General features: G+C 37.3%; 5 protein-coding genes, 1 long non-coding RNA gene and 1 pseudogene across 7 annotated transcripts in view; 4 read left to right on the forward strand and 3 right to left on the reverse strand.

The window, feature by feature from the left end:
* Window positions 1-7218: 7218 nt before the first annotated feature.
* Window positions 7219-9249, reverse strand: LOC148919168 (histone-lysine N-methyltransferase, H3 lysine-9 specific SUVH5-like; annotated as a pseudogene).
* A 1396-nt stretch (window positions 9250-10645) lies between these two features.
* LOC103326810 (Pentatricopeptide repeat (PPR) superfamily protein) lies at window positions 10646-15444 on the reverse strand. The gene is made up of 4 exons (XM_008229053.2): window positions 14907-15444; window positions 14153-14189; window positions 13149-13621; window positions 10646-11479 (listed from the first exon to the last, which is right to left on the reverse strand). The coding sequence occupies exons 3-4, from the start codon at window positions 13524-13526 to the stop codon at window positions 11063-11065; spliced, it is 795 nt and encodes a 264-aa protein (XP_008227275.2). The 5' UTR covers window positions 13527-13621; window positions 14153-14189; window positions 14907-15444; the 3' UTR covers window positions 10646-11062.
* Window positions 15445-16699: 1255 nt separating this feature from the next.
* Window positions 16700-18035, forward strand: LOC103328357 (uncharacterized). The gene is made up of 2 exons (XM_089048800.1): window positions 16700-17143; window positions 17688-18035. Exons 1-2 carry the CDS (start codon window positions 16700-16702, stop codon window positions 18033-18035), a joined length of 792 nt encoding a protein of 263 aa, XP_088904926.1.
* A 437-nt stretch (window positions 18036-18472) lies between these two features.
* Window positions 18473-19484, reverse strand: LOC148919169 (uncharacterized). The gene is made up of 2 exons (XM_089049146.1): window positions 19183-19484; window positions 18473-19095 (listed from the first exon to the last, which is right to left on the reverse strand). The coding sequence occupies exons 1-2, from the start codon at window positions 19482-19484 to the stop codon at window positions 18522-18524; spliced, it is 876 nt and encodes a 291-aa protein (XP_088905272.1). The 3' UTR covers window positions 18473-18521.
* A 6155-nt stretch (window positions 19485-25639) lies between these two features.
* LOC103326811 (Rho GTPase activation protein (RhoGAP) with PH domain-containing protein) lies at window positions 25640-40781 on the forward strand. Its single transcript, XM_089047836.1, has 22 exons — window positions 25640-26182; window positions 26900-26936; window positions 28167-28243; window positions 29913-29983; window positions 30059-30137; window positions 30249-30393; window positions 30480-30599; window positions 31232-31309; window positions 31509-31564; window positions 31654-31723; window positions 32071-32158; window positions 33008-33251; window positions 35014-35235; window positions 35801-36148; window positions 37311-37360; window positions 37673-37733; window positions 37821-37904; window positions 38649-38762; window positions 38857-39026; window positions 39409-39478; window positions 39801-40007; window positions 40256-40781. Exons 1-22 carry the CDS (start codon window positions 26129-26131, stop codon window positions 40439-40441), a joined length of 2631 nt encoding a protein of 876 aa, XP_088903962.1. The 5' UTR covers window positions 25640-26128; the 3' UTR covers window positions 40442-40781.
* A 29270-nt stretch (window positions 40782-70051) lies between these two features.
* Window positions 70052-72089, forward strand: part of LOC148919170 (uncharacterized) — a 7234-nt gene continuing 5196 nt past the window's right edge. The window contains exon 1 of the long non-coding RNA XR_016125409.1: window positions 70052-70893. This is a non-coding gene — a long non-coding RNA (uncharacterized LOC148919170). The remainder of the gene's footprint in view (window positions 70894-72089) is intronic.
* LOC103326812 (Phospholipase A2 family protein) overlaps window positions 72029-72089 on the forward strand; it is a 2731-nt gene continuing 2670 nt past the window's right edge. The window contains exon 1 of one of the 2 annotated variants that reach the window (XM_008229055.3): window positions 72029-72089. This exon is cut by the window's right edge and continues 103 nt beyond it. The gene's annotated coding sequence lies outside the window, so the exon portion shown is untranslated. The other variant, XM_089048963.1, reaches the window with a different exon arrangement.

The raw sequence follows: 72089 nt of genomic DNA on the forward strand, positions 1-72089 counted from the left end.
ACTCAAGGGGCAATTTCATGCATGTTTCTCTTTTTCGGCAACCCAAGCCCATTTGTCAGGCTTCTGGAATAAAAAGACCCCTACACACATGCCACTCAAATATGACCCCATAATGTCTCACCAGTACCCATTTGTAGAATCTTCAAGGACCTTATCTACTTACATCTCCTCTACATATAGAATAACAACATCACACTTCACTTGTGCTCTCATAGCTCATATTGGGATTTTGTCAAACACATGGTGTGTGCAACTTAAACAAACCCTACTTTTGGCTAGAAAAACAACCGACTATGCAATATAGAAAACAACATTTAGCAATGTGAAAATAGAAACATAACAGGAAAAAAAAATTGAAACTAATTGCTACACAAATTTATACCAATCTAGGTAATGAATGGTACTGATAAGAAGGCAAGAGTTGGGGTAGATGAAAATACAAAATTTGGGATAGATGAAAAGCTGATAAGAATAAAGACAATAAAACATAAATGACCTATTCTATAGTAAATTGAGCTTAGGTTTTCGTAAGAACAGAGACAATAAAACATGACTGAAAAGCTATAAATTTGAATGTACCTACGAACCGATATTATCAAAGACTATCATAAATCATATATTCCCATCAAAGGTTTCTCGATGTCCTATATATCAACAAAGAAAATCAACCTCAGAATCCAAACAATCGAAGCCCCTTAAACCCAAGCGAACCCAATAAATCAAATCTTTAATCCATGACCAGTTAGTCACAACCTTCGTTACAAAAGCAATCAAATTTATAGGTTGCTTTGAAATTGAAAATGGAGAAATAGGAAGCGAAGTTGTTGTTAGAAACCTTCCAGGAATTAAGTCATCGGCGTCGGAATCTTTTGTCACATTCAATGTCGTCTTCTCTTTGCAACTAGTCTGAAAAATTGAATGTACCTACAAACCCTAATTTTAAATGGTAGAGACATAGAGGGAATCAAACCTTAGAGAATCTCTGGTTTTCAATAATGGGCATGAAGTAAGGCTGAAATGGAGGTAAATTGGTTTGAAGATAATGTAACAGTCGGACTGAGTGATATTTTGCTTATGTAAACGATCGGTCTGTGTTTTTGAAGTCTTGTGGCAACCATGTAAAAACATAGAAAAATTATGACCTTTTATATCTTACATGTTATTTAAGTTTGAAATTGGGTTTTACTAATAGATTTATAAAGTGATGGGTATATGTCTAGGAAATAGAATTTTCAGGGACCTATATTGAACAAGCCCTTTTTTTATACAAGCTCAAGTAAATGCTCTTAACTACTTGAGCTACAAGCACCTTTTGAAATTCTCACTTTCTAAACAAACAAAAAAATTACAATTATTCAAATGGAGTATAAGTCTTTTTCTCATGAATCTTGAAGATAACTTGATGCTTCGGAAGAAATATTGTAATCATAAGTTAATACTCATTGGTATGTTCTTCTTCACGATACACAATGGTTTAGCCATATACAGGTGCGGTAGGTTGTCTCCTGTACGCATAAGTTAACCGTATTGTAAGTTAACTGTATGCAAGCGTGGTAGGGTGTCTCAAGTTTGCCAATGGTTTGCACACGCCCCGACTTAGCTCAAACTATGAGTGTAGTTTCAACATACATGGAAAATCTAGGCAAACAATATTGGAATACGGTGAAGTTGATTTTTCGATATTTGAAGGGCAACAAGAAGCTTAGGATTTTGTTTGAAAGACAACAAAGAAAGGCATGTGTGTCACGTTATGTGGATTCGGATTATGCAGTAGACATAGACAAGAGGAGATCCACCACGAGGTATGTTTTCACTTGTGGTGGAGGACCGATTAGTTGGAGAGCATGCTACAATCAGTTACTGCCTTGTCTACTATCGAAGCGAAGTATATGGCGCTAAGAAAGCGTTATGACTGACAAGATTGACTAAAGAGTTCGAGATAGCTCAAGACTTGGTGGTGATATAAAGTGACAGTCAAAGTGCTATATGCTTAGTCAAGAATCAAGTGTTTCACGAAAGGTCTAAGCATATTGATGTACAGTACCACCGGATAAGGGATTGGGTGAACGATGGGGACATTGCAATAAAAAAGGTTCATACGGATGAGAAAGCTTCGGATTGCTTGACCAAGCCAATCACAACTGAGAAGTTTAGACATTATTTGAGCTTGCTCAATCTTGTTACATGCTAAACATTGAGGTGGAGCTCTTTGGAGTTACTATGACGATTTCCAAGAGGTTTGAAGAGGTTCTAGAGGTCAATGATTTTTACAAGGTATTTAGGCTCGCCATGGTAGATATTGTTGATGTTGGCTCACCTAAAGATGTGGAAGGAGTGAAGGAAATAGACAGTCAAAAGAGTTGTAGTTGTTTTGATTGGGCTCTGCGGACACAGACGCTCGAGCAACCCGAGTGGCTCTCGAACGGGGGGCGCAATTCAGGTCGTATTCCTTGCTAATCTGGATAAATTTTCTACTAGTTTTAGGGTATTTTAAGTTTCATATTCCTTATATAATTGTACTAAAGCCCTATGATATATAAATAGGCACTTTAGTGCTAGGTTATGATAACGTGAGAAAGCTAAGGCATCAAATTGGGTTGAGTCAAGGGTGAGAGAAAAGATAGCTAGGGTTTGTGAGAGAGAAAAGAGAGTTCTTCATTGTAAATAAAGGGGTTCTTTTATAGTAGTGAATTTCGTAGGGATCACCAAGAGGATGTAGGCACAACGTTGAACGTTTATAAATTCTTGTGTTCCTTGTGTGCTTGTTTATTTTTTTGTTTGTGTGTGCTTTATCATTGCATGGCTTATGTGTGATAGTTGTGTTGTCCATCAATGATAAGGTCTTGGAGTGTTTTCGCACATATCAAAACCAAGTTGCAGCAGGTATTAGTTTATGCTCAAGTGCTCTTACAACTTTAAGAGCGGCGGTGTGTTGACAATGGCAGGCAACAATGAGGGAGAAAGCTCTAGTATGAAATCACCAAATCTGCCGAGTACGAAGGTGGAGTTGAAGCCGTTCACCAATAATGAGAACTCCATGCTTTAGCAAAGAAGGATGAAGCATATCATTAAGCAACAAGGTCTCAGCAAAGTCTTGGCAGACAAGGAAAGGAAGCTGGTAACCATGTGGATTGGGAGGATCTAGACGAGCTTGCTAGAGGATCCATTGAACAACATCTAACTGACGAGGTGTTGTGTAATGCGATGAAAGACATCGCGAAGCAAACATGCGAGAAACTCCAAGAGATGTTTGCAGTCAAATCATTATCCAACAAGCTCTTCTTGAAGGAGGAGCTTCACTCTCTAAAGATGGAGGAAGGTGCAAGCATGATGGAGCACAAGAGCACCTTTAATAGGTGTATTGCTAACTTGTAGAGGATAGATGAGGTCGATAGGTCAGAAGACAAGGTTGTGATGTTATTGACATCCCTGCCACCGTCCTATAAACACTTCTGCATAATGCTTATGTTCGGGAAGGGAACCTTGAAGTATGAAGAGATCATGCAAGACATCCTGACGCATGACAAAATGGTTCAACATTCTGGAGGTGTCTCTCAAGATGAAGGTCTTGTAGCAAAGTTTGAAGAGAAAGGTCAATCGGGCAAGCGCGAAGGCAAGAAAAATAATAGGGGAAGATCAAAATCTAAGACAAAAGATAGTTGTTTTGAATGTGGGTCAAAGGATCATTGGAAGAAAAATTGTCATATATGGAGAGAAAAAAGAAACAAAGGGAAGAAGCCAGAGTCGCAAAGGATATCAATGGTGAGCTTTTATTTACTGATAACATTGTTAATACTAATGCACTTGCTATCTCTTCAAGGGTTTCATCTTCTAATTGGATTTTGGATTCCGAGTGCTCATATGAAGGGAGAGATTCAACCTAACTGCATGTGGGCTCAATGGATGACACTCAGCTTTGGCATTTGAGGCTAAGGCATATGAGTGAGCAGGCAATGCAAGAGTTGCACAAACAAAAGCTTCTAAAGGGAGTGCATAGTTGTAAACTTGAGTTTTACAAATATTGTACCATGGGAAAGCAGTCGAATGTGACATTTAAGCAACAAGACAAGAAGAATAAGAGCACGAGAGTGCTTGATTATATTCACTCGGATGTATGAGGGCCTGCACCGGTCAAATCATTGGGAGGAGCTTGCTACTACGTCACATTCTTGGATGATTTTTCTAGGAAAGTTTGGGTCTATTCCATGAAGGAGAAATATGAGGTCTTCACCAATTCAAGGAGTGGAAAGCGAAAGTAGAGAACCTTATGTGAAGGAAGATCAAGATCCTAAGAAGTGACAATGGATGAGAATATAAAGATAGCAATTTTTTGGAGTTTTTCAAGAGTAAGGGTGTCAAGAGGCATTTTACCGTGAAAAAGACGCCCCAAGAAAATGGAGCCACGAAGAGGTTGAACAGAACTTTCATGGAGTGTGAGAGGTGCATGAGGATTCATGGCGGCTTGCCAGAGGCATTTTGGGCAGAAGTGGTTAACCACGCTTCCTCTTTGGTTAACCGATCGTCATCGAAGTATCTTGATTTCAAGTGTGCGGAAGAGGTATAGTCTAATAAATCTATTTAGTATACTAATCATAAAGTATTTGAATGCAGTGTCTATGCTCTCATACCTAGTGATGAGAGAACCAAGTTGAAACCAAAGTCTCTTGAGTGCATATTCCTCAACTTTGAGAGCGGCGTGAAAGATTTCAAGTTACAGGATCCAGTGAACCAAAAGAAAATACTCAGTAGAGACGTTGTGTTTGATGAGAAGACCATGCCTATAATCAAAGTTAAGAAACCGGAGGCAAAAGAGGATGTTGTTGGAATAAAGACAACCGTTACAATTTCACCAAGTAGGGTGTTCAGGGATACTCCAAGTATGCAACCAATTGAAAACATTCATGGGGTGGTGGAGTCTGATACTGAGGTGGGGGAATTTGGGAAATAATAACAAACTCAAGATGAAAAAGAGGCTCAAGATCAGGTAGAGTCGCCATCTATAGCTAGGTCCAGGCACAAGAGAACCATCAAACCTCCTCAATGGTTTGGATGGGAGACAGGCGCTATTCACTATACTCTAAACATGAATGAAAGGGATCCAACCACGTTCTAGGAAGTAGTTGAGAGTTTGGAGTGGGAAAGTTGGATGGGTGCTATGATGGATGAGATGGAATCTCTACACCATAATTATGTTTGGGAGTTGGTTCATCAGAAGGTGATCAGCTACAAGTGGGTGTTTAGGTAGAAGGAAGGGATACATGAGAAAGAGTCAACTAGATTCAAAGCTCGTCTAGTGGCCAAGGGGTGCTTACAAAAGGAATGAGTTGATTATGATGAGATCTTCTCTCCAGTGGTGAAGCATACTTCTAGATGGTTATTTCTCTCCATAGTGGCATAATGGGACATGGAGGTGGAGCAAATGGATGTGAAGACGGCATTCCTCCATGGAGACTTAGAGAAAGACATCTACATAAGTCAACCTCAAGGGTTTTTGAAGAAGGAAATGAAATCTAGTATGTAGGTTGAAGAATTCTCTATATGGGCTCAAGCAATCTCTAAGACAATGGTACAAGTGCTTTGACACCTATATGCTGCGGATTAGGTATAGAAGATACGAATCAGATTGTTGTGTGTACTCTTATGTGTTCAAGGATAGAAAGATCATCTTATTGCTACTTTATGTGGATGATATGCTAATCGAGTGTCAAGATATGTCAAAGGTCCAAGAGTTGAAGATTCTACTTGGGAAGGAGTTTGACATGAAGGATCTTGGTCCCGCACAAAAGATCCTAGGAATGGAGATAAGGAAAGTGCATATCTAAGGTACTTAAGAGATTCAACATGTTGGATTATAAGCCCGTGTCTACTTCTTCGACAAGGCACTTTAGAATAAGTGCCCATAAAAGTCCTTCTAGTGACAAAGAGAATGATGAAATAAGTAAGGTTATGTATGCAAGCACGGTAAGGTGTCTCATGTACACAATGGTTTGCACATGCCCCGAATTAGCTTAAGCTGTGAATGTAGTTTCAAGATACATGGCAAATCTGGGCACACAACATTTGAATGCGATGAATTTCGGTATTTGAAGGGCACGAAGAAACTTGGGATTGAAAGACAACAAAAAAAGGCATGTGTGTCGGGTTATGTGAATTCATATTATGCAGGAGATATATACAAGAGGAGATCCACCACAAGGTATGTTTTCAATTGTGGTGGAGGACCAATTAGTTGGAGAGTGGTGCTACAATTAGTTACTGCCTTGTCTACTACCGAAGCGAAATATATGGCACTAACGGAGGCTTCTAAGGAAGCGTTATGACTGACAAGATGGCTAAAGAGTTCGGGATAGCTCAAGACTTGGTGGTAAAGTGACAGTCAAAGTGCTATATGATTAATCAAGAATCAAGTGTTTCACAGAAGGCCTAAGCATATTAATGTACATGACCACTGGATAAAGGATTGTGTGAACAATGGGGACATTGCAATAAAGAAGGTTCATACGAATGAGACCGATTCAAATTGCTTGATCAAGCCAGTCACAGCTAAAAAGTTCAAACATTGTTTAAGCTTGCTCAATCTTGTTACATGCTAAAGAGTGTGGTGGAGCTCTTGGGAGTTACTAGGACGATTTCCAAAAGGTTTGAAGAAGTTCTAGAGGTCAATGATTTTCACAAGGTATTTAGGCTCGCCAAGGTGGAGATTGTTGATGTTGGCTCACCTAAAGATGTGGAAGGAGTGAAGGAAAAAGATGTTCAAATGAGTTTTAGTCATATTGATTGGGCTCTGCTACTTTAGCAGAAACTACAGGTGCTCGAGCTGTAGAGCAGTACTTATTGCCCAGACCCAGGAGCTCGAGCGGCAAAACTCAGACTCTAGCGATGCAAGTGGTGCTTGAGCGGGAGGAGCGTATTCGTGGCTAATCTTGACAGATTCTCTCCTAATTTTGGGGTGTTTGAAGTTTCCTATTCCTTGTATAATTTTACTAAAGCCCTATGACATATAAATAGGCACTTTAGCACTAGGTTATGATAACGTGAGAAAGCTAAGGCATCAAATTGGGTTTGAGCCAAGGGTGAGAGAAAAGAGCGATTTGTGAGAGAGCAAAGGGATACTATTGAATTTCTTTGGGATCACCAAAAGGACGTAGGTACAATGTTGAATCTCTATAAATTCTTGTGTTCTTTGTGTGCTTGTTTACTTTTCAGTTTGTGTATGCTTTATCTTTGCATAGCTTGTGTGTGATAGTTCCGTAGTTCATCAACTACAAGGTCTTGGAGTGTTTTTCGCACAACAATTGCATATGTAATTGAAAGATGGAGGGCTCTCCTTATCACGGCATTGACGACATGAATAGGCATATTCTCTTTCCCTTTGGAGAAGTCATTTTTACAAACAATATCCTTTGAAACCATAGGCTATTTCGACTTCCCTGAAACTTTTCCCCATGTGATTATTGGTTGGCCTGGTATCCTTGTCAACAAAAATTTAAACATAAGTGTGCCAAATTCCTCTCTTTCTTGCCAAAAATGCTCTACTTTGTAGAGGCCATTGTAAGCATAAGTTTTGAAAGAATTTTTCTTAGCACGTGTATCTGTCTAAAAACGTTTAACGCCATGAATTACTCTTACATGAATTTCTGCTACCATGCTATTCTTTAGTGCAAGGTTTCTGCGTTCAAGTTTTTGATCCTTTGGCTTTTTCCTACAAACCGTAGGATTTCCACCTTCACCTGAATAAATCACGCTATCATGAGATTCTACATAGTTGCATAACGGCCAAAATTAACAATGCATGTGGCCAAAATTTTCCCATCCTTCTTCATATAATCAATACCATGTTGAAATGATCAAGGCCAGCAATAGTTAATTCATCCCTGTTACGAAACTCATCACCAACCTTAACTCCTGAAATTGGTTCTAATTGTTTACTCGTCTTAACCCATGTTCCTTTCTTTCGCTGATGCTTCAATATTAGGTTGTTTGTTGGATTTAATATCATGTTCTTGCAAGAGCTTAGTAAATGTCTCTTGATATGCATCCAAAGCCTCATTGACATTGTGAAGCTGTCCATCTTTATCATCTATTCTCGGCTTATTGGGAAGAGGCTGGCTTTTCTTTTCTCAAGTGTTTCTATTATAACCATAAAGAGCTCTGATTTTTGTATCAAAGGAATTGCAAAGACACCTATATACAAAGTATAAAGCAGAAACAAACCATACATTAACCAAATACAACCGTGCTAATAAAACAGAATTGCATCCAGAATATAACTAGTAGAACTTTTATTGAAAAATTTGTATAATCTTCAGCATTATAATTTTAAATAGACAGAAGTAATGAATACGAGAAAGATCTATTAATTAAAGAAATTTCTTTAAATGAGTATGCATACATGGGCGTGGTCATATTGGTTAGAGCGGATGTGCTCCCCACTCTGCACTCGAGTTCGAATCCCCCTCCTTGTTTTTTAGATTAGATTAAAGGAGAATATTATTTATATTTATAAAAAAAAATGAGCATAACCACATTAAATATACATCAAACTCGATAAATTTGCTAGAAACTAAGGTTGATATTAAAAAAGTTTTCTAAAAAAATAATAATAATTCCAAGCAATGTAAAGTATTCTTTACAAGTGACAATTGGAAACCAAGGTCAACAAAGAAGCAAGTTACCACATTTTTCTCTCTCTCTTACTTGAGGGGCAACTATTTAATTATTCTTTGTAATTGCTCAATTTTTTAATGTATATATTCTTAGCATGTTTGAGTATTGGAGTTATTCTAATTCCTCCCTATCTTGTGTACTTTAGTATCACATTATTAAAATTAGTTCAAGTCCTGACTTCCATTGTATTTATTAACCCTCAAAATTAGGAATCAGGTCAACTATGGAGTAGTAGATCCAATTTCAATTCTTAATTTCCCTATTCGTAGATTTCCCGATTTATGAGTTTTCTTATTCCTAAAAAGTAAACATGCCCTTTATTCATCAGTTTGTCTTTTATTTACTAAATCTTTTGCAAAAATAACCCTTGACATGAGGGCTAAAATAGGTTGGATCATGAAGACGTGGATAGTGAAGACCTAAACTTAAGCCAAAAGGCTGGCTTTTCTAGCCAAATCTGTTTGGATCTTGGGTTTGTTAGGTTGTTTTTTGTGTGTTTTTTGTTGTAGGTACTTGGTTGATTGTGATAGCGGCAGTAGCGGCGACATCAACGACACCGATGGCTAGGGCTTTATGGTTCATCTTTTCGAGTCTATCTTCTTTCAAGCCATTGTCATGGGCTTGGGTTGGCTTCTGTTGGGTTTTAGTTTTTGTTTTGGTATAATAAGTTTGATGCGTGGTTGTAGTTACTCTTTGGAAGAATTTGAGTTTGTAAGTTGCATTATGGATGTTGTACTTGGTTATTACATATTTGAGGAGATTAAGCCTGACTGTCTAACCACACCCACCCCCAACCCCAGAAAAAAATTCCATCAATATTATCATATCTTTTACTAGTTATGATGAGATATTTTAGAATTTTTAAATTATAGAATTAATGATAGTAGTAATTGGCATATATGGGCTTAGCCAAGTTAGCTAGAGTGGATGTGCTCTCCACTTTGCACCCGAGTTCAAATCCCCCTTCCCGTAGATTAAAGTAGAATATCAATTGTATAAAAAAAATAAAATTAAAAAGTAGTAATTGTAGTAAACTCCATCAATAGTACTATAAATCACAAAAACAAAAAACAAAAAAAGCAATATGATGGAGAAATGGTGGTACAAAAATAACTTGCACAGAGTGAAAAATACCGGTTAAACTAGAAGCTAGAAATAGTGGTCCAATCGCACCAGTCTCTGTGGCCCCCAAATTGCAAGATCAATAAATATGGAAGCCCAAGTTGAGCAGCAAGCACCTGACTCTCTCTCTCTCTCTCCTTGTTTATGTTCTGAAAGTAATTCATCCTCAGTAACTCGGTTCAGAGTGTGTCCCCCTGGCTTTGTCAGTTTGCCTTTCTTCATGAAGTATTTATTTTAAGGGAGTTTCACTAAAACACCCAAAATGGAGGTTGAAATTATAAAAAAACCCAACACCAAAAACACTTTATAAACACACCCAAAACCCATCATTACACACACTCAAAACCCATTTATAAACACACCCAAAAAGTTGACTTTGGGGTTGATTTTGGGTGTGTTTCTATGTTTAAATAGTGCTTGAGTTTTTTTATAAATACATGTCTAGGATTGGGTTTATTATAAATTTGTATTATTTTAACCCCCAAGTCTTAAAAAGGAATCCTAGGAAGCAACGAGTTTCCAGATTTTTTTTTTTTTTTCTTTTTTTCTTGCCGAATGACCTTCCAGATTTTGCCAGTAGGAAAAGTTTTACTGCAGCACCAATTAAGAAATTATCAAATTTAAAGTAGTTGAAAAACCAAAAAATTAAATTTAAAGTCAACAGAGAATGCAGACATGTAAACCGCTAAGCAAAAATTTGTTTCTTGCTTGGAAGTTGGTACAAATCAGGTTGAGTCACTTGGCTTTTCCAATCATGTAAACCGATAAGCAAAACTTCGACACCATTAATTCTTAGATCGTCAGAAGTTCAAAATCTCAAGGCGAGTAATCCAACATGACCAACATGATGTCCCCGTTGCTAAATTCACAGTATGATATGTCCTTATTAATAAGTTAGTCCAAAACTACGCTCTCAATTGTGATCAAGGTCAGTCGAAAACTAATTTACATAAATTGTAGTGATTTGAAAAGGAAAACATAAACTATATGGACCCAAAAGCCACAAAAAGAAAACAAAAAACTAGGATCGCATATCTAATTCTGCCCGACTGTTTTTTTATATGACATCCCAAATACGCACCACCAAATTCTTCGAACCAGAACTAGGGCCATTCGTTGCTACACAATGAACCGCTGCTGCAAAAGACCCACTTAACTCCTGGTTTCGTGCTCGACAGGCAACTGAGGGTGCATCTAGCCATGCCAATGGATTTAGCTTCTGCAAATGAAAGGATTCTCTCATATAGAGCATGTATAAGTATAGCAGCACTATCTAATCATCTTCATTTTCTCTTTTACATTCTTGATCTTCAAATAAGTCTTCGGGTGGGTCATAGATGATCATATCAGGAAATAGCTCCAAGAAGTCATCTTTCACCTTCTCCCTCAATTCTGGGTATGGAAGAAGCCCCTTCAATATTACTCTAAAAGGCAGTGAGATTGGGGGATCAGGAGATTGTCTCATTTCATCATATATCTCCATTGCCTCCGAGGGCAATCCATTATCTAGAAAAGCCCTGATAATATCCCCAAAAGTATGCTGATCAAACAGAACTTCCTCTCTCTTCAGATCTCCCCAAACCTGCTTTGCTTCATCTACCTTTTTGTTTCTTCCAAGCATCATAAGCATGTCCCTGTAAAAGAACATGTCTGGTCGATACCAAATTTCTTTACGGACCACATCATATATCTGAAAAACATAATGTGTTAGTAAAAGCAACCAAGCTCATTCAATGAAATTTTAATCTAAAGAGATCGTACTCAGAACTATTATATGTCCAAGGTCCAATATTGGATTAAAGCTAAGGGATGCTACAAGTGGCAAGGTGGTGGCCATGGGATGTCCTCAATCCCTGTGACCCATCCATACGAGTAGGCTCGGCAAAACCCTTGGATAGCTTCTATGATATCCCAATAAAAAGAAATATGACCAACTGTGGTTCAAACATATATACAAATAATTTATCTTTTCATACTTCTTACTATTAGATAGTGCCCACAAATCTCATGATAGGTTCCCAATGATGACCCACCACACCCAAAAAGAGTTTAATTGCTGAACAATTTACAATAACGATGTGATTTATAGATCTTGCCCCATGTCACAACCGACTGTAAGTTCCTACCTTTAGAATATTTACCATTTTCTTAATTTTCTTGTAAAAACAAACTAATGGCAACAAGAAATAATTTTAAAAAAACAACAAAAACGAAAAGTATGGTGATCATAAAGGTCATAGAAAGTCTGGCAATGAAGGTGGTTCAACCATTTCTAAGGTTTCTATTTCAGGTTTCAGGTATAAAGATATCCCTCTACAGACTAGGACCTTTCCTTCTTCATCAACTTTTACTGCTTTCTTCTTCCATTCTTTCCTCTGTTTTCTAAGATTTATGTGTCTTTGTCAGCATTCAAATGGAAATTATAACAACAAAGTATAGATCATGAACATCCAGGTCACATTTACACAATTAGAAGTGCACTTGACATGAAATGATGGCTCCAGATTCACACATCCAATTTAACTAATATGCTTTTATGGTGCCAAAGTTCACAAAGACGAGAATTGTGACTCCAAATTTGGGATAAAAAGAAAAACAATTTTAGGAAGGGGGACACCTTAAAAGGATGGAAGAAGATACACTCATATAATAGTAGAGTCCAAACCAATCTAAAAAAAGACCTTAAGGACTTTACTTCTCTTGTCTAAAAATAAGAACAGAAACTTTCTTCCTGAGATACTGAGGGGAAAGTAACAACTAAAAAAGATTTCAATATAGCAGCTAGATTGTAGTAATAAGACAGAAGCTCGGGTCACTTAAGTCAAAGAAGATTTATTTATTTATTTTTTTAAATAGAGAAACTCAAGGAAGATGATATTAAATGAACTCCAATTGACTAAATTTGAAAGAATAATGAAATAAAAATATTTTACTCTGAGCAGCTAACCATAAAACTATTACACTTTCACAGGTAAACCAAGTCTTCCAAATCTCTTTCAAAGGAAAGAAAGCATTCCTAAAACCTAACAAATCATCATAATAAGATCGCAGTGACACATCAACCGTATTGTCCCCCTTGCACAGAATAGGATCAACTACAAGAATGAAAAAGGTATCAACTAGCTAGATTCCCAATCATTCAAATTTATCAAAAACACTGGATTCCAAGAAGAATATCTCCACTCACCCGAGATAATAGATAGTAGACTTGATTAATCACAAACACACAATGAAACTATGAAAGAAATCCTCACATCCTTCTCCAAACAACAGAAAACTAACAACTGGTTAATTTAACATTTCCATCCTCTATTAATCATATAGGAAATTTAGAAGAAAAAATAAAAAAGAAAACAAACCTTCATGGAGAGAAAGACCTGGTCTTGTCTCTGGAACTCGGCGAGAACAGCTACAAGATCGGACTTGAGCAAGCGGGACACGTTTGAGCGTATGAACTGGTCGAGGCGGAGAGGATGGGAGCGGAGCCTCTTGAGCTCCTTAGCCGCGATAAGACCCTCCTTCCCCATCTCTTTCCTGCGCCTCCATATGGAGAGGCTGGGGCTCGACGCCTTCGACCCCCAACAGAAATAACGTTTCTGGGAAGGGTGGTCTCCTTGTTGGCATTGAGGGAAAGTGTTTCGAAGCAACAAACATACTGAGAAATTGAGAGAGGAGGGTGAGGCTGCAGGGGTTCTAGATGAGGTTCTTCGTACAAGATTGGGAGCCAGGCGTAACATTAGATTCCGGTTGAAACGTTAAGGGCGGCGGGGGACACAATCAAAATCAAATAGAGCTCAATGCACTCTTCCTGCTCTCCTCATAAGTCATCGCTCTGGCAAGCCAAACAACACAAGTCAAACCACACACAATATAGCGGCTGGAAGCAAATGTCACTCAAACTCAAAGGAAGGGCAACTAGGTAATGCACGCAAGCAACACTCGTGCCTACCTGCTGCTTCGCTGGGGAAATTAGTCAAACACCTGGTAACTGTCACTAAATAAATAAATAAGTTTGGGAAACCCAACCAAAATTGCCTTATGAAGATCTTGTTATGGAAAGAGACCAACACATTCCTATAAATCGGCTCAATACAGCTTGAGCTCCTATCAAGCTTGACTTTCTTTTTAAACAAAACCAAGTTCAAACTCAATAGAGTATAAAGAAGCCAAGCTTGAGCACTGTGAAGATAGCATTCTGAAGGCAAATTTTCCAGTTCCAGGTAAACCAAATTGTTCGTCTAAGACTACCGTAATCGTACAAATGCCAAATGACTGTCACTAAATAAATAAACAAGTTTGGGAAACCCAACGAAAACTGCCTTAAGGAGAAAATAGTAATGGAGAAAGTGAAACATTTACCAACCTTTCGAAGATATGAAAAGTGGGCCACTCTTGAAGACCTGGTAGATCATCTCATGTGTTAGAACTCATGAATAATCACACCCACCAAGCACTATGTGAAACTAGTTCAAAAATTAAGCACCAAAGGAATGGAACGGAACGTCCCAAATATTATCAGGTCACATTGATAATTAAGAAACTGTGATTATGATGAACTGGCAGTTAAGAACACATTCGAATGATCAAGAATGAATAAAACATCGAACGTTTCATGGATTCCCTGAAATTTTAGGCAAGTTGAGGTTTTGTTCAAATAAAGGAAACAGCATTGCAGTTACATTCACATAACAAAAATAAAAACATTACAAATACGTGTCAACATTACTTGAACATAGTAGATTGAACTCAGCCTAATATCACTTCAATCATTTCGACAAGTGAAATTGGTACAGATAAGTAGGGGAACCATGCTTTGAATTTCTTTTACCTTTCATTTTCCTTTTCACACTTCCCTCAGCAATCAGAACAGAAAAGGGAAATAAATCAATAAAGTTAACAAATTTCATAACATTTCGGACATTACACCATCTGGGATTTAAACGGAACCAACATCAAGAAACGTAGCATTCCCTTTAGTTTTGGTGCCTTCCCACAGAAGCCAACTAAATTAAACTTTTGACAATAGAAAACAAAACAAAAGAAAAATTCCGCAACTTTGCATCCAGTTCAACTCGTTTTCCCAATAACCAAGCAAACCAGAGGAGCAGAAACCGTACCGTATTAGAACCTCCAGGTCTTGGGCGCTCAAAAGCAGCTAAAGAGGCCGACATTTTGGCCGACGAGCATCGAAATCGCGGTCAGCAACAGCCAACATTTCAGCGACGCGAACCGTCGGAGCCGCCCATTTAACCGACTCGGCGGAGACGGAGCAGATCGGCGAGCGAGCTGAGATTTCAGCAGCACGATCTGAAAACCCAGCACAGAGAGAGAGAGAGAGAGAGAGAGAGAGAGAGAGAGACAGGGGCTTCAAGAAGAAGAATGGGTTTTCTAGGGTTTTGAATTTGAAGAGATGGGTGGGAGAGTTAAAAGAAGCAACAACCAGAATTACTGGTGTCTGGTTATGGATATCAAAGAATGTGAAGGAAGCAAAGCAAGCAAAAAAGGTGAGCTTTAAATCTCTATATTTGTTGGAATTGCTTTGCTTTTTTCATTTTTGTTTTTTTGAAGTTTTAATTTTTAATCAATTAGATTAGGTAGTAGAGTACAGCAGTGGCTCCAGCAGTATTTATTTTTTATGGCTAATGAATAATGAGAGAATGTGTTTGCTTTTCACCTACTTGAAGTTGAAGAAGGAGAGGGGAGGAGAGGAGGGGTAGGGTGTGGTCGTGTGCAGTCAAGATGATGGAGAATCTGGGGCAATAGGAACAGTCCAAGCTGCCAAGCTGGCACTGGGAGAGGATCTAGAGGCCCCCTAGTAATCTGAATTCTGAAGAGTTGCGTTACTTTCACTTGTTCACGGGCCCTGTCTGTGTGTAAAGAGATTTCAACTGTACATCCACCGGTTTGATAGCTCTACGCTCGTGCCAGTTGTGAGACGGATCTGTTTTTTTTGGGCTGAAGACTAGTTTATTTGTTTTTGGTCAACAACTGAAGACTAGTTTATTTGTTTTTGGTTTTAGAGAACATCTTGTGTTGGTGGAAGTCAACTCGACCCATAACAAACATTAGACGTAATGAGGTTGCACAACCGATAACATATCAAAAGCCTTACAAGTTTCACGAAGGTGCTATCCATAAGACCATCTCCAACCATGTTGAAACTCAAATTTTCACCCTCCAAAATGCAACTATTCATGTATTTTCAGGACTCAAAATTTTTTTTCCTCCAACCTTGCAGACTCATAATTTGAGTCTGCAACTTTATTAAATTGTTTAAGAATGATTAACCCCTAATTTTTTTTTCTTGTTAATTTTTCTTGATATTATTTTTGTTTCAATACTCATGATTTAATTTTCTAAACATTTTAACCTAAAAAAATTAAAATTTCAAAACATAATAGAATTTCACTTAAAAATAAAAACAATTACAACACCATACGTATGCCCGGAATAATTCGAACCCTTCATTGAAGCCATTGCCATAATTTTCTTCCATTTTTACTTTTACTTTTACTTCATTGGATTCCTTTATCCTCATTGAATAATGTTCTGAACCATTTCACATCTTGTGTTGTTTCAATCACGTTCTGAACCATTTTTTGTGACTATTCATTTGACTTTGCCATTGTTCATCTCTATTAATCTGACTTTGCCATTGTTCATTGCCATTATTCATCTCTATTCATCTGACTTTGCCATTGTTCATCTCTATTCATTTCACTTTGTCATTGTTCATCTCTATTCATCTGACTTTGCCATTGTTCATTGCCATTGTTCATCTCTATTCATCTGACTTTGCCATTGTTCATCTCTATTCATCTCACTTTCCCTTATCTCATTCTCTTGTCTATTTAAGAAGTGTTATTATACTGAATCGACCACACAATCTCCTTCAATTCTCCTTCTTACAATGAATTCACGTGGGAAGGCTATACAAAATTTCTTCAATGATGATTCTGATGATGATGACCTTCATCAACAGAGGGTTGCAATGGCTGTTCAACACCATACATTTTTGCTGGAGCAATATGCTCAACAATCCAAACATGGTGGTTCTGTTGCAGGCCGTGAATACAAGAATCGGAAGAGAGAAAAACATCATAAGAGTCTCATGGAGGACTACTTCTGTGAAAGACCACTTTACCCCCCAGTGGACTTTCGCAGGCGGTTCCGCATGAGAAGAGAGCTTTTCTATCGCATCTTGAATGATGTTGTTGCACATGAGCCATACTTTGCCCAGAAGATAGATGCTTGCGGACGACAAAGTCTATCCCCAGAGCAGAAGCTAACATCCATTTTTCGAATGCTCGCATATGGATGCTCGGCAGACTCCACCGACGAGTCTGTAGATTGGGTGAATCTACAGCCCTTGAATGTTTGCGAAAGTTTTGTTCATTATTGAAGCCATGTATGGTCAATGGTACCTCCGTTCCCCCAATCCGGTGATCTTTACAGCTCTTGCACAAGGCTAGTCGCAGAGGATTCCCGGCATGTTAGGCGATCTTGATGCATGCATTGGGAATGGAAGAATCGCCCCACTGCTTGGGCGAGCGTTTACGGCTACAGCGTAAGCCAACTGTCGTTCTAGAAGCAGTGGCCTCGTACGACACTTGGATATGGCATGCCTTTTTTGGCGTTGCTGGATCGAACAATGATATCAACGTTCTAGCTCATTCCCCGTTGTTCAATGATGTAGAGAATGGAGTGTCTCCCCATATCCAATATGTTGTCAATGGAAATGAATATAATCTGAGTTATTACTTGGCTGATGGTATCTACCCTCGTTGAGCTACATTGGTGAAGACGATTTCCCAACCGATACTCCAAAAAAAAGACTATTTGCCCAAAAACAAGAGGCTTATAGGAAGGATGTCGAAAGAGCCTTCGGAATATTTCAGGCTCGATGGGCAATCGTTAGGGGACCTGCACGTATGTGGCACAAAGAACAACTTCATTCAATCATGATGACGTGCATAATATTGCACAACATGATTGTTGAGGATGAGCATGAGGATCTAGATGCAGAATCTGATGATGAAGACAATTGTCCACGAACATCTAGAAGAGCAAGAGCAAGACTTGCTTATGAGCTTGAGCCAACTATCACCTACGATATAAATCAAGACAGACAAACTATCTCAGACTACATGGTCCGTCATAATAGAGTTCGTGCTTCACAAGTGCATCACAATCTAAGAAATGATTTGATCAACCACATTTGGAGATCCGAAGGAGAGGGGCAATGAGCTATGTTGTGTGTTTAAATTATGTTGTGTGTTTAAATTATGTAAGTGTGTTTAAATTATGTTGTGTGTTCAAATTATGTTGTGTGTTTAAATTATGTTGTGTGTTTAAATTATGTAAGTGTGTTTAAATTATGTTGTGTGTTCAAATTATGTTGTGTGTTTAAATTATGTAAGTGTGTTTAAATTATCTAAGCGTGTTTAAATTATGTTGTGTGTTTAAATTATGAAAGTGTGTTTAAATTATAAAAGTGGTTGTGTGATTTTAATGAATTATATGGTTTATCATTGAATTTAAAAAATAAACTAATCATAGAAAAAAAACAACAATCATAAAAAAAAAAAGATAAACGATAATTATAAATAAAGATAAACAACAATTACAAATAAAGATAAACGATAATTAAAAATAAAGCTAAACAACAATTAAAAATAAAGATAAACGACAATTATAAATAAAGATAAACAACAATTACAAATAAACGTAAATTAATAACCACTATGTGGAAGGCTTGGATAATAGTCTCCAGAGTTGTCTTCCGGATTGTAGGGGGAACTTGTATTCATCTGGGCCTCAATAATTTCGTCTTGCTTATTCCCCCAATATTTCTTCTTTCTTGGAGTAAATTTGGATAGGTCCATGGACATTATCCTCTGTTCATTGGCCTCCTTATCTTGTTGGATTTGATATGCATGTTGCTCTTGTAGGAGCTCTAACTTTCGCCGCCTATCCTCTTTTGCCTCATTTCCTTGTTGAACCAATTCAGACAAGAACTTACCACTTTGGTTGAGATAACTTTCAACACCTTTCCCTTTCTTTTTTTCATCCTTTTGTTTATCTCTTCCCAATGGCCTTGGAGTGGGCATGACCGCATCATCTTCATCTTCCTCCAAATTGATTGTATTGCCACTATGAGAAGAATCTTTGAATGATTGTGTGGGAGATTCACATAGGTCGTTCCATTTTGGGCAATCTTTTAAGATTTGCCAAGCATGATACAACTTGAAAGGTCTATTTGGAGGTTTATTATCATTCATGAAAATTATTTTTGCATTTATATCATACCCATGAAATAAAATAAAAATCAAGTTAATAATTGAAAACAATTAAAATTATAAATTTAAGCATTGAAAAAAATGGGTACTCACCACATCTTCAAGATTGGAGCCACTCACATGTCTTGCATTGGCCTTTGTTAAACATGCCTTCCAAAGAGAACATTGTTGGTTGATGATCTTGAACCAAGAAGCAATAGATTGCGGTGATCGTACCTCGGCTCCGCTCATGCCCGGATCATTTTCCAAAAAAATTTGGTACACACGCAACCAAAATGAATCATTTGATTGATTCGTGCCAATAGCCCCATCTTCAGATACAGAAACCCACCCTCTACATAATGCCTCATCTTCTTGTGGTTTCCAATTCACACCTCTTTGGGGTTTTGGGGCCATTCTCAACAAGAATGAATGTAGAATGAAAAATTATAACAAAGGGAGAAAGGAAAACAAAGGGAGAAAGGAAAAAAATGATTTTTGGTGGATTATTTACCAAATGAATGACTATTTATAGAGTTTGGAATAAGTTTTGGGGTTGGATCTGACTTAGATTAATTATAAATATTAATTTGACCGTTGGATTTAAATTTGAGCCGTTAGATGTAAAATTTTGCTGTTGAGATTGCCTAAAATGAATCAGAATCGTTGATTTTATAGCTGTTGGAATATTTTTTTAAAAAAACAAGCATAACAAAAACTTGAAAAACTAGCCGTTGGTTGTCAAAAACGGAAAAGGAATGAAGATTCCCACTTGTCAAAGTGGGCCAACGAACAAAGTTGGGCACATGGGCTGCTGCTTTCCTACAATAAAAAAATATATGTTAAAGCAGATTGGGCCCCACATAATTACCAGTCCATGCAAAATTTTGGGTGGAATTTCAGTCTAAGTTTGAGGCATCTCAAATTTTCACCTCCCAAAATACATGGGTTGGAGATGATTTTGGGAGGCTAAACTCAAAATTTGAGTTTCCACCCCAAAGGTTGGAGATGGTCTAAGAATGCTACATAAGGTAAGTCGACAGTGGACTCAATCTCACAATTCAATAATTGCAGTTTGCTTTAGTAGACCTTAATCATCATGTCTATTGTTCTACTTTTTGGAGTGTTGTTGTGCTTGTTATTCAGTTTTGGGATGGCAAAAATAAACTATCATGCGCCCCTCATTCATGTTGGGACTCGTTTGCAGCTCCTTACTCGGGTTAGGAAATGTTTGGTTTTTATTTTGTTTTAATAATTTGTAGCGTTGTTCTACATGATTCAAGTATCTATTTGAACAAAATTGGTTGGTTACTGAATTGATGTTGGTCACTAAATTGATGCTGGTTGGGCTTGAACTAATTCATACAATGGTGATATTTCATTTTATTAGTTTAAGGGTGTATTTAATTTGGATTTTAAACGACTATTTTTTGATAAATAAGTCTTGTGGTATTCAATTAAGACTTTTAAATGATCTAAACAAGTTTTAGTGGCCAATCTACGAGTCCTTGGTCCACCCGATCAATAATTCCCTGGTCAACTTGATCCATGATCTGTCGATCAGCTCGACACACGATCCTTCAACCAAGGCCGACAACCTCCCTTAGGGCTCATGGCCAAAGTTTGAAATCCACCTCACGGTCCACGGCTGAGGTCGGGATTTTCACCCATGATGGGGCCACCATCAAGCCAATCTTGGTGCCGCCGTTGCCACTTATGGCCCGATTGTGGAGCAAATACGACCATTCCCTCCTTTACCACCTCACTTGACTTTCCCGGCTCTCCCGTACACCTCCAACAAAACCCTAGCTTGAGTGCAATTGGGCTCCACACAATTCTCTCCTCTTGATCTACGTAGTCAAGCTGACCTTAGTCTTAGAGTCAACTAATGGACTCAAAGAGTAGACAACCAAAACACCTTGGCTAGACAGCTCATCCATTGCAACCTTCACGAAATCTCTTCCTCTCGTCCTCCTCTACAAAACCCACCCAAGACCATATTTGATTAATTAATGGTGAGCTTGAATCGAAGCTGAGAAAAGGTTAGGTTTTTCGGCAGTGTTCTAGCATTTTTCGAGGAATCCAGCTGCCAAAATTGTCGAACTAGGTATCAAACTTCATCCTCTCATCGTGCTCTACCTGTTTATGTGCTTGGTTTGGTAAATTCTGAGGTTTGAGAGATTGATTTATAATCCCCAATTAAGCCGATGGTTTGATTGTGTTTCTGCCTATTTTCGATCAGTTTTTGCTATTGTCCAAGAACAAAAGTTGATCCCCTTATTAATCTGAATATGTTGGCATAGGTATTGGCCGGTGGTTTGAAGATTTTCAGTTGCCAAAAAATCTCTCAAGACACCCACCGTTGCAGTCGGCTCGTGGCGGCTCGTGGGCCATTGCGTGGCAATCCACTGAGTTTTAAATTGTTCCCCTTGTCGTCCTGGGCACGACGGTATGCTCGGATTTGGATTTGGTTATCGTTTGACAGTCGAACGGATATTGCACCTATTATGGGATATCCGGGTTCGATAGGTTCGGACCGTTCGATCGGTCCCAATTTCAAATATGTTGTTCTCTGTACCTCTAGGTTAGAGGTGTCAAACGGGACGGGCCAGCCCGACGGCACGAGCCTAGCCCGTTTAAGCGAGGCACGGCGCGAGCACAAATATTAATGGTGTGCTTGGCACGAAAACTTGGGCGGGCGGGGATCAAAAATGAGGTCAATGGACCGGGCGTATGGCTCGACATGGGCGAGCTTAGCCCGAGCACGCTTCAAGCACGGCACGAGCCCAAGCACGGCCTACTTAACATTTTTTTTCTTTCTCAAAAGTCAAAATGCAATAATTTGACATCTAATGTCGAAAATGCAATAATTTGACATCTAATGTCGTTGTTTATATATATATATATATATATATATTTTAATCATAAATATATATTTGATGTCTTTCATTTTAGGGAAATTACTTGGGTCCTTAATTAATTAAACATATCAACTACAAATTAATTAAACAACATTGGACTTTATATCTAATCAGTACATATGACGTATACACTTCTCTTATAATCAAAGCAAGATATTTTTTTCACACATAAAATAATAATTTGTTTAAAAATGAAAAGTTGAAGTGGACTTTTTGGAGTTGGAAACTTTTTGCCCTTCGCCATTTCATATTGTTTGGATGTTTGATTGATTAATGTTTTCAAATAGTTCATCATTTCTTGCCTCTAATTATATTTTCAATGTTTATAATTTGAATTATCTAGTGGAAAAAAAGTCAAGTGAAAAAAAATTCAAATTAAATGGATTGGTTCTTGGGCCCGAGTATGGCACGAGCACGAGCACAGGCATGGCACGAGCCCGACCCGGCCTGTTTCAATATGGACATGGGCTTTGGGCTGGACCGGGATCAATGATTTTACTAAATGGGCCAGCACAGCACGGCGTAATAAATTAAATGGGCTGGCCCGGCCCGACATGAAAACGTTAAAAGCACGAGTTTAAATGGGATGGGCCGGCCCGGCACGGCCTGTTTGACACCTCTACTCTAGGTCCATTGTTTGGGTCTTTTTTCATCAAAAGACTTGTCCAAGCTTGTTGATTCTTGGACTGCCATAGAGTGGTGAATCAAGCCTTCGTTGCCCATTTTTCTGGGTTAGCGAGAACTAGGCCCAAAGCATCCTGAAGGATAAGAAAGTTCTAGAGGAGTACTTTGTTGTTCTTCCAGTGGCTGCATGTTTTTGTTGACGTTTCCGACAGCTCTGAAAATGGGTGAAGATGATTTGTTGATGCTGAACTGAGATTATATGAGCTTAGCATGAGAGCTTAGAGTGTGAGAATGAGAATGCTTGTGCTTGTCTTGGTGTTTGATATGCTTAAGTTTGGGTGTTGAGAATTTATTGTTTGAAGCTATGACTATGGTGGTTTGATTATTTGACTATGATGGTTGTTGGGATGTTTATAGCAGTCAAATGAATGGGGCTTCAAAGAGCATGGCTGATGAAAGAAAAACTTAAGACTTTGAATGCTATGGTGTTTGTGACTACGATTTTAGAGAGATTTATGAGTTCTAGAGGTGGGAGGATGAATGAGTAGCTTGAGCTTATATGCTTGAGGTGAGGCTTTATAGAGAAGATTAAGGATTTCAAGGATGAGAAGGTAGGAGACATGGTTGTAATGGCTATTGGAAGCTTGCACCAGCTAAGAGAATAGGTTGATGATCATTGGATGCTTGCAGTAGCTAAGAGAAATGTGAGTTCTCATGGTTTCCGAGAGGTTTGCAGCAACCAAGAGGAGTTAGTTTTGCCTAGGCAATGCCTCCTAATTTGTAGAAAGTGAAGGCTCTCTTTGGTTTCCAATAGGTAAAAGGAAGTGCTGGAGCTAATCTATTTTCAATGGGTAAAAGGGATAATTGGGATATTCTTATTTCCAGCAAGTAAAGTTAGGCATTAGAAAATGACTATTTTCTATGGGTAAAAGGAAGTATTGGAATTGGCTTGTTTCCAACGGGTAATAGGGAGTATTGGGACATTCTTATTTCCAGCAGGTAAAGCTAGGCATTGAAAAATGACTATTTTCCTATAGGTAAAAGGAAGTGCTTAAAGAATATATCATTTGCTCACCCACCTTTGATAAATCCAAGTAATGGGCTTGAACTTTGGTGCTCTTAAGTAGCTAGCTCAAAGTCTCCATTATCAAAGAGCTTCTATGGGCCTTGTGGACCTCCGTAACCTTCCACACTATAATCTCTCGTGTAAGCCCCGTAAATCACATGACTTGAGTTCATGCTTGGTAGGTGATTGGCATAGGAAAAATGTATTAGCTTGGCATGGAGTAATTTGGCATGTGCTTGGAATGCTTTGACATGTCTTACAATGACTTGGGCTTTTATGACCGAGTTTAGTGACATATCGGAATTAAAGGAATAAGTTTTTGGCATGACATGGATGCCATTAGAATTTGTATAAAAACTGGCATACATATTTATTTTGTCGAATTAATTCCCGAAAATATAATTGGAATTAATACACGACCAATTTATCCCCAATTTTGTACGTCATATTGGGCTTGAAATGCTTCTGGGCTTATCGTGATTTTTTTGGGCCTCAACACCCATATACCCCTTGGTGGGTGATTACAGGAGATATGCATTATGCGGATGATTACATGTATGACTTTCTGGTAAAAGATTTGGTTATGTAAGTATTTGGATGTACAATGATATACTAATTGAACAGTTAAGTATATAATTTCATGGCATGAGATTCAATTCTATAACTTGTTGAAATCAAGGTAAAAAATGATTTTGGGATTTCATCGTTGGTTTGACTTTGATTATTTATGTACTATCTTAATTGTGATTCATGGTAGAAAGAACTCATGTGACTTGATCACTCGGTAAAAGTATGTAGGCAACCTAGGCTACCCTAGGTGTAGTCACAACTTTATGATTGGTTTATTATATTCAGTTTTGTAAAGTTGAATTTGTTGAATGCTTAGAAAATAATTGAGTTTGTTGTGCAAACAGATTTCTGGGTTTGAGCCTTTTTCAAGAGAGATTGTCGGTTTTCCAGTAGAAGTCAAACCTTAAAGTAGTTTTTGGATTCTGGGATTTCATCGTTGGTTTGACTTTGATTATTTATGTACTATCTTAATTGTGATTCATGGTAGAAAGAACTACATGTGACTTGATCCCTCGTTAAGAGTACGTAGGCAACCTAGGCTACCCTAGGTGCAGTCATAAGTTTATGTTTGGTTTATTATGTTCAGTTTTGTAAAATTGAATTTGCTGAATGCTTGGAAAATAATTAAGTTTGCTGTGCAAACAGATTTCTAGGTTTGAGCCTTTTTCAAGAGAGATTGTCGGTTTTCTGGTAGAAGTCAAACCTTAAAGTAGTTTTTGGATTAGGGTAAGCAGGGTATTTCCATCATTCGTGCTCGACACCTGTCAGGTGTTTGACACACATGGGATTTGACACTGATTCCAAAGTAGAATTTGGGTCATGTCCTTTCAATCGACCCTTCAAGTTGTATTGCTATTTCCTAACTATCTTGTAATACTTGTGCTTAGTTAGCTATGTTGTTTTAGTCTCTGTATTACAAGAACCTCCTTCTTGGGCTGTGTTCTTACTCTTGTATCATGAGTTTATGCTCTATTTTTCAAGTGAATCTCTACTGTTTCAAAAAAAAAAAAAAAAAAGAACTAGTCTTCTGTTGTTGACCAAAAACAAATAAACTAGTCTTCAGTTGTTGACCAAAAACAAATAAACTAGTCTTCAGCCCAAAAAAAACAGATCTGTCTCACAACTGGCACGAGCGTAGAGCTATCAAACCGGTGGATGTACAGTTGAAATCTCTTTACACACAGACAGGGCCCGTGAACAAGTGAAAGTAACGCAACTCTTCAGAATTCAGATTACTAGGGGGCCTCTAGATCCTCTCCCAGTGCCAGCTTGGCAGCTTGGACTGTTCCTATTGCTCCAGATTCTCCATCATCTTGACTGCACACGACCACACCCTACCCCTCCTCTCCTCCCCTCTCCTTCTTCAACTTCAAGTAGGTGAAAAGCAAACACATTCTCTCATTATTCATTAGCCATAAAAAATAAATACTGCTGGAGCCACTGCTGTACTCTACTACCTAATCTAATTGATTAAAAATTAAAACTTCAAAAAAACAAAAATAAAAAAAGCAAAGCAATTCCAACAAATATAGAGATTTAAAGCTCACCTTTTTTGCTTGCTTTGCTTCCTTCACATTCTTTGATATCCATAACCAGACACCAGTAATTCTGGTTGTTGCTTCTTTTAACTCTCCCACCCATCTCTTCAAATTCAAAACCCTAGAAAACCCATTCTTCTTCTTGAAGCCCCTGTCTCTCTCTCTCTCTCTCTCTCTCTCTCTCTCTCTCTCTGCTGGGTTTTCAGATCGTGCTGCTGAAATCTCAGCTCGCTCGCCGATCTGCTCCGTCTCCGCCGAGTCGGTTAAATGGGCGGCTCCGACGGTTCGCGTCGCTGAAATGTTGGCTGTTGCTGACCGCGATTTCGATGCTCGTCGGCCAAAATGTCGGCCTCTTTAGCTGCTTTTGAGCGCCCAAGACCTGGAGGTTCTAATACGGTACGGTTTCTGCTCCTCTGGTTTGCTTGGTTATTGGGAAAACGAGTTGAACTGGATGCAAAGTTGCGGAATTTTTCTTTTGTTTTGTTTTCTATTGTTAAAAGTTTAATTTAGTTGGCTTCTGTGGGAAGGCACCAAAACTAAAGGGAATGCTACGTTTCTTGATGTTGGTTCCGTTTAAATCCCAGATGGTGTAATGTCCGAAATGTTATGAAATTTGTTAACTTTATTGATTTGTTTCCCTTTTCTGTTCTGATTGCTGAGGGAAGTGTAAAAAGGAAAATGAAAGGTAAAAGAAATTCAAAGCATGGTTCCCCTACTTATCTGTACCAATTTCACTTGTCGAAATGACTGAAGTGATATTAGGCTGAGTTCAATCTACTATGTTCAAGTAATGTTGACACGTATTTGTAATGTTTTTATTTTTGTTATGTGAATGTAACTGCAATGCTGTTTCCTTTATTTGAACAAAACCTCAACTTGCCTATAATTTCAGGGAATCCATGAAACATTCGATGTTTTATTCATTCTTGATCATTCGAATGTGTTCTTAACTGCCAGTTCATCATAATCACAGTTTCTTAATTATCAATGTGACCTGATAATATTTGGGACGTTCCGTTCCATTCCTTTGGTGCATAATTTTTGAACTAGTTTCACATAGTGCTTGGTGGGTGTGATTATTCATGAGTTCTAACACATGAGATGATCTACCAGGTCTTCAAGAGTGGCCCACTTTTCATATCTTCGAAAGGTTGGTAAACGTTTCACTTTCTCCATTACTATTTTCTCCTTAAGGCAGTTTTCGTTGGGTTTCCCAAACTTGTTTATTTATTTAGTGACAGTCACTTGGGATTTGTACGATTACGGTAGTCTTAGATGAACAATTTGGTTTACCTGGAACTGGAAAATTTTCCTTCAGAATGCTATCTTCACAGTGCTCAAGCTTGGCTTCTTTATACTCTATTGAGCTTGAACTTGGTTTTGGCTAAAAAGAAAATCAAGCTTGATAGGAGCTCAAGCTGTATTGAGCCGATTTATAGGAATGTGTTGGTCTCTTTCCATAACAAGATCTTCATGAATTGCATAACTTAATGATAAATAATGAAGATAACAATTAAGGCATAGCGAAGAGTAATTTTCTAACATAAACTTAGGAAATAAGAAAGTAATAAAACAAGAAAAGAAAATAAAGAAACTGCAATCCTAATATTACGTATGACCAAGTATCCTTAATGACACTGGTGCTACATTAAAAGCTAATAAGTCTTACTTGAAGGTAACGTGAAAACATGTAAACCGTGGCAATTTAGAAAATGTGTTTCGATATATGTGTGATTGAAAATTGAACAGTTTCTTCAACTTTAGAATTGTGTGAGAAGTGAAAAAGTCTTTTTGTTTTTAAGTTGGGTTGGGTAATGGATAAGTAACTTGGCTGGGACAGGTTTAATAAAAACAAGGAGTATCAGTAGGTGGTGGTGGAAGAGAGGAGGGGTGGAAGGGGCATTGAAGCAGTATGTATAGGTTGGGTGGGAGAGCCATGTGGCACTTAGAGGGACGAGAGAGCTTTGATATAGGTGGAGAAGGAGAGGCACTGCTGGGTGGGCTTCTTTATTATGTTATTTTTATTTTTATATGGGTAAAGGATAAAATGAGAATTCTACACCTTCCTCTTATCTTGATTCTAGGGTTGTTCCAAACATCGGAAATGGAAATTAAAAAGTCATTTCTTTCTATAATAGTCAGGGAAATGGAAAAAATTCCTATTCCCATTTAAGCATTCCAGTCAAACAAACATGGCTTAAAGGTTTTGAGCTATTCCTCACAACTATATGTTGACTCGGTTGAAGTGTTTAGTTTTATCAACTAGAGTTTGAATTTATGTTTTTATCTCTATTTTCTTATCATGCATTTAATCATTTTCTCACGATCACCTTTCCTCCGCTCATTAGTTTTATCTTTTGTTCTTACCTTAACTTTGCAGGCATAGGCTGGAAGTCTTGGAAGAAGCGGTGGTTTATCCTCACACGGACTTCTTTGGTTTTCTTTAAAAATGATCCTGTTAGTATCAATCAGTAATCTCTTTATCTTCTTTGTGACTATACTAAGATGTTTAGGTTTCCTTTTGATTCCCGTGTCCTTTTTAATAATTTTCTGAATTGCTCTTCATGATTGACTCTGTTTATTGAAAAAGATTGGCTGGTCACTTGATTCATGTATGTTTATATTTGCTCTAAAAATGGTAAACTTAGGAAATGCTGTTTTGAGTTTTGAAATTGGACTAAGGTTGTTGACATGTGTCTTTTTTATTGCTTTGCTTGCTGAACATTCTTATCATCACAAATGTAGATTTGGTTTGATATCCTTTGGAATGATATAATAGTACATTGTATGTGACTTTTGAAGTTGTTTTTAGGCATAAAAGAAATCATAACTAGGATCATCTTTTATCTTCTAAATTTGAATTTCATATCTTTTGCCAACATGCATAAACTAATGTTGTGGTGCACACAATGCATGCTCATGCAGTGACAATTTGCGCAGGGTCCACCCTATGGTGATTGTAATCACCTTGTTTAGACTAGCTATTAGTGTTGAATATTTCCAGAATCAACTAGGTTGGCTGAGCTTTTGAGAGTCCGAATTTTTTATTTTTGATCTTTATGCTCATTGCTTATTTACAGCTTTAATAATTTATCAGTTTGCAGAAATGCCTAACTTTCAATGCTCAACTACCAACTGCAATTCCAACTTCCTGAGAAAAGGCTTACTGTTAGTCTATTATAGACCCTTTTTCACAAACCACTGACTGCCATGTTTATTAAGTACCTCATTGGATGACTACCAGGAAAATGCGCACTTCTTTGACATTTTTACTGTCTTCAGTTGGCTATACTTTTTTCCTCACATGTTTTCTGGCAAATATAGATAGTTGATTAATTTGTTAGGAAAATAATAGGTTCACACTAAGCTTCCCTGAATCTTTGAAAGACACTAGTATTCTACCAAGTCAAGATATATTGGAACTTCTTCCATTGTCTCATGATATGGGATGGATCCCTATTCCGGCCTTCATATCACAACCTTTGTACTTTGAGTTGCATATATTCTCTTCATTTATTCACTCAGACCAAAAAATATTCTCTTCATTTAGCATTGTTGTCTTCTTTGTACGTTATTAAGACAAACCACTAAAATGAATGGCATCCCTTCATTCCTTAATGAACGTGTCACGTTGGGAATATAATTTCAATTTAAAAGGGTCTGTATTTCAATAGCGTTTCTGGTTTATTATGTGTGGCCCACACATAATAAACCAGAAACACTATTGAAATACAGTAAGCCTAAATGAAGAGAGTTTATTGAATTGTTTGCAAACTGTTAGCTGATTTTCCAAGCAAAATTTTTGAAAGCAGAGGCAGGACATTATTGGTTTTTCTGTGTGTGCCCAAATTTGTGTGGAAGGTAATGAAAAGTTGGGGGATCTAGCTTATATAAAGATAGCTTGTTCGGGAATTAACCACAACCGTAGGCATTGAAATGGTCATTTCTTTATTGTCATTCCGGTTGTGTTAGATGATTTCCTGTTTCTGAGTGTAATACTAGCATAGTATTTTGAGACTTTGCAAGCTGTAATTAACTGATTAACATTATATTTAACTCATACATCAAATTTTGTGTGTTTTAATTGTTAATAGAAATGGAAATGATTGTTTTAACTTTTGCGTAGAGTGCGCTTCCACAAAGAGGTGGTGAAGTAAATCTGACTTTGGGGGGCATTGACTTGAACAATTCTGGGAGGTATGCATGGCTGCTAAACTGTTTGTTTCATTATTATCTGCAATCTATCTAACAAATGCAACTGGTTTCTTGTAGTGTTGTTGTTAGAGAAGATAAAAAGCTGCTGACAGTTTTATTTCCTGATGGACGTGATGGTCGGGCCTTCACCCTTAAGGTGATTGTTTATATGATTTTGTTGTCCAAGTCTTATTTGAATTTATAATATAATTGCATAGTTTCTGCTGATATTTATTTGTAATATTCTCTGTGTTTCTCCAAATCCCAGGCTGAGACATCAGAAGACTTGTATGAGTGGAAGACAGCCCTTGAACATGCTCTTGCACAAGCTCCAAGTGCTGCCCTTGTCATGGGACACAATGGGATTTTCCGAAATGACACAAATGATACAATGGAAGGGTCCTTCCATCAATGTAACTTTTCAGTATTTACCCGTTCAATGTTTCATGATTTAATCTCTCTGGAGCTGGTGTATTTATACATAATTTTGGGCTTTCAGGGAGGGATAAGCGGCCTGTTAAATCTTTGGTTGTTGGAAGACCAATTCTGCTTGCGCTAGAAGATATTGATGGAGGTCCTTCGTTCCTTGAGAAAGCTCTTCGGTTCCTCGAAAAGTTTGGTATGTTGTGATAACAGAATTTGAAACTGAAGGAAAAAATCGTTTACATTCTGTATATATGACATTATAACTCCAGAAAATTTTTAAATTTTCCTCAGACCTTTCATAAACAAACTTACAAAAATCCTCTCCCCATGTGCATCCTGTATCTCTTGCGTAATGTGTTTCTCTAGTGCATGCATCCCATATCCAAAAGCCAGATTTTCCAAAGAGTCAACTGGATAGAAATTTGGAGTATTTGATACATGTAGAGGTGTTTATGGCTGTATTGGATACTCAATACCCTTGCTTTAAAGATGCCATCTATGGGTAGACGACTGTAATAAGAAAAGTTCACATATATGTTGGTCTTTATTCTTGTCTGGTATTTTGGGAATTGGTCTACTTCCAAAAAGCACAGGATTGATATCATTTTTCATATATTGGTTATGCAGAAGTTTAGATATTTCTTTGTTTACCACACTGGAGAATGTCAGTACAAACTCTTAATTCTAATTGCCTAACTATTTGGAAACACAATTTTGGGAAATAACTCGTTATGCTTGAAGAGATACAGAAAAATAGAATAAAAGAATATTTTTGAGCATTATAGCATACAATTTCATAATCTATGTAAGTTATTTGTCCAATAGGTACTAAAGTTGAAGGAATTTTGCGACAGTCAGCGGATGTTGAGGAGGTAGAACGTAGGGTACAAGAATATGAACAAGGTATCTGTTTTATTAAAGTTCAAAGTATCTGTTTTATTTAATTGGGCGATTGCTTATGAATGTCTTTGATGTATTGCCAGCACTGAATAGATTTTATATGCCTCAGTTGGATGTTCCATCTATTAGCTTATGTGCTCAACTTTCTGTGAAGCACGCATTTCCAAATGAGTTTATCCTAACCTGTTTTTCATGTTTTAAGGCAAGACTGAATTTGATCTCGGTGAGGACGCTCATGTTATTGGTGATTGTGTCAAGGTACTTTCCCATAACTAATTGATGCTATTTGTTAATTAATATGAATAATGAGTTCAAATCAATATTTACTCAAGCTGTTTGATCTGCAGCATGTTCTGAGAGAGTTGCCCTCGTCTCCAGTACCAGCATCTTGCTGCACTGCGTTGCTAGAAGCTTATAGTAAGTTTAGCTCTATGTCATGCGTGTTCGTAGGTTAAGTAATCTGGTTTTTCTTTATGTTTGGGAATTCAATAATTGGAATTGTTCTGTGACACTGTATAACAACATTCTAAGGTTATCTGATTGTCCTTTGCAAAAAAAGGAAAAAAGATTGGCCATCAGTCTCATGTGTAGTAATCTGACGCATTAATTAATACTCTTTATGCATGGTGCAGAGATTTGTACTAGTATCCACATTAGTTTTAATGTCCACTAAAGTTTCCTCGAGTTTCTGAATTTATTTGTGTATATGATCAGCATATATTATTTTTGCATGTAATTTGTACCATTGTATTCTGTTTGACTAGAAATTGATCGAAAGGAAGCTCGGATTAATGCAATGCGCTCTTCAATATTGGAGACATTTCCGGAGCCAAACCGCCGTTTATTACAGAGGTAACCTATATATCCATCTGTTCCATGGTATGGGATGTCTTTTTTCATCTTTTGCGTAGACAATTTTTGTGGCCTTTTGAGTCCTACTCATTATGCTTGAGATTCTTCTTTTTCTGTTATAAACTTAATAAAAAATTCTTGAGTTTTTATGGGAATGAAATATCTTACATGTTGGTAGTGAAGGGATGCATGAAAATAATTATAAGCAAGGATGTAGGTATTAGTGTTGGTTGAAATATTGATATTCGGATGTTCGGATATATTGATGTAAATATCAGTAAAATTTACACAAACTACTGATACTTGTTTTAGAACATCGAAATTTTGAATGAAACATACTGATATTAGGTTCAGTAGACTATCCTTTAGGTGGACCCCTAGAAAGGTACTTTGGTATGTAGTTCATAATGATGTTCACCTCATTGAGAACTGTATTTCTGTAACTGACGTGACAACAAAGGAAGAAATGATTTACCAATTCTGCTCCTTTCAGAGTGAATTACTCGTATACTATGCCTATCTTTTTGCAGCCAATTGTTTACATTTGAACTTTGTATCGTGGAAGGTTATTGAGAATAAGCATGTTTAGGGTTTAGGGACTTGCATTTTGCTTGCTTCCTTGATCAGCATGTAATACCAAAAAATGCCATAAATTTACACTAGAACCTGTGTTTTATACTTGAATGCTAAGTTGTCAGTTTGGGGAAAAATAAAATTTGTAGATTTTGAACATGCTATATTGTAGAGTGACTATACTTATTGATCTTTCCCTTGATACGTTCTGTTTCCAGTTGTACTGAGCAATCATGTCGGTCTATCATTTTACTCATTTCTTTCTCTTCTTTTCAGAATTTTGAAGATGATGCATACCATCTCATCTCACTCACATGAGAATCGGATGACTCCATCTGCAGTTGCTGCTTGCATGGCACCCTTGCTCTTACGCCCTCTATTAGCTGGTGAATGTGAGTTGGATGATGAGTTTGATGTGAATGGAGATAATTCTGCCCAGCTTCTTGCTGCAGCAAATGCTGCTAATAATGCGCAAGCGATCATTACAACGCTTTTGGAGGAATATGAAAACATTTTTGATGTAAGATACTCTCAATCTAGTTTTACAGGAATAGTGTGTTTATTACATTCCGTGTTCTTGCGATCTTGTTAGGTGGATACCTCATTGTTTCAAATTGTATAACCTAAACTTAAAAATTTACTACAACCTATCTATAATATATGTTGAAACATGTCTGGCTATCCCCTCCCCTATTAATATCCCTTTTGTTGTGGGATGGGGCATCCTTGATTTACTGAGGATAAATTCATAAGATTGGTTGAACTGATAAAGAAGATTAGTAGTGGTCCCAGTGAGAGGGGTTTGATCAGAACAAACAGTAGGGTGGGTTTAGAAATTTCTCAGTGAAGATATAAAGGAAATTTTGGTCAAGGAAGACCCAGATTTAGTTGTTCTTCAAGAAACAAAATTTGAGCAAAATTAGTAGGAGGGTGGCCTTTGTGTGGAAGGCCGGGTGTATTCTAGTCATGTGGGATGTTAGATCCATTTGTATATCGAGTGTGTTGTAGCCTTATATGGCAGTCTGTGTGCCAATTGGAGAAAGCTTTTGTCTTGAGTGGTGACTGTTGGGGGTACCTTGGCCTTTGCTGGGTTTGTGTATGGTCTTTGTAGTCCAAGATGGTGTGCGGGGGTGGTCATAACATCTAAAGAGGGTGGCCTTTATGAGGAAGGCCAGGGTGTATTCTAGTCATGTGGGATGTTAGATCCATTTGTATATCGAGTGTGTTGTAGCCTTATATGGCAGTCTGTGTGCCAATTGGCGAAAGCTTTTGTCTTGAGTGGTGACTGTCGGGGGCACCTTGGCCTTTGCTGGGTTTGTGTATGGTCTTTATAGTCCAAGATGGTGTTTTGGGGGGGGGTTAGTAGTCATAACATCTAAAGAGGGAAGAAATTTAAGAGAAAATTATTAGTTAGGTATGGAGAAATCCCCTGTTCCATATTGGTTTCCATGGCGGTGTCAGGATTATTCAGATGCTGTTGGTTAAGGTTTTACATAAGTTCTTCATCAATAAGTGAAGGCTTGCATAATTGCTTGATCTTGAAGAAAATCCATTTTTTGCGAGTAATGAATTACCAGCCAGCTTGGTGACATGTCTGTATTGTATCTAGCTAAGGTCTCATCAGCGACACTGACAGAGCTTCTGGTTGAGCCAATATCCAAGCCTTAAGTGTTTAAGTTAATGATAGACAAATTTGGATTTGGTTCTAGTTGTCGATTAAAATTAAATGGCTGAGGGGTGTATTGGCTGAAAAAGAAGGTGTTGTGGTTTTGATTCTTGAAAATGCATAAGACCATGTTGGTTGGCCCTTCCTTTTTGTCTAAAGTTTCTCTATGCTAGTCTGAGATAATTGGTTATCTGAGATTCTGGCAACTTTTGTTCTATCAGTGATAGGGCCATGTGGGTTGAGCTCCAGAGTTAAGACTATGCTGTTCCTGCATTTCCACCATGTTTATGATAGGAGATTTCACATTCTGGGGATTTGTTGATGCCATGCAATTTCTTTCCATTGCGAGAGGGAGTATATATTGTAGTAGATCTTTTTGCACTTAATTCTCTTCCGGCCTCTCACTAATATGCTCTGTTATTTACTTCATCTTACTTTAACTGTTCAACCGTTTTCTTTTTCCTCCCGGTTGCTTTCTTTGAGCTGCATTCATGAAAGAAAGAAAACTTTGTTGACACTGTTTTTTATGGTTTACCTTTACATGCTATTAAAATGCTGTAAATCTCAAGCAGCTGTTCAATTTTTTCAATTATAAGGTGGTTGGCTCTTGTTTCAGGATGAAAATCTACTACGGTGTTCTATTTCAGCTGATTCTCGGATTGAGAATAGTGGGAGTGAAGATTCTTCTGACGATGAAAATCTTGACGTGAAAGACAATGGTTACCATGATGCAGAAAATGAAGTTGATCCAGAAACAGATGATGACCTTGACCGTGTACATAGTGGAAAATTGAGTGAAAGCAGTGGTTATGCTGGCAGTGACCTCTATGATTATAAGGTTCTCTCTCTCTCTCTCTCTCTCTCTCTCTCTCTGTCATTCCATTAAAATGATTATAGAGTCCACTATTCCTGTGCAAGGTAATTATTTTATATTTTGATCTTTCATTGTGCATAATGATTATAGAGTCCATTTCCCCATGCGACAATAATACATAGTGCCTTCCAACCTTCTGATTGTGTTGACTCCAGTAATGGCTGTGGGATCCACTATGATTTATATGAACTTGATCGAAAGTTTATGTTAGCCTTTTGATCCTTTGTTGTGTTTCATTAGCTTAGTGCAGGCACTTGGAAAGTTCACAGTATCACATTATGTTGATCTGACGAAATAGTAATAAAAATCCACTTTCTGTAAGCGTTGCCTTCTTCATTTTTTTCTTCATAGCCATGGTCCTTGATTAGCTGTGGTGTTAATGAGTCCAATAGGCATACTAAAACAATTAAGTTATATCCAAGTTCCTTATTTTGTATGTTTATTTAATTCTTTCTTCATTCCATTGAAATGTTCATCTACATGAATTATAGTAACTTTGGTTGACATGTATGTTGATTTACTCATACAGGCATTTGGGGGTGATGATTTGGATGCTGGATCCCCTAAAGGAAATCATGCTTCAGCTGAGAGTTCAAATTTAGGTGTTCCTCAACCAATCAGAGATCCAAATGTTGAAGTAATGGAAAGTGGAAACAAACAGAAAAAAGAAAATGGAACTTCAATTAGTGAGACGGAAACACCAAGCGCATCACCTGCTGGAGAATCTTACAGATCAATGGGAGAGATTCTGTCAGTAATGGATCCAGGGCATCCTTTACAGGAGTCTGGAGTTGAATCAGGAAGTGTGAAAGCAGTGGCTAAAGTTACAGGATCCAATCATAATGCAAAGCGCTCGGCATTTTGGGGAAGAAGCAATGTGAGTTGATATCTACTCTATCTTAAAGTTATTATTGGGCGTACCCAGTGAATATTCAGCAGATTAATGATATGCCAATGAGGTCCAATAATGTACTTAACATTAAGTTGATATCTGTTCTGTTTATTTTTTGTGAAAGAATAAGAAAATTGTTCTAATACCTTTCCTGAAACTTTATATGATGTTTGAAGTTTGATTATTTAATGTTTTTTGAACATTTGATTGTTAATATATTTTCAAACTACTCCTTCCAAAGTTGAAAATACTCTATGCATTAGCTTCTTTTCTCTCAACCCTATCATCGCCATTACTCATTGTACCACTAGCTCTCTCATTCTTTATGGTTGCACTAGTTGTTATATGCAAGGTTGAAGATATTCATTGATACACTGATGTTTCCATTGAAATATCCATTTTTGAAGCCATTGATTTTGATAGAGGGAGTAAAATATATTACCGACAATATGTCGTTGAGATGTTCATGAATTTACTCATTAAAATGCTTATATCTGATTATACTTAATGAAATTAAGAAGTTTTGCACATTAAAGTTAAAATTTCAAGAACATGCATGTATTAGTGGTTGTGCTACTCAATGTATTCATTTAAATGTCATAAATTTGTTTCTACTCTGAAATTTGTATGTTTAATTGAGGAATTCTTAATCAATTTATATTTTCTAAAGTTTTATATGTGGTTTCTACCCTTTTAAAGTTTCCTGAAGTGTCCGTCAATATCGATATTTCACTGATATTTCCATAAATCTGAGTGTCTATATCGATATTTTCATCCTTGGTTATATGTGGATGATCGGGGACTCAGGGTCAATAAGGGAGATAGGATGTGTGGGTCCCATTGGCTTAAGAGGCATTAAGCGAATCAAATTATTAATTTTTTTCAATATCATGAAGCTTGAGCTTTATTTTTTTAATTTTTTTGGTTTTGAGTGTCGTTGTCTCTTTTTTAAGTGGGCATTTCTACTGTAATTTTTTTTTTTTTTTGGGTAAACAGTATGTGTCCCGGCAGCCTTATGTTTAGAGAGGCAAAGTGCGAACATGTGATTTGTTTTAGGGGAGATGAGAACGTATATCCCAGTCCTGCTTTTACAGTTTGTGTTTTAAAATCCAATGGTATCTGATATTCTTAATTTATTTTTATTCAGGCAAGAAAGACACCGTCAATGGAATCAGTTGATTCTTCTGGAGAGGAAGAGTAAGATAATCATCATATGTTTTTGTACTTTTTCACATTATAAGGATATATCTTTTAATGGAATGTTTCCATTGTCTTCAAATAAGCGGTCGAAGATGTTCTAGATCTTAGCTATTGTTGTAGCAACATGCCTAATGCTTAAGCACCTGCTAATCAAATTTCATTTTCCTCACGAGTCCTTTAAATATGTTCTTGGATCCATGCCATGTTTTGTTTGGAGCTTTAAAGGAACTCTTAGTAAAAATCTGGTCTGTGCTGCATTTATTTTCCTAGTGTTTTCAGCAAGTGAAATAATTTTTTTGCTGTTTCTAGGCTTTCTATTCAGAGGCTTGAGATAGCAAAAAATGACTTGCAGCACAGGATTGCAAAAGAGGTAACTATACTTCTGCTTAAGTCATAATAATGTCAAATCATATGAACTGGTGCTGTTACTAACCAAATCAGACACCTGCTGTTGTAGGCTAGAGGAAACGCAATTTTACAAGCTAGCTTGGAGAGAAGGAAGCAGGCTTTACATGAGCGGCGCTTGGCACTGGAACAAGACGTATGTTCATGAAAACATTCCAACTGATTTTCTTTTCCTAGCCCGGGCACTATTTTATATCATATGCACACTCTATCTGTGCAATCATTAATTTAGAATGAACAACTTTATAATATTCAAGGACCACAGCAGATGATAGAGGGTATATAATAGAGGACCTGTTGATATATTTAAGCCTTCATTTGATGTTGTTCTGGGTTTAATCTTCAGTTTGACACTAAGAGGGTTAACTTTCAAATTTCCTTTACAACAGTGCAAAAGAGAAGTGACAGTAACCTTTTTTTGGACTTGAACTGAATGGGCTTTCACAGAATGTGGTAAACCTCATCAGTACACCTCTAGTGTATAGTTTCCAAAGCCAATTAGGCAAGCAATAGTGCTGGTGATATCATTTGCTTAAGCGACTGGCTTATGTCCGTGGACTACACTAAACTATTAATAATGTAAACTGTAAAGTTTCTTTTTCTTTTTCTTTTTAATCATTTTGATATTTTCTAAGTAAAGAAGTCACTTGATAAAAAGCCATTATATGTGATATTAAAAGTTAAAACCTGGCTACTATCTCCCTTGTAATAACTCTGGGTTGTGAATGTGGGAGTTGGGTCTAATAACATTCACTGGTACTGTTTGAGCACATGTACTTTTGTATACCTTAAAGTAATTTCCTCTTTGCTTCTTTGGAGTAGATGATATCTCTGCTTTACTCTCTCTTTGTTTACATCTAATGTGCAAATGGTGATATAGGTTTCAAGATTGCAAGAGCAGCTACAAGCTGAACGAGATCTTAGAGCAGCATTGGAGGTTGGTTTGAGCATGTCTTCTGGACAGTTAGCCAGTTCACGTGGAATGGATTCTAAGGTTTGTGTAAGTTGTTAAGAATTTGCTTTTATTTGATTTCTGTTCCATATCCTTGTGCAATTCAAATTCTTATGACTCTAAAACTGGTGTGAAGACAAGGGCTGAACTTGAGGAGATAGCCCTTGCAGAAGCAGATGTGGCCAGGTTGAAGCAGAAAGTTGCAGAACTCCACCATCAACTTAATCAGCAACGACAGCATCATTACGGTTCTCTATCTGATGCTTGTGACCGTTATCAGAATATCCAAAATCATAATCCTCAACCGTAAGTGTGGAGAACCATTTTTTTTCTTTCGTAGGAGAACCATGTTTTCCTTTTTGAACTGTTCTTTTTTTCTCCTCGTAGTGTCAATTGCCATAGGTAGTCGCATGGAAAATATTCCTGATGTCAAAGGGACTCTTCTCAGAGGCAGTAATTACAATATACCACCTTGAAGGCTATTTAAACTTTATCTGTGTTAAAAATCTAGTTGCTGCAATATACCCTAGATTTGTCTGCAACACTAAGTAGATTGCTACATGATTAAATAGTTCATATAATGCATTTGCAGGACCTTTAATATCAATATTATATGATAAGATTGGAAATTTGATGCTTGTTGCAATTTGGTGGTGTCTTTCTAATGATTAATATTGATTGTCTACAGGAGGTTTCTTCAGCAGGATTTTGATGCAACCCTTGCCTTTTGTAATCATGAAAGGAAACAGAGGAATGAGGTTTATGTTTTTCTATCTTAGTCAATGACTGCTCTATATTAGGAATAGTTCCTACTTGTATTTTTTTTTCATTTATTTGCTAAATGTTTTCTTGGCTTTTGCTCTTCGTTCTAAATTGTAACACTAACACTATCTATGTTTCTCAAAAAGTGGTTTTAAAGCTGGTTGAGGCCTCCCATTCCGACATTTTTATTTAAGCTTTTCTAAAAACCTATTTGCCCTTTGAATCTATTGATTTCTTTGTGTTTCCCCCCCTTTTTTTTTCTTTTTTTCAATGGTGATGTTCTCAACTATCTAACACTCCTTGACTTTTTTGCTACAGGAGAGTATGTCGGGGGCAGATTGGAGGAATATCAAAGGGCAAATTTTAGCATCTGGCGGTGGTACAAGGCAGCCTACAAGGAAGCAATTCATGGATCCAGCTGGCATGAGCGAATCAAAAAGTACCGATGCATCGACAAGTTTGTCTGTTGATGATCTTAGTGCTGTAGATTCTGCTTCCATGCCATCAACTTCAAGAGCAGCAGAGGCAAGTGCTCCTTTTCTGCTAAGAATGTGCCATTTCTAGTTTGTGACTGACTTTTTCTCCGGATACATATTTTCAATTTTTTTCCGGGGCTAGAAGTCTATTAGAATATTGCTATTTAGTTTTTCAAAATCTTACCTTGCACTATATGCAAATTATTACTATATTATTTGTTAGTTTTGCTCGTTTTGTTGTATGCTTCCTGCCATTCAAAAGATTACAAAGACTTGACGTTGTGACCATGGTTCCAGGTGGTAGATTACCCAAGGCATCCATCAACAGCATCTTCTGCCTTAGTAGAATTAACAACTCGTCTTGATTTCTTCAAGGAAAGACGCTCTCAGCTGATGGAACAACTTCATAATCTTGATTTAAATTATGGCACAACATCTTTGCAAGACTCTGTGTATAGACCATCATCACCACCATGGAATTGATTGGCGGAGAAGATGCTCATCAATTGAGTCGGAAGAAGAATGTCAGAAGCCCTGTTCTTTGTATATCCTTTGATAATGTTGCATATAGTTGTATCCCATGTGGAACTCTGTTTAATTTTCTTGTTTCATATTCAAATTTCCTTTTTTTTTTTTTTCTTTTTTTAGTGAGGATGTGAAACGGAATTTTCGTGAGAAGTGTTCTTTTCGGTCTGTTTATTGATTTTTTTTGTTTGGTTTTTGTCGTCAAGGACCCTGTAAACAAACCATGCTCTGTTGTGTCCATAGGTGAAGTAATGCTTATTGAACAATAATATTTAAAGTCAGCAAACCATTTTCAGAAGTGCGTACTTTATTTCTATTTACAGAAATTTTCTTTCTGATTATGATTGTTACTATTCAGATATTAAAAGGTTTAACAAGATATTGTTTATAATATAAGCTTATGTATCTCACCTTCTTAGGCCATCTCCAGTCATAGGATTAAATGTAGTTCAGGGCTAAATATCTAAAATATTAATTTTTTAAAGAATAGTGCAGTGCTAAATTTTTCCATCTCCAACCATGCAAGGCTATATTTTAGCTTCCTTCATATTTTATTATTTTGATAAAAACTATAGTACAGCATTCATACATTCCACAATTATGTATTGTTTAATTTAATTAAACTACTATTTAGAGACAATATTTCATGACCAAGAATTCTTTATAATTTTTTTAAACAACACTTGAAAACATTTAAAAAGGTGACCACATTTAAAATAATAATAATAATAATAATACAAAAATGATGGGTTTCAACGGTCTGACCTCCAATGGCCATGACCAGTAATTTTTTATAATTTTTTTTTTTACGAATTGAGAACATTAAAAAAGGTGACCACATTTATAATTAAAAAAAAATGGTTGGCTTTCAATACTCTGACTTCCAGCAGTCATGACCAATAATTTTTTTTTATAAATTTTCCTTAAACAACACGAATTGAAAACATTTAAAAAGGTTTTAAAAAATATATCAATGACGTCAGTGCTTTTATGGTTGGCTGTTGGATATGTATTTGCACGAGATGATTCGTCTCTTGCACACTTGATAATTTATCTTTTTCAAAAGCATCGTGGGCCACAAAAAATTTGGCATATGCCAAAGCTAGCTAAATGTGGCGGTTGAAGGGCTAAAGGGCCAAATGTGGCCAAAAGTTTGTTTAACCCAAGACTAAAGATGAGTTTTGCATTGTTTTAGGACTATATTTAGGATATAGTCCATAATTGGAGATGACCTTAATTACCTATATTTGATATTGAGACTTACCATTCTATACTCCACTACCTATGACTAGTTTGTTTATCTTATCTGGGCTTTAGACTGGGCCCCGCCTAAAAACCAAGCTTTTAAAATCCCAAAACGTAAGAAATTGTCACAGCAAACCCTTGTAATAAAATCAGGGTAAATTACAATCTTAGCATTCTATCCCACTATCCTCAATACAATCCTTATCAGAAAACAATGCTTAACAGAGAGAAAATAACTCGAAATTTAATTAAAAGTCGAAATTTTTTAAGGCTGTTTACATAAAATCGCCAAAGTTAATATAATCTTGTCACATGTGTAGGAAAAGTTTTAAGGGACATAAAATGATGCTCGGTTAATGTTAGAGCTTTTTGCATAAAATCTCCTAAGTTTGGTGGCCTCTTTAAAATAGATTGTATTCAAATACTTTTAACCACTTGAGTTATAAGCACCCGCTAGGTCTTGACATGCAACAATTTTCCCTTTTTACCGATTGACTATCTGGTGATCCATCAAGTAGGTTATGTGGCAAAATTCTGACCTGATGTGGAAGTCACACTTGTGCATCCCGGACAAAAAATAGCAAAATACTTTTTCTTTTTAAGTTTAATTTTTTTTTTTAAAAGTTAGGTATTTTCTGAAAGGAACTTGTTTGATTGATTGAGAGTATTTCATTCCATTAATTAGATATGTGCGTCTCAATGAACTATTACTATTCTCTAAATTTAGTAATCAACTTATGAACTCAATAACCCTCCGTTGGATGAAGGAATCGAAAATTACATAAAATTATAAAATAACAGAATTTAGATCTCCATCATTTAAATTTTTAATAATTAAAATTTCAGTATTTGAAATTATGTATGTCGTTGTAAATGAGAGAAATTAAATATTTTATGAAACTGATAATGCGAAGAAAGAAAAACGTTTTCATTTTGTTTGTTGGTCTGTAGTTAGAGTAATTACACGAAAATTTTCTTTTGCAACCAAAGAAAGTTATATTGAGAAACTCATACTTTTGGTGTGTTTTGAGGCTCAAGACAAAATCTACAAATTACTAACACGGGTGTATCCAATTCAAACTTTTAATGACTTTTATAGAGTTTAAAAGTCTGGAGATATTCAATTTAGACTTTTAAAGAGTATATAAAAGTCTAGTGGTATTCAATTATGACTTTTAAAAAGTATTTAAAAGTTCGGTGGTATCCAAAAAGTTAATGACTTTTAAAAAGCTTATTAAATGAATGGTTTTTCCATACTTTTAAGGCTAATTGTTAAGAGCAAAAGTCTTGCCAATTTACTAGTGACTTTTATCAACTCTATGAGAGTATTTAAGAATTTATCATCTCTATAAAAGTCACTCACTTAAAAAAAATCTTTATAAGTATAAATTGGATACACCCCCAGAATAGTTTCACTAATAGAAAAAGAAACAAAAATTTAATACAAAATAAAGTATAATTATTCGTTGTTTTACAACTGTAGCAAATTAATGTTTTTTTTTTGGGAACTATTATTTATGAATAAATAAATAAAAGTATCCGGGTATAAATAAAAGAATTTTGAGAGCCTCTTTGACTCTTCCCTCAGACTATTAATTTGATATCTATGATGTGCTGGAGTCCCGTAATATATTCGTATTCACCAAGAAAATCCCAATGAAAGCTGTCCGTGTATAAAATCTTGTGGATGGATACCAATTAAATCAAAACTATAGATTCTGAAGAGTGAATTGAATTGGAAGTTTTTTTTTCCTTCCCTCTACCGATTCATAAATTTTAGCAGTTTACTTGATTCGTGCCCATAAATATTTATTATTTGCTTCCATAAATAAAAAAAGATTGAGCCTATAACTTACAAACCAAGTCTCTCCCTCCATTTTCCACTACATATATGCCGAAGTTAATCATTATACAGACACATAGTCAAAACAATTTATCTTTGCACCGGAAGTTCTGTGTTCGATTCTCTCCCTCCCTCCCTTCTTGTAATATCGTTTTGTATAAAAACGTAGTAGCACCTATGTCCAATAGTTTTTTCCAACCGTCCACCTTTGATCTGTCTGATGATCAGCACCAAGGCATGCCAAACAGGTTTTCAGCATACCTACTTGCGAACTATCTGACTGAGGAGCAAGAAAAATTTAGGCAAGCGGCAGCAGCAGTAGCCGCCATGCATGGTCTTCGCCGCCCTAACGCTAATCTCGCCGCCACTACTCATCAAAACCCTAATTCAACCGTTAGGCGTGGGTCTAATTTCAAAACCCAGCAGGGCGTGCGTCAGGAGTCGAGAATTCATAAGCCGCAGCCACAACATATTTACAATAACAATACTAACGATAACCATCATCATCATCCCCGTTCAAATTCCCATGGCGATTTTATGGTTTACAGGTCACAAAATCAAAATCATCAAAGTCGAAATCAAAATGCGTATGCTGCTGCTTCTGCATTACAAAAGTATTCTCAAGCTCAGGCTCATTATCAGTTTGGCATGCAACAACAAGTCGAACATGCTTTTCGACTTGTAGTCAGCAGCATAGGGCTGCCATCATCAACTTATAATCCCATGCTCTTGAGCTCACAACCCGCGGTAGCGACGACGCTAACAATGGGACTTTCTGGAGAGCTTTCTCAGCAGCAGCATCAGCAGGCCAGCAATTTTGTTAATTTTGTGGGACATAAAAATATGAATCCAATTCAGCCTCCCCATAATCCTACTACAAGAACTCTTACTCTTCAGGAAATGGATGATGGAGGGAACCAACAGGATGGCCTTGATTTGTCCCTCAGGCTCTGATCGTTCACTATTTCAATTTTTTATTTTTATTTTTCATTTTGATGAGTATTTCATATTCATATGATTACTGCTTCATATGTATCTAGGCTTTATTGTTTTATTATTATTTTTTTCTGCTATTAGATAACACCATTTCATTTGTATTAATTATTGGAGTGATTTTTTATGTTTTTTATTTAGATTTTGACGTTACGGCAAGTTTAATTTAGAGAGTGAAAAACAAATAAACGGCAACAAAAGTGCTGTCGACAGTGTCATATATCATCAAGCCAAGATATCCTTAGATTATTGACAAAAAAAAGAAAAGAAGATATCCTCAGATTTGGGTACATATTTCCTTTTATAATTAAGGCTAAACTGTTGAAATATCCTTGACTAGTGTCTCTGATTTTCAATTTGCCTTTGATTTTTTTTTTTTTAATATAAAGAAAATTAAGGATTCAAACTTTTTTTTTTCTTATAGCCAAAGTTCCCCTTGCTGTTAATATGCTCCACTCGTTTGGGAGCGCTTCTTCCCAAAGCATTTATGCCAGTAGCGCTTATGACATAAGCGCTTCTACAAAGAAACAATTTGTTGTTTGGATGTCACATTTAAAAGTGCTTTTACACTACATAAAAGCGTTTTTGATATTTTGTTAAGCGTTTGGCTGACACAGTAAAAGCGCCTCTAAAAGTACTTAGGAAATAAAAACCAGATATCTCTATATGGTAGTGTCTACAGTATTGTTCCTAAGATCCAGCACTATGGGTGTATGGTTGATCTCCTAGGTCGAGCCGGACACTTGGACCAGGCAGTGAAGTTTATTGAAAGCATGCCGATGAAACCAGATATCTCTAACATGGAGTTCCTTGTTGAGAGCATGTGGAAGCCATCAAAATCTAGAATGAGCAGAAAAAAGTATTTCAACAGCTCATAAAGATAGACCCTCTAAATGATGCTGCTTATGCTCTTATTTCAAATATTTATGCAAAAGCTGGTAGGTGGGATGATGTGAGCTGGGCAAGAAAGAAGTTGCATGAACTAGGAGTGAGGAAGCAACCAGGATGTAGTCTAATAGAACAAAATGGAGCTATGCATGAATTTACAACACTCCCAAATGAGTGAATTTACAAAACGATCATCCATGGCTGCCAAGTGATGCACACAAACAGCTTTGTAAAAAAAAAATAAATAAATAAAAAAGAAGAAGGTATTTTGGCATTTAAAAAAAATTAAATATGGGTATTTTTGGCATTTTAAAAGTTTCATTAAAGGGAGCCAAGTGCTTCTCGTGTTTTTGTCCTGCAACGCTTTTAGGAAGAGAAGCACCTCTCAAGTGCTTCCAAAACCACTCCAAGTGCTTTTAGATCTCACCCAAAGCGCTTTTGTAATTTTTGCAAACATCATTTTTAAAAGACAGAAGCGCTTTCACCTATTTAGAAGCGCTTTTCACTGCTCCAACAGCACTCCCAAACGAGCCCGTCATCTATGTTTGGGTCAAATGATGGCATGTGGTATGCTAGTGACTCTCTCTCAAGGACAAATGTGTCATTTCCTATTTAAATTATCTAATAAAGCAAAAGACAGAGAATGGTGAAACATTCAAAATACTACAAAATGTCCTTGGTTAAATAATAAGATGATAAGAGACAACAAATTAATATAGTTCGGGTAAAATGATAACAATATTATCATTTAAATAAAATAATTAAAAACAAATTAAAAATCACAAAACTCACTTTCTAAATGTGTCCTACTCCTCGATCCGTCCACTCCATGCCCTCATCCCTTTTTTTTTTTCATTTGTTTTAAGAATTAGAGTTAGTATATAAAAAAATAAGGTTAAATACTTTTTTGGTCATTGGAATTTACACGAAAATTCAATTTGGTCACTAAGAAAAAAATTTATCCAATTTGGTCACTGTGTTTCCCAAAATTGACATTCCGTTATCTTTCATTAAATTTAGGTTTTCATTTTTAGTTTCTAGGAAACACGTTCAATCTTCTTCTAATATATTTTGGTGCAATCAAATTTCTATATTTTGGTACTCTATTGAAGCTGGAATCAATTGAGTGAGAACCGTATTGCGACTTCGGCTGGCAATGAGATGTAATCAAGGTGATAGAGCACCAAATATATTAGTAAGTTGTTGATTTCATTTTAATTTGGTTTGACTTTTTTATTATCCTTATACCTCACAATTTTCCTTCAACCCAAGATTTTCCTTAAAAAAATCTTGGTTTGGTTTAGTTTAGGTGCTTCCTAAAAAAATAAAAATACAATATGCACTTAACGAAATATCTATAAATTGTATACTTTGGAAAACACAGTGACAAATTTGGCTAAATTTTTTTGTCAGTGGCCAATTTGAATTTTCATGTAAAAACCATGACAAAAAAAGTATTTAACCCTAAAAAAACACATAAACATTTAAAAATATATGAACTTTTTTTTCAAGGTCAATTGGCATGTGTGAGCGTGTGTCATGAGGTTAGTAATTCTTGTAAAAGTAAATAAAAAACTAATAATATATATTTTTATAAAAAAAATAATAATAATAAACATAAACGCGCAGATGGTCAACTTTCCCAACCCAACCCAACCCAACCCACCCCAATCGTCAAAACCACACCCCCCCTGCCCCTTCACAACTTTCTTTCAGGGGTTTTTTTTAATCAAAAATGGTCCTGGGTTTTACAAAATTAATGTCTTTGGTACTTTATGTTACACCTTACATATCAATTTGATATCTGCCATTAGATTCTGTCAAAATTTATGTTAAATTGATGACATGGCATGTATGTGGTGCCCACATATCCAATGAGATAAAGCCAAGTGGATCTAAATAAAAAAATTTATTTTTAAAAAATAGTTTAACATTTAAAATCTAAAAAAATTAGAAAAATAAAAGAAAAACCGAAATTCTCCCCCTCCTTCTCACTGCAACTCTCCTCCTACCATTATGAACCCATTTCCCTTCCTTCCCCTCCATTCGTCCGTCGTCCCCCTCCGTTCCCTTCCCCCTCCCTCTTCTCTCTACTCTCAGCCTCTCTGGGCTCTCTCTCTCTCTCTCTCCCCTCCCCATCCCCCAGCTCCTCCCCCTCAGGGAACAACCCGAGATCCATCCGCCCCAACCCCTGCAAACCATCTTCGACGCCACCTTCGATCCAGTGCCTACTCCATTCCAACCTCAATTACCCACTCCCCAAGCCTAGTGAATGATGAAATACAAATGTAGATTCATTGGGGTTTTGTCCTTTCTATAATTAATTAGGGATTTGGCTTTTGTTTCTATGCAATTTTTTCTATCCAAAGTACGTGAGAATTCTTGTGGTGATGGGGTGCAGTGATATCTAGGTGGTGGGGAGAGGAGGAGAAGGGATCCGAAAGAAATAAAAGAACAGAGGGGCGAGGCACCCAAATCGTATTCCATATTTTGGAGAGAAAGAGAGAGAGAGAGAGAGAGAGAGAGAGAGAGGTGGAATTTGCATATTTTTTTTAAAAATATTATTTTATTTTATTTTTTAAGAATTTTTTTAAATAATATTTTTATTTATTCAAATCTACATGACGCAATGCCATTCCATTTCATCAATTTAACAGAATATTTTACGGAACTTAACGGTTGGACTGTTTTGATGTGTAAGGTGTAACATGAAGGACCAATAATGTCACAAAAAAATAAAGGACCAAATGCGATAATTTCGCAAACCTCAGAGACTATTTGTGATAAAAACTCTTCTTTTAATTGCTGAAGGTTTCCTTATGTTGGTGGATCACCCAAACAATGCATTTCAAAAGTAAATCCTTCCTAAGATGTGAACATGGTACGTCCTGCGGGTTGGATTTCTTCTTGTTGGAGCTTATGTTGGCAATATTGAATGAAATAATAAGAATAGGAAGGCTAATGGAGGAGCCTTTGACCTCACAACTCAAATAATAGTCAATTTATTCATTTGACTTGCCACACCTTAAATAGCAAAAAAAATTCTTGTAACGGGGATAACATTGTTTTGCTATCTCCGACCAATAATGTAATAACACATTTTTAAAAAAAAATTGAAAAAAAAAACAAACAACTCAACCTCCCCTTCCCTTTCCCTTCCGTCTCCTCCACCCTCCCCTTCTATCTCTCTCCCCACCCTTAGCTCTTTATCTCTCTCTCTCTCTCTCTCTCCCTCAACCCCATCGACCACAGACCCCCATTGCCTCAACCCAACACCCCTTTCGCGGGCCTGCTCCCTCCCTCTCTCCCTCTCTTCCTCTCTTCCTCTCTCTCACACTCTCTTCTTCTATCTCTCTCACACCATCCTCCCAGTCAAGCCCCACCCAAGACTGATCCCCCAGCCCTTACCTAGAATTTTTTTTTAAAAATTTCTAATTATTTTTTAAAAGTTTTTAATATTTTTTTTAAACATTGAATAATATACACACACGTTGTTTATTTCACTTGGTGTCCACATCAACAATTTAACAGAAAATTTAACATAACCTAATGGCTGGGATCAAATTGATGTACCGAGAAGAGTAACCTTAAGGACTAACTATGTCACACACCAAAAAGGACTAAAGTGATAATTTCAGGAACCAGAGACTCCACAGGGAAAAGAAGCTAACCCTAAAATATATTATTTAGATCAATAAATCTAGTTTGTACCTTTAAGAAATACCCTGTGATAATATTGACTTAGGCCCTTGGTCACCACCACACCGGTGGTTTTTTCGATTGTTTTCTTGATCTTGCAGGGAATTTAGAAGGAAGGACGAACAAGAGAGAAGATTCATATGTGAATATTCTCCCGTGAGAAATTTGCACAATCATTTGGATGCTTTCATTGAAAGCCTTGAAATATACTCAAATCGAAGCTCTCGCAAAATTCAATAAGGAAATCTGTTTCCTTTCCATTTATCAAATTCATTCGAAGCATTCGAAACAACCATGGTGAAAAGTATCACGACGAGGAGCAAGACGGCGGCCACAAACTCTACCACGACACCAAGTCCCCATAGTACTGCCGCTGAGACTAGCAGTTCCCACATTGTTACCACCATGCTTGGACTGGTCTTGGAGTAGGTGTTCCCACACCCACTTTTGCCGCCTCAACCCTTAAATGTTGTACCTATTAGTGCTTTTGGAGAAACCCTAGGCCATTAGGGTCTCGGCTCCACACAATTCTCTCTTACTTGCCAAATAGCCAAGCATATCTCAATCGCAAGGTCAATGAGCTAGTTAGGAGAGTAGAGGACCAAATCACTTGGTTGATTGGCTACTCAAGCATATTGACTTAGTTCGAGACTTTGGACTAAGGCCCAATGGTGAAGAGAGAAGGATGGGTGAGCGCACTAGCATACAACTTGAAAGATCCCAAGGAGAATGAGCAAGGACCAACAGGCAAGAATGAAGACAGGAACATGCTAATCAGCATGTTAGAGTATCGTGAGTCACGACCAGAGTAGGATGAGCATCTGTTCGAGACTAGGCCCACATACCAATGTGCACTCAAGACTGGGGGCACAATTTGATGTTCATGCCCTCTTGGGTTATGCAAGGAAGCATCCGTTCGAGATTAGGCCCACGAGGAGACTAGCCTCGTAGCCCTCCACATAAGGAATATGAACACTCGCCTACTCAAACAGGAAGAGTAGATTCCATGCCACATGTTGTGGAGAACTCTTCGTTAGCTCAATCCACCAATATGTAGCGCCAGCAAGCCAACCAAAGAGAATAACCCTCTTCAGTCGATGAAGAGGTTAACCAATGACGCCGACACTATAAACGTCCTGAGTATTGGTTTCGTACTTTGCGGGAGCAGCCCAAAATTGGTTTCGTACCTTGGGGCCCAAGTTGATCAGTAGCTTCAGAGAGTTGGCCCTCACCTTCATGAAGGAGTAAGCTGACCACATCTTCAACTTGAAGAAAAAGCACGATGAGTCTCTCCGATATTACATCAGGAGGTTTAAGGCAGAAAAGTCCAACATTGTGGGGGTGCGAAGATCAAATTGCATCCTTCGCTTTCAAGAAAGGCTTGCCAACCTAGCATAGCTTATACCGCGAGTTGACCATCGTCCCAAGTCAAACATTAGCTGATGTCTTCACAACAGCAGAACGTTACACACTTTGGGACGATGATAGGATCGCCGCAAAGAAGTCAGTAAAGTTAGCCGACCAACCATCAAAGAAAGCAAGATAGAAGAATGTCAGATTGTACAATGTGAAAGAAGGGGGAAAGCGCAGGTCACGATCAATAGGCGACTCTTTAGCTGGTAAAAGTTACACAGAATTTACGATTCCTATTAATCAAATTCTAAACCAGGTGAAAAACAAGCCATGGCTGAAAAGGCCACCACCTCTGAAATCTAATCCTTCCATGAGAGATACTACCAAGTATTGTGCTTTCCACGAAACGCACAGGCACTACACTGGAGATTGCAAGTCTTAGAAGAGACATCTTGAGGTGCTGGTAAGAGATGGCCATTGCACTTAGTCTGTCGCTAAGAAAGTTTTTTAGCAAATTGAGGATTATGATCTAGCCAATGAGCCTCCACAAAAATTCATAAGGATCAACACAATCCTAGCTGACTCCGAGGAGTCCAGGATGACAAGCAAGGAGAATAAAATAAAGATTAAGCAGACATATGTAATCTTCCAAGTCTTTACCTGCTGCCCAGCAGTCGAAGATGATCATGTCATCGACTTCCACAAGAAGCACCTGTTTGGACTTGATCTACCACACAATGATGCCCTGGTCATCAGCATCCAAGTTTCACAAGCCATAGTTGACCAAATCCAAGAGACGAGGGTAGTGCTGCCAACATACTACAACTTTCAGTTGTCTAATGAATGGGCATGGAGAACAAGATCAGTAATTCTACTTTCCTGAGAATCAGTTTGAAAACTGTCTGAGCATCAATGAATTTTTACAACATATCCAACATGCCCTTATTTATTTTGATAATTTTCACAAAATGTCCTTTTTTTATGTGTGCAATTCCTTCTTCTCTACTTTCTTCTTCCACTTGCTGGGCTTCTTTCATTTCCTGTCACTTTTTCTTCAGTCATTGTTCTTGGCTTCTTTTTTTTTTTTTTTTTTTTTTTTTTTTTTTGCCAACAGTCATTGTTCGTGTTGTTTGGTTTAATTCTTCCATTTTCTCAGAATCGCATGAGCCATGTAATTTAGTCTAGGGTTTGTTTCTTATAGTTGTTCATTTTGTACTCTTCCCCTTTTGCTTTAATTTCTAGGGTTTAATTTGATTTTCCATTATTGTTCAGTTCCATCTTCATCTTCACTAGAGTTAAAGAAAATTGTCTTTATTTTATTATTTTTATTTATTTGTTTTTTTTAAATATTTCTATGTGTGCTTTTTTCTTTGCTCTCCTTGACGTATTCGTTTATTTTGTGAATACTTAACATTTTTTGTATTTTTATTTTTATTTCATAGTTTTGTTTAAGGGTGTAAATTGCATTGGAAAATCCAATTCCAACCGTTTTTGGTCCAAAAATTTCCAAAAAAAAATCAACTCTGATACATCTTATATCCGAAAGTGCTGAAATCCGAAATTTTCGATAAAATTCATATCCAAATCGGAATCTATCTGTAAATTCTGAAATTTTGATTTGAAAATTTCCGAAGTCCTCCGAACCCATTTCGATATGATTTTTCTGATTTTTTTCCATAAAATTCCGAAATATAATAATATTTTATGAATTGTAATTTTAATTGCATTGTTTTTAGTTTATAAGTTCTATATATTTTTCATTTCTTATTTGTTATATTTAAGTACCCACATACAAATATCCATATATAAGTATATACTAAACATGGGAGTATATATTATTTTAAGATGATGTATGTGTCTATATAAAACACACATACATGTATACATAAGAAGTATACACATGCCGATATAAACTAAAGGTTTATTTTATATACATATATGTGCGTATGTATGAGAGTATATATTACTTAAGATGATGTATTTTTTTGCTAATATAAGTTGTTTTGAATTTAACAAAAGTTCATATGTATGGTTATTATATCCGAACATACTATATAACCAAAAATGCATATGTGTGTTTGTTACTTATGATTCATGAATCATGATATAACTTTAATCTGTATTTTTGAAAAATATACTTGTTTGAATATGCCAAAAATGAATATGTGTGTATTTTTCGATATTGAAGACTCATTTATTCGAAGACAAAAACAACTTACAACACAATTCCTCTCTAAGGACCCAAGATTCTAACAATCATACAAGACTTTGAAAGAGATCGAAGAAAGTTTTTTTATTTAAACTCCACATTTTTCTTTGTTCACTCCAATACTTAGATGGTTTATCTATTTAAACCCCACACTTCTCTTTGTTCACCCCATATTCTAAGTTCACCCCAACTTCTAATTCAATTTTTTACAATTTCTAAGAAAACTCCACTATCTTCCCAAATTACCTCTAAATATACACCCAGCAGAAAAATAAAAAATAAAAAACTCATCAACCTCACACCCCACACCTATGATATCCCGTTCTTAAATTAATAATTAATTCTTAAATTATTCAAGTAAAAGACAATTTCGCCCTGAGAGTATTTTAATGGGTATAAAATTGACTTTTTGTTGAGGAAAGAATTTGAGAATTTGAGTAACACTGTTTTGTAGAGCGCGTTGATACGAGTTCATAGACACATAGTGGGTTCGAATCGGAGTTTTGATGAAGAAGTTATGATCAACGGAAGTGCAATGGTACAACCGTAAATATTTCAAAGTCAGATTTTAAATAACCAATCAGCTCTCTCTCTCTCTCTCTCTCTCTCTCGCAAAACAGCAACCGCCACTGTTTGGCCGGCAATCGCAGCTCCTCCTCCGCCATTGTTGGCTACAAGACTAGTCCCCAAAGAACCGGCTCGCTTTCCTTTTCGCATCCCATCCTTCTCCGTCACAACGCCACCTTTGTCCCCTGTAGTAGCTCGAAAACCACTGGATTTTCTCTCGAATTTTTCATCGTTGTTTTCGATGATTCCAGCGACCAAATTTGTTGATCCATGTATGCTTTTCCATCTATTCAACGTGATCTAAGTTTTGGCCGGTTTTTAGCTTGATTTTCCAGCAAGTTCCAACCACTTTTTGGTTGTGGCCCAAGAACAAAAGTTGCTCCACTAGTTGTCCTGATCACGTAGGTATAGGTATTGATCGGTGTTTTGAAAATTTTTCGATCGCCAGAATTTTCTCAAGCCACCTATGCCTTGTCAGCGTCTGTGGCGGCGCGTGGGCCAAGTTGGGTAGCCCATTTGATTCCAAAATGATCCCTATGTCGTCCCAAGCTCAGATTCGAATTTGGTTATCGTTTGTTGAACGGACTTACGTATATCAGGCATAATTTGGGATCAATATATTCGGACCGTCGGATCTTGATGAAACTCATAGGATATTTCAATCGTATATTTAATCTTGGGTTACGAAACTCATAGGATATTTCAAATTTGGTTATCGTTTGTCAGAACTATTGAAAATGGGCCTAGAACTTTCTTAAGTTACGCACACACACTTTAAGGTCGGGGGTCAAGGTTTTGATTTTTAAGTATTCAGGCTCCTCCAAACCTACAGGAAGGACCCTCGAAGGGTCAGGCGAGCTCGGACCGTGAGAAGCGGGGAATGTGGCCCAGGTTGACCAAGTATCTCCTAAGTTCTGCGAGGAATGCGGCTCGGGTTAACTTTGTGGTTCCGAGTTCTGCAAGGAGGTGTCGCTTATGTGACTCTTAGAATTGACGGTATAATGTGGGAAATAAATAGAAGAATCATGGAATTGACAGATTTGTGAAGGGTACACCTAGGTGGAAATGAATTATTATTTTCCAATGCTTTCAAATGGTTTTGATGATTTAATTGAATGTATGAACAGTTATATGAGTATAAATATGCATGCTTGATTTTTGTACGAATATAGAACATGGATTAAATGAATTTTCAAATGGTTTTAACAGTGGGGTTAGTATGTTGATATTTTATTTTGTAAAACTTTATTTTATCCACTTATGCTTTTAATGTTTTGAGCCCCCATGCAGTAATCAAGTACCAAAGCACTACCATCTGACATTCATTACCCACCACCCATCCATTTCCATTATGTAAGATATCCTACTGTAATCGTACTATTTTTGAAAATTAAATTAATTAGTAGGTTATGATATTGCCCTAGGGCTGTTGTAAGGCCTAAGGCCATACAGATTTGCTGTTGGATTGTGTAACATTGTGCATGCTAAACGCTTGTGGATATAAGAATTGCATTTTGTACATGTGTAAATTATTGGAAAACGATCAATTTATAGGAGAGATTGCCGATTTTTGGGCAAAAGTCAAACCTTAAAAGAAATTTTTTTTTTTTTTTTTTTTTATAGATTTAGTTTAAAGGGAAATTTGGTCAAGTGTGTCTAGCACCTAACAAGTATTGGATACGCATAGGGTTAGACGCAAATTCCAAAGAGAAATTTGGGTCGGGTCCCCAATCACGGCTCCAATTAAGCAATCCATCTCAACTATTCAATATATATATATATATATATTGGTCTTCATTAAAACATATTATGATCAAACAACATAATATTAGTCAATGATGTCATATGCAATGTTCTCCAGCTTTTTATTTTTATTTTTATTTTTTAAATTTTATAAAGAGAAACGATGTATTGATAACAAACAAAATTACAACAAGTCTTTGATCACAACATCCTCAATAATTCTGGGACGAGTCCTAAACCAAGAAATAATAACACATTACATACCTCAATTGATGACTCACAAGCCACTATTTGCGTATTGTATTTAGGGTTTGTGAAGAGAATATGAGAGTGTAGTACGTTTCTTGGATTGAAAGAGAAGAGTAATCTAGCAATAGGGTGTAGAGGAGTTTGTGTTTTTCTAAAACTTATTATGAAGAGTGATGTGGTGTGTGGGGTGTATGTATAAGGATCCATCTGCATTTAAGAAGTGTGCATTTTCGTGCATTTCGCAAATCTGGAGTATTCAAATTATCCAATGATTGTGGATAGGCCACCTCAACAACAATATGTTTGTAATTTTTTTTTCTAACTGACTTCGTTAACTTTGTTATCTCTCATCTTCCTCTTGCCCTTTTTTTTTTTGGGTCAAAACCTATTGCCATTTCTTTGATCAGCAGTAATCATGTTCTTTTTCTTTCCAGTAAAATGTTCTTCTATTTCCATTAGTGGTGAGGATAAAATATATTGTCCAAATTTATTAAAACATTTCAAACATACTGCTCCAATTGATAGCTTTTAAATTCCAAATATACAGCTCCAATTGATTGCTAATGCTATTGCAGTCTTCATCAACCAAATGAATCACGAAAAGTACCGTTCTGTCTTTGAAATTCAATGAATAGATTGACTAGTTCTCTAATGGGAATTTACAGAGAAACTGGTATAAGCAAATGATTGTTTCATCCCAAAAGAGCATTAGATGATTATGCTTGCTTGTTTAAATTCCAAGATGGGGTTGACATTACCCATCTTCGATTACTAAGAATTGAAGTAAAACAAGAAGTAAAAAGAAAAGGCAAGATTACAGACATAGAGGATAAACAGAGGGAGGGGTAGGTGAGAGAAAAGAGATGTGAGTAGGAGTAGGTCCAATTTGAGCCAGTTTTTGCCTCAAATTGGAATTGAAACTGGTACTATTTACTCAGTTCGATTTGGTCCGATTTTAACAAAAAAATTTATAAAACTATCTAGTTTGGGTTGAACCAGTTCCGGTCTGCAGTTCAGTTTTGAACCAGATTATTATGATTATTATTTCAAATTATTATTTTATACAAATTTCAATCGAAATTTTACTTTTTTGCCTTGGAAATTAACACATTATCCAATTTCATATAAAAAGAAATATTTGGGCTAGAAAAAAGATATGAGATTAAAAATATTGCATTGGATATAAATAAATATTAAAATTATATATTTTTTAATTTGGCCGGTCCAGTTCGGCCCGATTTGGTTTGTTGGGGTATAGAACTGGAATGGGAACCGGTTAGAATCAGTTGAGTTTGATTTTTTGGTCAACACGGTTTTTTTGGGTCTAGTTTGGTTCGATTCTTCGGTTCCGATGCCACCCCTATATATGAGAAAGGAGGGGTTCCGTTTGGCGTCCGTTTAGGAGGAAAAGAAAAAAAAACAAGCTGATATAGCCTAAGACAAAGCTAATGACGTTAGATGTAACAAAAGTTACGAACTTATTGTTGCTGAGGTGGCCTATTCATAATCATTGGATTATTTAAATGCTCTAGATTTTGTGAAATGCACAAAAATGCATAGTTCTTAAATGCAGAGGCTCGGGATCCTGTGTATAGATGCATTGGGGTAAAGTATTAAGTTGGATGACCTTTTTTGTGTTTCTACACAACTAGCCTCTCTGCACGCGCTTCCGTGCTTGCGAGGCTTTTTTAAAAAAAATTTAACTTATTTTAGAATTAAAAAAGGTAATGGGTAGTTGTATTCCATAAAAATACGGCCCATTATCTGATTTTTCTTTTAATTTTTTTTAAATATGAAAAAGTGAATTTACCATATTATCCTCATTTAATTAATAATTTCAAGTTTCACTAAAACACCCAAAATGGAGGTTGAAATTATAAAAAAACCCAACACCCAAAACACTTTATAAACACACCCAAAACCCATCATTACACACACTCAAAACTCATTTATAAACACACCCAAAAAGTTGACTTTGGGGTTGATTTTGGGTGTGTTTCTATGTTTAAATAGTGCTTGGGTTTTTTTATAAATACATGTCTAGGATTAGGTTTATTTATAAATTTGTATAATTTCAATTCTTAATGTTTGCATTAACCAATGACATTTTTTGGTATTTTGAATGTTTTACCATTGTCTGCCTTTTTCTTTATATATATATATATATATATATATATACATACATATTCTTTCTAGACAATAATAAAACTGAAGGTCCTGTTTGGTTCACGGAATGAATTTGAGGGGAAATCATTCCTCATATGTCATTTCCCAAGGGATGAGAAATGGAAGATTCCTTTCCCACGTTTCGTAATGCTAGGAAAGTGACCGGGATATAGCACTTTATTTCCTTTTCCTATGTTTGTTTTGAGTACGTAGCAATAGAAAACAAAGTTTGTATAACTTTTCAATTATACCCATATTAAATTAAATAAAAAGAGAATGCATTTAATGATATATTGTAATTCTAAATTTTTAATGAGGACAAAATGGTCATGAAAAATGTGTATTTAATGTTGGTTTATTTCCTCAAACTTTCCCATCGGGAAGGAAAACAAAACTCAAGTTGGGAGGATAGCTTCACTTTCCCCCATACTTTCCCATGGGCCAGGCAATGATTTCTCATGCCTGGGCTTACCAAACATGAGAAAGTAATTGATTTCTCATTCCCAAGTCTCATTTCTCATGAACCAAACGAGGCCTAAGAGCTTAATGATTTAAGTAGAGTTTTTATATTTAAACCCTACACTTTTCTTTGTTCACCCCAATACTTAAATCATTAAGCTTTTAAGTTTTATTATTGTGTAAAAAAATAAAAATGTCATCCGATTTAATAATTAACCCTAGTACATCTATACACACACCCCACATACTCCACACACCCTACCAATCTTCATATTAAGTTTTAGAAAAATACAAACTCATCTACACCTTATTGTCAGATTACTATTCTCTTTTAATCTAAGAAACCAATTACACTCTCATCTTCTCTATCACAACTGTGGAAGCAAAAAATTTTGTCTCCAATCACGGCACGCCACATGAAAAAGAAGATTATCTTTTAAATTAATTAATTGAACCAGTTTATTTGGCCAATTAATTAATAGGGATAAATATCTTAATTAATAGGACATTATCTTTAATCCAAGCAGGTCGAGCAGGAGTAAGCAGACAAGGAGATGCACAACAACGCGATCAGCTTACCGACATGTCGCAAGCATCTGCAAGCCATACTCAGAGCAGACGAAGTCTCCCATCCAAATTGAATTTAAGGACCAGCGTGCTCGATGGTGGGCCTAAGACACGATATCCATGCTCGCTTAGGTTATCGGGAAATGTTCATGAAAGGCTAGGCTCGGGAGGTCAAACGACAATCATCGCATACGGGGATCGTGAAGAAATGCGCGTCGCTGCCCGCTTGCAAAGAAATATTCTCGAAAGGCTTGGCCCCTAGGGAGGTCAACTTCATGACCCTCACAATAAGGACCGTGATGAAAGGCACTCTGCTGCTCGTTCTCGAAGAACCAATTCTCGTCGCCAAGTTATAGAAAATCTCTCACAAGCGCAGTCCACCAACTCGTCGCGTAGAAGGTCGACCCTTGCAAACCAATGAGGAAGTTACTCAGTCTCGCCAGAATCGTAAAGGTCATCGATGTGACCAACCAACCATGTGTGCGGAAGACGTTGAGAAGCTTATGAATAACCGACTTTGAGACTTAAAGAGTGCCGGAAACTTCTAAGATGCACTGCGTGTTGAGGTAGACCGAGCAAACTCCTCACCTTTCACCACTGAAATCAAGCAGGATGCTCCCCCGAAACGATTCTCAACGCCCTCTTTTACATGCTTCAAAGGAGATTTTGATCCCGAAAGCCATCTGAAGCATTTCAAGAGCCTTATGATCCTCTATAAAATCGAAGACGTGTTAATGTGCAAGGTGTTTGCAATGACTTTGAGAGGAGCAGCTTAGGATTGGTTCCATACCCTGCCATCCGAGTCGATCAGCAATTTCAAGGAGCTTACTTATGTCTTCACTAAAGAGTACACTTCTTATCGGACAATCAAGAAGAACCCTGATCATCTGTTCAACCTGCCCAAGAAGCCCGACGAATCCCTTCGAGATTACATCAAGAGGTTCAAAGTAGAAAAGACCAACATCGTAGGGTGCGATGACCAAATCGCATCCTCTGCATTTTAGAAAGGTCTTCCAGTAGAACAAGACTTATACCGCGAGTTGACTATCACTCCCAGCCAGACTTTGGCGGAGGTCTTCGCGATCGCGAAAAGCTACGCGCTCTAGGATGACGATCGAATAGCCGCGAAGAAGTCCACCGAGCGGGAAGATCGGCCGACCAAGCGAGCGGACCAAAGAAGCGGAGGCTTGGCAGCAGGGACAAAGACAAATGCAAGTCGCGCCCACAAGGAGATGCCACGACAAAAGAGAACTACATCAAGTTCTCCATCCTTATTCATCAAATTTTAGCCCAAGTGAAGGACAAACCTTGGGTAAAAAGACCACAACCCTTGAAAGGAGATCCGGACAAGAGGGATACCAGAAAGTATTGTGCCTTCCATGGGACACATGGGCATAATAGGAATAATTGCTTTGCTTGGAAAGTACACCTCGAAGAACTCGTGAGAGAAGGTCACTGCACAGAGTTCATCGCGAAGCGAGCCATCCAGCAGATAGAGGACGCGATACGGCCAAGGAGCCACCCGAAGGTCATAAGGATTAACACAATCCTAGCCAACTCCGAGAAGTCCGGACTGACCAACAAAGAAAAAAAGAGAAAGATCAAATAGACCACCATGATCTCTCAGGTCTTCACTAGTCTCCTGCTGGCAGAAGACGATCCGTGATCGAATTCCAAAAGGAAGATCTAATCGGCCTTGATCTACCACACAATGACGCCCTTGTCATCAGCATTCAAATTGCTCAGGCCATGGTCAATTGAATCCATGTAGACGAGGGCAGTGCAACCAACATCTTACAATTGGCGGACATCCAATAGATGGGCTTAGAGACAAAGATCAATAAATCAACCAAGTCGTTGAGTGGCTTCAATGGTGCAACAACGGTTACTGTGGGCACGATAGATCTCGACATCTACTTCCCACCTGTAATCAGTTCGCTAACGTTCATGGTCATTGATGAGGTCTCACCCTACAATGGCATTCTGGGCAGACCATGGATCACCAAAATCAACGCTGTCACCTCTGCCACATATCGAAGATTCACTACCCAATCCCTAGGGCGGTATCAGCCAAATCAATAGCGATCGAGGCAATGACGAGGAAATGCTCGGCTCAATGGTCTGAAGAAAGGCAAGCAAACACAGTTCCTCCTTGTGAATCGGCAGATCTAAAGGGAGTAGAACAAGCGAGGAGAAAGCAGATCCGTTCTGGCGGCTTAGCGACCCGAAGGGAAAGGGAATAACTACTCCCCAATAGCAATCAAAGAATCGGGATCATGTCGAAGGAATCTGTCCGGAGGTCTCTCTTGAAGAAGGATGGAAGCCCGAAGAGGGCGTTGAGCTAGTACCCTTGATCCGACAAGCCGAGAGAAAAGCGCGGATCAGCTCGAGCCTAAGCTAGGAGGAAAAGGCGAGCTTGCAGCCTTCCTCCATAACAATAAAGACGTATTTACATGGTCGCCATCGACATGCACGGCATCGATCCCGATCATCTCCCATCGCCTACACGTCAACCCAACTATCAAGCCTGTAGCGCAGAAGAGACTCAACTTCGCCCTTGCCATCATTGAAGCCAAGATCGACAAGCTTCTGGCTGCCGATTTCATTGAAGAAGTCTCCTACGCAGAATGGCTGGTGAACGTTGTTCTAGTAGCAAAGAAAGATAAAGGCATGTGGAGAGTATGTGTTGACTACACCAATCTCAACAAGGCATGCCCTAAAGACAACTTTCTACTGCCAAGAATTGATCAGCTCGTCGATCCAACTTCCGGCAATCAACTACTAAGCTTCATGGACGCCTACTCCGGCTGCAACCAAATCATAATGCATAAAGACAACAAGGCAAAGACCTCCTTTATCATCGAAAGAGGTACATACTGCTACAAAGTCATGCCCTTTAGGCTGAAGAACACCGAAGCAACCTACCAAAGGCTGGTGAACAAAATTTTCAAGGAGAAAATTGGCAAGACTATGGAGGTCTACGTAGACGACATGTTAGTCAAAGCTCCCGAGCCAGCAGACCACATCAAGAACCTTGCCGAGGCATTCAGCCTACTTCAAAAATACGATATGAAATTGAACCTGAGCAAATGCACGCTTGGAGTCTCGTCCGCCCGATTCCTTAGGTACTTAGTCACCCAAAGAGGAATTTAGACACATCCAAATCAAATCAAGGCTATACTCAACATGAAGTCCCCTGCCACAACAAAGGAGATACAAAGTCTAACGGGTAGGGCGGTAGCTCTCAACCGATTCCTCTCAAGACCTACCGACAAGTGCAGACCATTCTTCAAAGCCTTAAAGAAAGGACACAAAAACAAGTGGGATGACGAGTGTGATGTAGCTTTTCAAAACTTGAAAACCTACCTCACTTCCCCTCCCTTACTCTCAAAATCGATACCAGGCGAAGACTTGTACATCTACAGCGATATCAGACTTAACTGTCGGCTCTCATCCAGTAGAGTGGGGGCACAACATCCGGTATTCTATACTTCAAAAGCTCTCCTCGATGCAGAGACTCGCTATCCAAAAATGGAGAAGCTCATTTTTTCGCTTGTAGTTTTCACGAGAAAACTAAGGCCATACTATCAAGCACACCAGATAATTGTCATGATAGAATTTCCTTTAAGATCGATCCTCCACAGCCCCGACGCTTCTCAGTGACTTATTAAATGGGCTATCGAACTCAGTCAATAAGACCTCCTTTACCGGTGAAGACGCTATAAAAGCCCAAACTTTAGCAGATTTTGTTGTAGACTTTACTCCGACAGCCGAAGAAGAGAAGATGGTCACGAAAAGCAAGGAAAAAGCAGACGACACCTCCCCCACTGATTCTAATCTACCTAACGACATGTGGCAATTGCATGTAGACGGAGCATTAAATCACAAAGGAGCGGGGGCAGGCATCGTCATAATCACCCCATATGGAACTTTGTTGGAACAAGCCATCACACTAGGCTTTTCTGCTTCAAACAACGAGGCAGAATATAAGGTATTGCTCGCAGGACTGCGCCTGGCAAAAGAACTGTCGATCAAGAGATTGGCCATCTACTCAGACTCCTAGCTGACCACGAATCAACCCTTAGGCAAATACATGGCAAAACATCCAAGAATGGTCTAATACCTCGACAAAGTCTAAGGACTTTTGAAAGAATTCCCTACTTTCACCATCCAATAAGTTCCATGGGCAGAGAACACTCATGCAGATGCATTGGCGAGCCTAGGATTAGCACTGGACACCCAGTTCAGACGCTCCATCCCAGTCTAACACCTTGATAGGCCAAGCATCGAAGAAATAGAGCCAATCGACTCAATTCAGTACGATGAAGACCCCAGCTGGCAAGACTCCATCATCGACTACTTAGTGAATGAAAATCTACTAACGGATAAGTTCGAAGCTAGGAATATTATATGCCAGTTTGGCTAACCACAATCACTAGTTACCGACAATGGCTCACAATCTACCCCGAGATATCCTCAAGGCAACGACTAGGCCGATGCATCCAATAAAATAATATTGAATTGTCTAAAGAAGATATTAGAATGCGCTGAAGGAAAATGGGTAGATGAGCTCCTTGGAGTATTATGGGCTTATCGCACCACCAAGCGAAGATCAACTGGCGAAACCCCGTTTTCCCTCGCATATGGAGAAGCGATCATTCCTCCTCATGTCATTGTCCCCATTATAGGCATTGAAGTGGGCAGTATTGAGTAGAACTCTGAGCAGATGAGGCTCAACCTTGACTTACTTGAAGGTCGGTAGCGAGAGGGCCACCGCTCGAGTTGCCTCCTATCAGCGGTTGAAGTCTTACTATAACAAAAGAGCCAAGATTAGACAGTTTCAACCAGGCGACCTTGTGCTAAGAAAGGCCTTCATCACTGCACAAAGACAAGGGTCTAAAAAGATGAAACTCAATTGGGAAAGCCCTTACGTAATCAACCGGTCCGGGGGCAGAGGAAGCTATACGCTTGACACCATGGAAGGGAAGGAGATTCTACGACAATGGAAAGCCTACCACCTCCAAAGATACTATCCATGACGCTTCCTCTTGCATGTTCAGGTCCCCAGCAGATGATTGAGTACTGCACATTTACGAAGAAGAGAAGCAACTCGCAAATTCCAGAATGTGCCACTACGAAATACGGTTGCTCATAAGCGCGTCCTTTGGGAGACATAGGGCGACAAAGCAACGTCCTAAGGGAGACGCAGGGTGCGCTATGAATTTCTTAAAATGAGGTCACCATGCTTCTTGTGGGAAATATCCAGGTTCCTATCCGTTTTTTAAGGGGGCAGGATAGTCAAACAATTGCCCATAAAAAGCGTCTTAAGGGAGACGCAGGGCGACAACTAGAAGCGTCCTCCGAAATACGCAACTCGCAAAGCGGCATCCTAAGGGAGCCGCAAGGTGCTCCAGGAATTTCTTAAGAGAGGTATCCAAGTTCCTATCCATTTCCTAATGGGGACAGGATAGTCACATAGTTGTTCATAAGCAACATCCTAAGGGAGATGCAGGGCAATGACCAAAAGAGTTTTAAGTGTTCTCTGGAAAATGCATAATATGCCCAGAGTCTCTCAATGGGGACCCTGGCTTTTGCCAAAATCCTAAGGGAAATGTACAGCCAAGACACTAGCCAGTTACTCAAGCAGTTCACAAGACAACATGCAAATTGAAGTTGAAAAAATAACTGAAATTTCCATAGTAAAGTGACTAACCGACCAAGTTTAACAAAAAGAAGATGGTCAAGCAAGACCAATTATTCTAAACAAAGAGCAAGACCAATTATTCTAAACAAAGAGCATACTACGAAAGCTAAAAAGAAATAAATGAGTCTTCATCTGCTCCGAGACGCCAGAGGAGATCCCGATCTGCAGACTCTTGACATTAAGCGATCAGCCACACTCTCAGCAGCTCCACCTACCTGATCCGCCACATCTGCCATCACTTCTTTTTTGAAGGAGATGAAATGTTGCTTTCTCTTTGTTTTTCCTAGGAAAGACTTGAGAAAGTACCAACCTCACTTCCAAAGGAATTAGTGACGACAAAGCCACTCCACGCTTGACTGCTCATGACTCGCAACTGAAACATGATGGTTAGATGGATAAGCGGACTACGGATCGAATTCCACTCTTCGATCGATGCAGACAACCCGAACTTCGGAGATAAGCATATGCACTTCTTTGCTTTTTAACGAGTAAGCTAGACCGAGAAGCGGACTACTTGCGCAGAGCAGATCATGATCTCCAAACTCATCAGCAAGAGGCATAAGGGGAACATCCTTAATGTTGCGCATACCGCCAATCTTCTTGCTATATGCACCAACAAGATGTTTGACCCTGGCAGATGATGCGGGAATAGCTCCTACTTGGGTCTTCTCAGCTGAAGGGAGCTTTGGTTCCTTACTCAATGAAGACGAAATAAAAATTTAAGTGCTCGACTTACTTTGGGATACACGGCAACTCCTCTCTTCGATAAGCAGTACAAAATTCTCCAAGATCTTTCTCAAGCTAGAATGTAGAGAAGTTAAGTTTGCGATGTGAGAAAGAGTGAAAAGAAGCCCTGTATTTATACAAGTTGGATAACCCGGGTCAAGGAGGAATTGCAAGCTCATTCCTACTAGGAATCCAACTCCAACAACAGTCAGAAGCCTACACCAATTGGGAATCCAATTTGCAAAAGGAGTCCAACTCACAGAATAAAGCCAAGACACAGTTGGAGAGCCTAAAAAAAATATTTTCATCTCCTACATGCCACACAAGCGCCATGCAGCTAGGGTGCATTTGTGAGAGCAAATAATTTCATATCCAATCACGGCACACCACGTGGAAAAGCAGATGACCTCTTAAATTAATTAATTGAACCAGTTTATCTGGCTAATTAATTAATAGGGCTAAATATCTTAATTAATAGGATATTATCTTTATTTAATAAGATAATATCATTAATTCATATATTATCCTAATAAAGAGAGATAATATCATTAATTCAGATATTATCTCTCAATAATCAGATATTATCTAAGTCCGACTCGATCCCTACGAATTTGGGTAGAGAATAAACTCATCATATTCTCTACGAAACCCTAGCCCCGATGCTCCTATAAATGGACGACCTCATTCATCATTCAAGGTACATCTAAACCTACTCCTAATACCCGAGAAAAATACCCGAAGCTCTCTCCCTCTCCCTCCCCACTCTCCATATTTTCTCCACACGGCTCCGGCCACAACACACAGCTCCAGCTGCCCGGTTCACACCATACATATAACTCCGTACCCTTTACTTAGCTATTGTTTCCTACACACACTCAAACTAACTTAGGCATCGGATGGCCTTTGGCCAACACCCCCCGGGTGTGGTCTATTTACTCCAGTCTGTTGTATAAGAATTGAGGAGAAGAGAGAAGGAAGATCGAAGGTTGAAGGATCTAGAAGCGAATATTCTCCCGCGAGATCATTTGCACAAACAGCAACCTCCTAGTTCATTCTCAAATTTTTTTTTTAAAGTATAATTATAATAATAAAATCATGTTGCTACTACATTTGATAACTGTGTTTTTATCTCTTTAAGTAATGTGAGGTTGAGGTAAACTTAAAGTGGTGAGGAGCAAGATAGCGGGGTGTGGAATGTCGGGTATGAGGTTGATGATTATTTTATTATTATTTTTTTTTGTTGGGTGTGTATTTAGGGGAAATTTTGGAAGATAGTGGGGTTTTCTTAGAAATTGTGAAAATTTGAATTAGAAATTGGGGTGAACTTAGAATATGAGGTGAACAAAGAGAAGTGCAGAGTTTAAATAGAAAAACTCAAAAGTAATTGTAAATTAGAAAACCAAATAGAAAAATTATCTAAAATATGTCCACGATTTGCTAAGAAGTCTATCACCATATTTACTTCATGAAAGATTTGCCCACACCTAAGCAGGTTACATTTCTAAGAGAAAAGCAGGGAGTAAGGGAGTTGCTCACTAGAAAAAGCAAACAGACCATCATGGCAGATTGTGTTTCTACGAGGAACAAACAGAGAACAAGAGAGTTGGTTTTCTTTTAGGAAAAAGAAAGGAAAAGACCACTACGGAAACTGATTGTTGATGGTTCTTCTATGCCAGAATAATGACACCCTTTTTTTGTGGCATTTAAAATGGGAAATCTTTTTGAAAGATCTGTTGCGCAGTATTAAAAAATTAAAAGAACCTTCACTCCAGCATTCTCTATAAATATAAGAGAAGGTGAACAAATTAAAGGACAATCAAAAAAATCAATCAAGAAAAAAACTCTCAAAGTCATACTGAAAAATTCAAAAAAGACCAGTTGATCTCAAAAGCCTTCAGATTCTGAAGCAACCAAAATTCTCTTACCCACAAGAAATAGATCAACCAGAACTCAAGTCTCTGACTTCAGAGAAATAGTTCTACAAAGCGATATTTCTCTCGTTACAAATTTGGTTTGGCAACAGTCAAGTCAAGTAGAATCTGAGTTTTTACAATATGAAAACCCCAACAAATTTATAAGAAGTCTTAATCAAGCATAACAAGTACTATAGTGTAGCTCCAGCTCAGGCAATCCTCAATCCACCACTTCGCCCCGGACTAAAGAGGCCCCACGCCCATTCAACAAGCCTTCCGGGCTCAAATGATTGAAGCTCGCGATTCAAACATTAGCAATGATTCCCGGTTGAAATCTATCACTTGAAGGTGCCGACGATTCAATCTCGCATAAACACATCCAATCCAACCCAAAGTAGCTATCCGGCAGAAATCAAGTCCAACGTTCTGTTGTCTTTCTTGGACTTGGCAATTCTCTTTTAAGTTTTGTAATAGACAGTTCTACTTAAACAGTCTTGCTCTCTTTTAATATTAATTCGCCAGAACTACCAGGTTTTGCACTGTGAAAAATTGTGAAGTCCTCACCAGTCTGAGACAAGAAAAGAACTTACTTGGAAGATATTCCTCACCCAAATTCACAATTGCTTATTTAGAATTAGTAACTTGGAGCGCAAGTTATCTATTTTAGAAGTCTGCTAGGGTTTTAACTGATAGCAGTGGCACGCTCATACACAAAAGAAAGTTGACTTGTTGACCACCAATGGTTCTCAAGTCAATTGGGAACTTTACCATACCATCACAGGAATAGATTAAAAAAAAAAAAAAAAAAAAAAGGGTAGTACACACTACCAAAAAAAATGATTTAACACTCATATCTGGAAAAGATGTTAGGCATGAAGTAGCAATACACTCAGAAAAAAATTTCATAAAATAAATCATATAGTCATCCAAAAAAGACAACAACTCAAGGCAAAAAGTATAGATAGCATTCACAAAATCACAAGGAAATTTTCAAATAAATAACATAAAAGGATTAGGATCTAAATTCTGAAACATGGTAGTTTTGAATTCAAAGTCATACTCATGCACGATTTGAATAAATCAAGATATTATGCCTCTAAATTCTTAAAAAAAAAAAAAAAACCCAATACCAAATTTACTTTTTTTTATAAAAAAAGTACAACACAAATATTTATTGGGTTTCGAACCTCTGCCCACATAGGTGAAGGTAAAAAAACTCAACCCTCTGAGTTATATCACACGGGCTTACTAATTAATCCATCAAGAAGCAAACACTAGGTTGTATGGATAACTAATATAACCTTGAAGTCAAACATGCCCATATTCGTCTTTCTAAATCCCATGCACTAAAAATAAAATGATCAACACTTATATGTGGAAAAAATGTTAGGCACCAAGTAACAATAAACTCAAAGAAAAAATATATAATAAAAAAAATCATATAATCATCCCAAAAATGAAAACAACTCTTTGCAAAAATTCTGTATTAAATATCCACCAAAGCATAGGGAGAATTTGAAAGAATTTACATAGTAGGATTAGGATTAGGCACAGTACAAAAATTCGATAATTTCGGCGAAATTATCGTATTTTTGGGGCTCTGAAATTTTAGCACACTTCCAAGTATATATCGTCATTTTATCGATATTTTCGTCGATAATTTCAAGGATATTTCGGGAAAGATATTTTCATCCAATTCGCAGTTTAAATAGTCATAATATCGCGATATGAACTTTCAAAAATGAAAATATCGAAGACCCAGAAAACACAACCTGAAGACCCAGAAAACAATCGAATCAACCCCAGATCGTGAGCCTAAACAAGACCAAAACAACACCCAATGTTTAGGATACGCGTATCAGAAAACGTCTCCACTTCTTCTTCTTTCAGATCTTCCTTCTTCTTCGATATAAATAAGAAGCCCAGATCTTCCTTCTTCTTCTTCATCTAGCGGTGCCCCCACTCATCAATTCTTCTTCTTCATCCTTAAGAAGCCCAGATCTTCCTTTTTCTTCTTCATCCAGCAGCGCCCCTACTCATCAATTTCTTCTTCTTCATTCTTCATTGTCGGTGGCGTCGGGTTCTCTTCTCCATTTTCATTTTGTTTTCTCACGTGTTCTTCTCTGTTCTGATGGCTGGTCTTACCCTTTTGACAAAAGGATTTTGTTATTTTGTTTTTTTTGGTCAAAGGATTTTGTTTGTTTAATACTCACAGTTCCACCCACACCCCACGTGATGGTTGGACGTATCGTTTTGACAAAAGGATTTTGTTTTGTTTGTCTTATTAAAAATAATAATATTATAACCAAGACAAGTGGAAGTATGTTAAAAGTAATAATATCAAAAGTAATAATATTATCATTTTTATGTTATTTAAAATATGTTTTAAATTATATATATTGTTATTTTTAAAAATTTTATATATTTTTTAAATTTATGTATCCACGACGTATCGTATCCTAATTTTTGAAAATTTGTCGTATCCCCGTGTCGTGTCGTATCATATCCCCGTATCTGTATTCGTGTTTGTGCTTCTTAATGTAAAACAGACGTCGATCCGAGATCAACAGAGAAACCCCAGATCATACAAATAATGACAAAACAACAACAATAATTACAGAGAATGGGATGAGAAAGGCAAATACCAGGAGATTGTGAGCTTGTATTTAACAGAATCAGAGACTTCGTGGCGTAGGATCCACGTCCTTATTACTCCCTTACTCCATATGCCCCCACCCTTTTTTTGTTTTTGCTACGAAGTCCCTGAGTGAGAGACATTATTTGCTTGAAAATAATTTGCTTGAACGTTGCACTCAGGGGTTCGAACCCCTCCTCGCTTCCAACTCCTAAGCCTCTTAGCCACCACGCTAGCCATCACTTTGTGATTAGTATCTATCGAATCTGGTATTTATAACTCTTCCAAGTTGTTTCTCAAAATATAAAATAATTACTTATTGTTCTATATTGTTGATCAAATATTTAATTACTTAATATAATTTATTTCTTTCCTATTTAATCCATTTAATGTTATTGCTTATTTTATTATTATAAGTACTTACATTACTAAATTCCCCTTCAAATTGTTGCTTAATTATTTAAATCTCTATAATCACTTTCTTTATTTCCTATTTAACTCTTCTTTGGATAACTTTATTTATGTTCTTAGTTAATTTTCAATCTTCACTATTATTTTTTAAGCATGGTGAAGTGCTTAATTTTCATGACAAATCAAGTTGGTTTACATCTTTAATTATTTTTCAATTTTTTATAAATAATAAATATAAGAATGTGTACCATGCCATGATGTCCAATGAATAACGTGAAATAAAGTTACTCATGTATCTTACCATGCAACTTATAAAGTGTAAAATATTGTAGTAAAAATGATAAATAAATTACTAGAGGGTGTTTAATTTTCTGTCATTAATTACTCTAGATTTTCTAAGTCACAAAGTTTGTCAACTCGCAATATAATTAACTTAAATCACTTAAACATGCTATGAAATGCATTTCCTTCCAATCTTTTGTGTTAAAATAATAGATGATTGACTAAATAAACTTTTTACAAAGTTTCATTAAAAATTTCCATTTATTTATCACAATTTCCGTGGTTTTTATCCAATTTTTATCGATATCGATATTTTCCCGATATTTCCATCTATATTTCCGTGTTTTTGAACCACCGATATTTCTGAAACCCTCGATATTTAAGACCTTGGGATTAGGGCAAAAGATCTGAAGTGAAAAAGTGAGAAAAATCCAAATATTGAAGGCGAAAAGAAGAAAAAGAAAATCAGAACCTCCATAGTTGAGCGAGGTTGGGAGGTAGGAGTAACAAAAAGTGAAAATAAGAGCTAAAATTGAAATAGTTATCAAACAAGCCATGATTGTATGATCATGCGAAGTGCCTCCAAAGTGATTATATACTAAAAATGTATGTGATTGTATGAGAGATGGTGTTCTGATTTTCTTTTTTGGTGACACAAGCGATATTAGGGGGAGGGGGAGTCGAACACGGTATCTTGGGTGCATGGATATGGTACTGCTTTTAACCACTTGATATACAAATCATTACTTATTTAATATGTATGAGAGTGTGAATGTGGTACCATAGTAAGGTCACATGATATTACTCATTCATGTTATAATACAAGTGGATATTTATTGTCATTGTACCATGTGGTTAGGGGGGGCACGATCCGGTTTAGATCAATTTCACCTCAAAATCATGGACGAACCAATTACAATATAATAGGTTGGTTCGGTTCGATTTTAACAAAAATCATTAAGAAAATTAAACCAAACCAATTTAAGACAGTTTGGGCCTACGCTCAATTCTCTTTCCTTTTACATTTTTTCAATATTGTTAGCCCAATTACAACAACAAATTCACAACTTGCTCTATACTTAAAATCATTTTGTAGAGTATGAAACCATCCTAAAGCTCAACATGCCATAAAACTTCAAATTTCAATTACTAATATAGCTCAATTCAAGTATTCATATATAGTTATTACCTAATTAGAGTATTACACATGTAAAATATAATATAGATAATAAGTACACAAATAAAAGGTTCGGTTTGGTTTAAGCCGATCCAATTTGGTTTTTAAGCCGTTCTCTTTATTAAAACCAAATCAAACAAGTAATTACGATTTAATTCAGTTGATTTCATCAATTCGGCCAAATTGATGCCCACCCCAAGATGTGGTACTATCAGAGCAATTCTAGCAACAAGGGCTGGGGTGGTGTTTAGGCCCAAAAACTGTTTCCAGCAGAAGGGCTAGCCCTGACAGGAGATGGGGCCACGAATCCAGCTAGCCCTCAGGCAAGATCGCCTTTAGTTCCAGGAGTTTGTGACGTCAAGAACAAATTTTTTTAAAAATCTACAAAAATACAAAAATTTCAGATTTTTTATATAAAATAAATACTTAGTTGTAGTTTTCACTTCCCACACCAAAACTCTATGCAAATTTCTCTCATCATATCTCATGTGAATAGTTGTTGTCATGGCAATTGGTGGAAACACCACAACCTTTTGCAAGTAGAATTATTCACGTAAATAGTACTGCCTAAACCCCTTGCCATGGTGAAGGGCAAATGAATGGAAGTACCATAAAATAATTTCTCTCCCTATATATCACTCATAAATAAATAAAAAAACAAAGAAAAAAAAATAGGAACAGGTAGTCAAGTAATTTCCTAACCTTATCCATTTGGACTCAAAAACAACAAAACCAAAAGAAACCAAACCACACCGTTCTCTCTCTCTCTCTCTCTAA

Source organism: Prunus mume, linkage group LG3 (assembly GCF_029339155.1).
Source record: "Prunus mume cultivar Tortuosa linkage group LG3, ASM2933915v1, whole genome shotgun sequence".
Lineage (NCBI taxonomy): Eukaryota > Viridiplantae > Streptophyta > Magnoliopsida > Rosales > Rosaceae > Prunus > Prunus mume.

Coding starts and splice junctions, on each gene's coding strand:
- LOC103326810 (XM_008229053.2), bottom strand. CDS start 13,526: ATGTTACGCCTGGCTCCCAATCTTGTACGAAGAACCTCATCTAGAACC. Junction 11,480..13,148: donor AGGTCTTTCTCTCCATGAAG/GTTTGTTTTCTT, acceptor TATGTTTTTCAG/ATATATGATGTGGTCCGTAA.
- LOC103328357 (XM_089048800.1), top strand. CDS start 16,700: ATGAATTCACGTGGGAAGGCTATACAAAATTTCTTCAATGATGATTCT. Junction 17,144..17,687: donor CCGACGAGTCTGTAGATTGG/GTGAATCTACAG, acceptor GGAATATTTCAG/GCTCGATGGGCAATCGTTAG.
- LOC148919169 (XM_089049146.1), bottom strand. CDS start 19,484: ATGGCCCCAAAACCCCAAAGAGGTGTGAATTGGAAACCACAAGAAGAT. Junction 19,096..19,182: donor GGCTCCAATCTTGAAGATGT/GGTGAGTACCCA, acceptor ATTTCATGGGTA/TGATATAAATGCAAAAATAA.
- LOC103326811 (XM_089047836.1), top strand. CDS start 26,129: ATGTCGGCCTCTTTAGCTGCTTTTGAGCGCCCAAGACCTGGAGGTTCT. Junction 30,138..30,248: donor GTCGGGCCTTCACCCTTAAG/GTGATTGTTTAT, acceptor TCCAAATCCCAG/GCTGAGACATCAGAAGACTT. Junction 30,600..31,231: donor TCGGTTCCTCGAAAAGTTTG/GTATGTTGTGAT, acceptor TTTGTCCAATAG/GTACTAAAGTTGAAGGAATT.